We start from the raw sequence: 72089 nt of genomic DNA on the forward strand, positions 1-72089 counted from the left end.
AAAGGTGTTTACTTGGAGAGTGGTAAGAATATGGAACTTGGTACCATATGGAGTAGCTGAGCTGAATAGCGTAGATGTATTTAAGGAGAATCTAGGTAAGCACCTAAGAAAGGAAGGAATATAAATTGATACTGGTAGGGTGAGATTAAGAGGGGTGTGTGGAGGCTCACGTGGAACATAACCACATGGATCAGTCGGGTTGAATGGCCTGTTTCTGTGGTGTACATTCTAGGCAATCCTATGTAATACATACTATACAAATTCCTATGAGTGGACTGGACGTGTGTTAGAGTTAGGTTACTTACGTGTACTTCGAAATATAATTAAGTCGCTTGGCAGTGCAGAACTTGAGTGTTGCTCAAAAAAGAGCTGTTGAATCTTTTCATCTTGCACTCATCAGGACAGGTGCAAAAATGCCGGATTTCAAAGGGAACAACAAATTATACTGCATGAGAAAAGACCGCTGATTGGTTGTCAGCTGGACTCTGATTGGCTGAGGCGTTGTCATGGAGAACACACCAAGGAACAGTTATCCCCTAAGCTTTTGTTTAAATTCAAAAGTTACGAGTTAGCTCTGATTGGTCGAGGGGTTGACATGGGGAATGCGTTACAGAAACGTTGTCCCCCATGCTTTTGTTGAATTGAAAAAGGCACAATGCCTAGACATATTCTTTCTGTTTGCAGAGGACAGGCCTTACGTATGAATATATGCAAGTGTAAGTAAGCCACATTGCGAGCCTGACACTTAATCTTAAATTGGTTATTAGTATAATTCTTATTACATGCAGGATTGTTCAGTAAGTGCTGTCCAATCGCAGAATCACATCAGACATTGGATAAAATGTTCTCAGTTTTGCAAGCCAGTGAAGCATGGTCAGTGTTCTGCTCATTACAAACAGCTGAAAGGATGTTTGATAAGATCCACCAGTCATTGGGATGCATACATACCTACATATCTGGCATCACACTGGCACTGAAATTCATATACCACATTACTCATTTGTGTGGTAGGCAGAGCATCTTTTGTCTTGATGGCAGCATCCTGTTGGTGGCGAATGCCACTTGTGTTGCTATTGCATAGTAGCAGCGTGAAACAGCTTCACCTGGTGCTTAAATTTTTAAGACACCTTAACATTCGAGGGTAGTTTGAGGTAAACTGGGCACTTTTCATGCCTGAAAGTGGCACCCACATGAGTTTATGCAATACACAGTGAGCAATAATCTGATCTGGGTCGCCATTATCCCCCAGGATGCCTTTGATGAGCCCTATTTCAACATCAAGCTTGCACAGTGAGCAAATGGCTCGGGGCCTATTTACGAGGTTGCTGATAAGATTATCATATATTATTAAAATTATAGCGCGTGGAACTGTAAGAATCTCAACATGTATATTGACCAGCGAAGGTAGGCTTCTGGTAGACAGTTGTAGAGAACCCATTAGCAGATTTCTCAACTAGCACATCGAGGAAAGGGAGCTCATTAGACTGCTCCACTTCAAAGGCGAATTTGTGTGCAGGATGGATATCAATAAGGTGTGCAAGGAAATTCTTACAAACGGCTGCAGATTCAAATATAGAAAATGTATCGCCTATGTATCGGAAATATGCAAGGAGTAGGAGGTGAGGGGGTCATTCCACTGAAAACACATTTCTCATGGAAACCGATGAAAATATTTGCGAGAGCTGGGCCCAGAGGGGATCTCTTGGCAACACCATCTATTTGGTCATACCTGGTGTCGTTAAAACTGAACTCGACTGCACAGATTACTAAGTTTATAAGTGCAATTAATACAACGTGCAACTGGACTGCCGTGATATACCAATGTGGCGCAAATGTCTATTGGGTAATCTTGCATCTGTCCTGACGAGTGCAAGACAAAAAGCGTGCCTCTTTTTTTCAGAATTAACATGAAGCGTCATATAATTGATGTAAGCTAAAGTCGAGCCCATGTGATTAAAGGAACAGGGATAGCGGGGAAGCCAAATTAGCCGAGAGACAAAGAACAGAGGGTAGTGGTGAAAGGCCATTTTTCAGACTGGAGGGAAGTACACAGCGGTGTCACCCAGGGCTTGATGTGTGACCACTGTTCTTTTTGAAATAAATTAATGAATGGTCTTGGGGAAACAGGACAGCTGATACAAGACTCAGGATTTAACGTGGCCTTTTATTTGACTAACGGATGTTGAGGCAAGCCAATGCTTCCCTTGCATGGTCCTAGTTTCTATTGCTAGAGAACCAGAAAAGGAAAATGGAAAATTTCTGGTGATAGACTGTCCACCAATGTTCATCACAAGCCTACCGACTCCCACAGCTACCTCGACTACAGCTCCTCACACCCCGCTTCCTCTAAGGACTCTATCCCAATCTCTCAGTTCCTTCACCTCCATCGCATCTGTTATGATGATGAAAAACAGTTCCTCTGACATGTCTTCCTTCTTCCTTAACCGAGGTTTTCAACACACGGTGGTTGACACCGTGTCCGGCCCATCTCCCGTGCATCCGCCCTCACGCCTTCCTCTCCCTCCCAGAAACATGATAGGGTCCCCCTTGTCCTCACTTATCACCCCACCAGCATCCGCATTCAAAGGATCATCCTCTGCCATGTCCGCCAACTCCAGCATGATGCCACCACCAAACATATCTTCCCTTCACCCCCCCTGGCGGCAATCCGCAGGGATCATTCCCTCTGGGACACCCTGGTCCACTCCTCCATCACCCCCTACACCTCAGCCCCCTCCCACGGCACCTTCCCATGCAACCGCAGAAGGTGCCACACCTGCCCCTTTACTTCCCCTCTCCTCACCATCCAAGGGCCCAAACACTCCTTTCAAGTGAAGCAGCATTTCACTTGCACTTCCCTCAATTTAGTCTACTGCATTCGTTGCTCCCAATACGGTTTCCTCTACATTGGAGAGACCAAACGCACACTGGGTGACCGCTTTGCGGAACACCTTCGGTCTGTCCGTAAGCATGACCCAGACCTCCCTGTCGCTTGCCATTTTAACACTCCACCCTGCTCTCATGCCCACATGTCTGTCCTTGGCTTGCTGCATTGTTCCAGTGAAGCTCAACGCAAACTGGAGGAACAGCACCTCATCTTCCGACTAGGCACTTTACAGCCTTCCGGACTGAATATTGAGTTCAACAAATTTAGATCATGAACTCTCCTTCATCCCCACCCCCTTTCCGATCCCAGCCCCCCCTTTTTTTTCCAATAATTTATATAGATTTTTCTTTTCCCACCTATTTCCATTATTTTTAAATGTATTTCCATCCATTGTTTTATCTCTACCTTTTAGCCCATTTCGATTCCTTCACCCCACCCCACCCCCACTAGAGCTATCTGCACCTTGCTTGTCCTGCTTTCTACCCTTAATTAGCACATTCCTTTAGATAATATCACCACCTTCAACACCTCTTTATCCTTTTGTCTATGACATCTTTTGGCTATCTCCACCTATCACTGGCCCTCTATCCAGCTCTACCCTACCGCCCCCCCTTAAAATAGCTTATATTTCACCTCTCTTCTGTTTTTACTTAGTTCTGTTGAAGAGTCATGCGGACTCGAAACGTTAACTGTGCTCCTCTCTGCAGATGCTGCCAGACCTGCTGAGTTTTTCCAGGTACTTTTGTTTTTGTTAAAGAAAAGGGAAAACACTGAGTCTCAAATCTGAGACGACTGCAGTCCGAGAGAAAGCTGAGTGGAGACCCAGAGTCTGCTAAAAATTACAGGAAAAGCCAAAATGGATTCTTGGGTTGTACTATGAATGCAAGAGTTCCCAATCAATTTAAAAAGCGTAAATTGCCAATGTAGGAAACGTGACAGACAATTTATGCACAACCAGACCCCACAATCCAGTAACTGCATTAATTATCTGGAGTTTTAGAAGTTGGCTGAGGGATAAATCTTGGACAGAACAGGAGGGAGAATCCCCCTCCTCTTCTTCAAAATGGTATCATGTGATCAGAGGGGGAGGGACGACCTAATGCCTCATCAGAAAGACGGCAGCTCCGATCATGCAGTATTCCCTTTGTGCTGCATTGGAGTGTGAGCCTAGATTTTGTGCTCAAGTCTATGGGATGGAAGTTGAGCCCACAACATTCTGATTCAGAGGTCAGGGTGCTACTCACTGCAGCTTAATTAGGTTAGACTTCTACAAGGTCATTACCCTCATTACTTACCTACCCAGTATCAGTCATCTCTGATTAAGCTGAATATTTCCATGCATTATTCTGACTATTGTACTGGGTGCTACAATGCCACTTGCATCTGTAATCAGATATGAACATTAGAACTATAAGCTCCCTTTTCATAATTGAATCCATTTGAGAGGATTGACTGGGGCTGTCTCTAATACAGAAGAGTTATTCCTCAGAGAGACAGAACATATATAATTCAACCGACTGACTTTAATATTCAGTGTTCAAGTGCAACGTGTGGGTCTCACATCCTCACTGGGTAACTGATAGGAATGGTCCACTTCACTTCAAAGAAGCTCATCAGGGCTTTTATCGCTGAAACCATCCCATTCTCCATGGAACCATGCATTCTGCCTATGGGGCAACGCTCACTGCCCAAGGGCAAGGGGCTGGCTGGAGAGGGGTCAGTGTGGGGGAAAGGGGGTTGGTGGAAGGAAGAAAAAAAAACTTATGCTTTTGTTAGCAAAGTGGTTTCTGTCACCCCATCAACGAGATGCATTTGAACCCAGGTGGCTGATTTTGTCCTTGAAGGATAGCTTTTTAAAATGTATTCTTTCATGGGAGGCGGGTGTCGCTGGCAAGGCCAGCATTTGTGGCCCATCTCTAACTGCCCTTGAACTGAATGGCTTGCTAGGCCACTTCAGAGGGCAGTTAAGAGTCAACCACATGGCAGTGGACCTGGAGTCACATGTAGGCCAAGCCAGCAGATTCCCTCCCCTTGAGTTATTTTTATGACATTCAATGACTATTTCATGGCTACCATTACTGAGACTAGCTTTCAATCTCAGATTTTATCATTTGAAATTAAATTCCACGGTGGTGGGATTTGAACACTTGCTCTCGGTGCATTAGCCTGGGCCTCTGATTTACTAGTGCAGTGATGTTACCACTGTGCCATCATCTCCCAATTAAATGCTCACCCATTGAAAGAGTTTGTCAAGGTATTACAGTTACACAGTTTTCCACCATGGTTAGAAAACCGTGGGATCCTTTTTTTCCATTCTGAGGGTATGAGTGACGCTAACTATGCCATCATTTATTATTTATCCCTGGCTGCCCCTTGAGAAGGTGATGGTGGGCTTCCATGAACTCAGCAGTTCATGTACCCCACAGTTAGAGAATGATAGTGAAGGAGCTGTGATATAGTTTCATGTCAGGATGGTGTGTGCTTGCAGGTGGTGGTGTTCCCAAACATCTGCTGCCCTTGCCCTTCTAGATGGCAGAGGTCGCAGGTTTGGAAGGTGCTGTCGAAGGAGCCTTGGTGAGGGAGCGAATGTTTACCTGCCCAAGGATGCCCAGTCTGCATCCCCAGCGGGCAAGTCCCCTAGTCAGGTACATAGGTTCTTAAAACCACATGCACAGCTCTCAGGGACAAAGGGGGGACATAGTTCTCGGCTGTCATTCCGCCCAGTTCCTTGTCACAGATCCATGTCCCACTCTGCTGAACAAATGCAGCAGCAAACTCACTAATGTACATTTTCAGTGGATGTACAATAGTGTCAGTGAAACAGGAGAAGCTCTAAGGACGCTCCCTGCCCCGGTTCTCAGCCAGAAATGAATGAGTCTCACTTATGGACAATTGGAGCTGTCAAGTCTGAGAAAGATTGGACAGGGCTCTGAAGGAAACAACAGCTCTAATGGAACTAAAACCTGCTCCATTTTTCTGCATGCAGGAACTGAAATCGTATACATCAAACTCTGCTTTAACAAGCTGTCATTTTTGGAAGTTGTTGAATCACATCAGTGAAAACAATTCTGTAACTGGCCTGCCAGCTTTGCCGTTACAACTGACCAATGTCATCTTTTATTGCAGAAACTCACTATGTCACGGCAGCTCCTGCATGCACCATGTTCATTGTGTCAGCTATAACCTTTGGTTAGATGTGCAACAGCATGTTGGAGGATCGAGAATGCTGTGCCATGCAATGGTTGAGCCCCTATCACTCCAACTCTGACATTGCTGATCTCAGCAAGAATAGGTGCCAACCAGAGCCTAGGTGCAACTCAACATGGACAGCAAAGACAGTGTGTGTTGCGGGGGTATGGAGTGGGAGTGAAGGAATCAGTGGTAATTGGGATAACCAGATATATCTCGTGCTCTGAGTCACATTTTCTAGCCCAATATCTTAGCCAAATGTTTTGATGGAGCAGACACAGGGAGACTGTTTCCACTTGTGGGGAAGAGCAAAACTGGAGGCCAAAAATATATGATACTCATCAAGATAACAATTAGGGAATTCAGAAGAAATTTATTTAACCAGAGAGTGGTGAGAACGTGAAAGCCATTACCACAGGAAGTGGTTGAAGCCAATAACATAGATGTCAGGGTGAGTCTGTGTCATCCTTGTCCCCAGTGATGCTGGGGCGCAAATGACTTATTTCTGTCACCAAGCCCTCATTATAATATTTGGTATGTAACATGTGATCTCTGGCAGAAAATGTCAGAAATGACACATAAGAAATGTAGCATGCTAGCGAGGAGCTATCAGCGAGGAGTTATCAAGGGATTACTTTGGATCTATCGTTCCCAAACGAGGTGATTCTTTTTTTTTAAATGAGGGGTTGTCTCTTTCCAGAACTTTCAATACATCTTGATTTGCTCAGATGCTCCCCCTGTCTGTCACATACACAGACACTGAACCACAATTTGCTGTATAGTAATTGCACAAACCAACACTGTTCTCGCCTGGCTGGGACCCTTCTCATTGACTCCCATTGAAAAGCACGTGCACCATTTGCGATTTGACCATGTGCAAGGCTTTGCGGGAATGTAAGGCAGAACTTTACTGTATTCCTAACAGTTTTTATTTTTATTTCAGCCAGCAGATTGCGCCCTTCCTAATTCTCCAAGCCTGCTATCCAACAACACGTCGACTTCCTGGCTTTAACACGAGATGGAATTTGTCCTCCGTGTGCATTTTCTGATGTACCATAAATATGGAAACCAGCAAAGGAATCAATCAAGGTCAAAGTGTTATAAGTGGCTTAAAGTCAAGTCTCAGGAATTGTGCATGATTAAATGACAAGTCACTGCAGCAACAAAAAGAAATCTAAACAAAGAATAGATTAGACTCTCACTTGGTGTTTTATTAGAGCTAATCATACATCAGATATTGACTTTTATGAGATTTAGAGTGCGTCTGAAAACAGCCTTACTTTTAAGCAGATTTTTATGCTGTCTAATTTTTTTAAATATATTTAGGTTATTGCCGCAGGATAACATTTAGGTCCTTCAATTCCTGTTAGAAGTTATGCTTTTGTCGTAAACAATCTCTTCTGATTACATTTTGAACATGTCTCCACCAGGATGAGCCTTATTTGTAATTGCTACACGCGCACAGATTAGATTCCTAACTGCATTGCAATACCTTATTAATATGATGTTGCTTCACAACTTTCCAAAGCTAGGAATGAGGGAGCGGCACTTCACTGTGTAGTGAAAACTTCAAATGCATGCAGTGGGCCGAGATTGGATGGCCCCGCTGCTGTGCGAGCGCGACAAGCCATTTAAACCTCCATCCAGTTCGGCTGGACCGTAATACCCTGTCCGGCGGGAGGGACCATAAAATTCTGGCCCTGATCTGGTTATGGTAAATACTGAAACCCACTCAGCACCTCAGATGGCATCGGTGGAGAGAGAGGGAGAGATAGAGAGAGAGAGAGAGAAACACAGTTAACGTTTCAGGTTGATGACCTTTCACCGGAGCAATGATCAAGTTAACCTGCTTAATAATGAACAAATATGCTTCAGGCGATAGCGAGATCAGCTAATAGCTTTGATTGAGCTTAAAAGCCCATCTCTTAAATCTGAAGCAGATTCTATTACCTGAAATGGTGAGAAAGTGTATGAAGTGATAAAGTAACCCCACATCTCCCATGATTCTCATAGGTTAGGTGTTATCGTTTCCTTTGGCCAGTCAGTGAAAATAAGGAGCCATATTTATTCTGTTCCCTTTCATGATGTTCCTATCCTAAAGAGCGTCTTACTGATTTTAAAAAAAGGCATTGTATTTCTAAGTGCCTTTCACAACCTCAGGAGGTCCCAATACGTTTCAGTGCTAATTAAGTATATTTAATGTGCAGTCATTTTCCATATCTTGGGAGCCTCCTCTTGACAAAGGCAGACATAGACGATGAAATTCATCATTGCCTCCAATGTGCCAACTCAGCCTTCGGCTAACTGAGGAAAAGGGTATTTGAGGACCAGGATCTCAAACCTGTGACTAAGGTCATGGTTTTCCGGGCAGCAGTGATCCCTGCGCTCCTATAGGTTTCGAAGACTTGGACAGCCTACAGCACCTCAAAGCCTCCACAAGACCCTCCAAATCCAGTGGCAAGAAAGGGAGTGGGGGGGGGGTGGTCCAACAGCAGCGCCCTTTCCCAGGCCAACTTGCCCAGCATCGAGGCGCTAATCGCTCAAAACCAGTTCTGCTAGGCGTGATATGTCCTTTATTATGCCTGGCACCAGATTCCTGAAGCAACTGCTCCCCTCGGAACTCGACTGCGGCAGGAGTCTCCCAGGAGGACAGCGGAAACACTTTAGCCCTCAAAGCATCCCTGAAGCGGTCAAACATCCCCGCTGACTCATGGGAGTCCCTGGCTTGTGACCGACCAGACTGGAGAAGGCTCATCCGGGGAGGAAGTGAACACATCGAGGGGACTTTGTCAGGAACACTGGAGTCGAGGCACCAAGTGGGAGTGCACAAACCTCCAAACACCTCATTTGCCCAACCCTTCAAGCACCACCTGATCCACATGTGGCAGAGCCTTCAGATCGCGCGTTGAGCTCATCAGCCACCTCAGTACCCATTGAACCGGAGTGCAGGCAAGTCACCCTCAATTCCTTGGAACTGCACTAAGAAGAGTACTTCATTGAGATAGACCCACTCCAACATAAAGCATAAAATTCAGGCTGACGCTCGAGTGCAATGTTGAAGGAGTGCTGCTGTCAGAGATGCCGCCTTCTCTTTGAGATGTAATTCAAGAGCCCATCTGCTGTGTCTGGCTGATGTTAAAGGTTCCATAGCAGGTTAAACAAGGGCAAGGGGCCTCTTCTCGGTAGTATTTAACCCTCATCCATCATCACTAGAACAGATTACCTGGCTATGCTGCTCGTGGGAGCTTGCAATTTCCTGCAGTTACAACTGGGAAAAAATTTCAAGAATACTTCAAAGGCTGGGAAGTGCTTTGGGATGTCCTGAGGTCACAAAAGGTGCTGTAGAAACGCAAAAGCAAATTACTCTCGATGCTGGACATGTGAAATGAAAATAGAAAATGCTGGAAATACCCAGCAGGTCTTGCAGCTTTGATGGAGAGAGAAACGAGTGTTTCAGGTCAACGGACATACAAACGTAAGAAATAGGAGCAGGAGTAGGCCATTCGGCCCCTCGAGCCTGCTCCGCCATTCAATAAGATCATGGCTGATTTCTTGGTGACCTTTTGTTTCTCTCTGTAAGATATGACTGTAGTTCATTGTCTGTAGAGCGAGAAGTCTTGATGGTGTGATACGCCTTCTTATTTCATGGCCTGAATTTCACGCCAAGCCGGCGGGCCCAGAAGAAGACGTGAAATGCGCTCCCGCCCGCGTTCGGCCCCCCGAATGCAGTTTCACGATGGCTAGCCAACTAATGGCCAGCACGAGTGAAACACGCGCTGAGAAAGCCTCAGCACTGCCAAGAGGGGGGTTGAGAAGGTCTGGTAAAAATGCTGGTAAAAGTGAGGGTGCAGGTGGGGGCTTCCGGAGAGCTCGCTGAAGGCGGACAGCTGCTGCGGAGCTGCCTCAGGGAAGCTGCAGACCTGGACAGATTAAATGACAAGAAAAAAAATGCACCAAACTGTGTCTACGCAGCGCATTCAAGCACCTGGCAGCAGAACTCAAAAAAGCATCAGTCCCCGGATATAATATTTAATTATACTTCACCCTGGACATTTCATCCTGCCCTTGGGTGAGGTTTCATTAAAAACAGGCTGCCCGCCTGCCCATTTTGCCCATGTGGCAGGCACGAAATCACACGGGCAACGTAAAATCATGGACAATAGGGTCTGTAACGGCCTTAACTGGTCCTTTAATTATCGGTGGGTGTGGCTCCAACTCCTGCGTGCGCCTGTCGAACTCAATATTGCCCGTGTGCGTGATGATGCTGTCATTTGGCACAATTTCACGTGCATTCACATGGGCCAGGCGTGCACCCATCCGATCAACGTAAGATCCTGGCCCTTATTATATTCTGGAACCAAATCAAATCAGGACAAAAAAAAAAAAAAAATCCTCTTCAGGTTATTTTGTGTATCTGCTATTTCCGGAACCTTCTTTTGTCAAATTTTACTTAATAAGTTTAGCAGCAATCAATCAGATCAGATGGAAAATTCATCCTGAGATCGGGTACATAACAATCAATACTCTTTTGAGTAGAAAATCTCTAATGTTGATGATATAGGTCTGAGCAGTCAACATGCTATGTGAGAAACGTAAATTGTACGTTATTGTAAAATTAAATTATGACAATGATCGGTGTCACCAATCGGAGGAATACATTGGGATCATTGCAGGTTTCTAAGCCTCAGGCAAGGTTAGAGATAGAACTGCGTAAACAAACCCTGGAGGCTGGAGAACACACGCTCTGTACTCCCCGAGAAGTGTGTTGATTTAAATCTTCAGAAGCACTGGATCAATAGCCGATCAGGAGGAGGACGGCAAGTAAGAAAGATATCAACAGAACTGATTCATTCTTTTTTCAGAGATTGTCTACGAAACTTGAGTGTTCCTTCACGCAGGGGATAAACAGGCGGTGTAGGCGGGAGTTATTTAAAGCTCATTCCCTGGATGTGCACATTGCTGGCAATGCCGCCATTTTATTGCCCATCACCAGTCACCCTTGAGAAGGTAGTTGTGACCGTTGTTCTTCTGCAGCAGTCCGTGTGGTGGTGATACCCCCACAGTGCTGTAGCGAGGTAGTGCCAGGAGTTTGACCCAATGACACTGAAGAAATGACAACAGATTTCTGAGCTGGAATAATGATTGATTTGGAGGGGAGCTTGGAGTTGGTGGTGTTTCTAAATGTTTACTGCCCTAGTCATTCTAGTAGTTGAGGTCATGGGTTTGGTATTTTGGAAGTGGTACACACCACAGACATGGTGCATCAGTGGTAGATAAATTATTTGGGTAAGTGTTTGGGTAAATGCCTTTGTACGCTGTGGCTTGCTATATTCACATTCATTCTGATGTCATGATATGTAAATGAAGGCTTTAGGGCAGTAGCCATTTAGCACAATACATGGAACAGAGTGAGTGTTTAAGTTGGTGGATGGGGTGTGATGAAATGGTCCTGCTTTGCCCTGGATAAGGTCAAGCTTCTTAAGTGTTTTTGGATCTGCACCCATGATGGAACAATCAAACAAGGACTTGAGGTACGTGGCCTTGGATGGCACGTTCTCACCCTAAATTTCCTTTTGTTAATTTATGTAATGTGAAGCTCCAACCCACTCATAAGAATACAAGGGGATAAGAAATAGGATCAGGAGTAGACTTTTTGATCTTTCAAGCCTGTCCTGCCATTCAATGAGGTCATGGCTGATCTTCTACCCCGATCCCCTATCACGCATTGTCCCATATCACTTAATCCCCTCAGTCCCAACAAATCTATCAAACTCTGTCTTGAATATACCGAGTGATGGAGCATCTCTTCTCGAGGTTCCCACATATTCACAATTCTTTTAGTGAAGAGATTTCTCTTCATCTCAGCCCCAAATGGTCGCCTCCTTAGTCTGAAACTGGGATGCCTAGTTTTAAACACCCCAGCCAAGAAAAAGATTCCCCCTAGGATCTATCCTGTTAAGCCCTCTTAAGAATTTTATATGTTCCAATTAGATAAGCTGCCCTTCTTCCAAATTCTGGGCAATATAGGCCTAATCTACTCAGTCTGTCTTCATAGGATAATCCTTTCATCCCAGGAATCACTATGCAAAAAGTCAGCAAACATGGAAGGGATGGGATTTCATTCCCAGCCTACATCTAATGGATTGCTCTCATTCGCATGGACAGCAAACGCACTGTCTACCCTACAGACTTGAGACTGAGTCCAGGCTGACACTTCAGTGCCAATGCTGACTGAGACAACTCTGAACTGTCCAGGCGCAGTCTTTCAAATGTGCCACTAAAGTGACTCTTCGCCTGTCCTTTCAAGATCCAATGGAACATTCTGAGGAAGAGCAGGGGAGTTCTCCCTGGTGTCCTGGGCATTATCCCTCAATCAACATCGTCACCTGGTCAGGCATCTTATTACTGTGTGCAAATTCACTGCTGTGTTTCCTACATTAAACCTGCAACCAGCAAACATAATTTAAAAAGCAATTAATTGGCACTGGGACATCCTGAAGAAAAAAAACTAAAAGTAGGTATTTCTCCGAAGTTGGTGAAAGCTGCCATTGCTGCTGATTAATACCCAGTAGCTTCTGCTGGAAAACCCATGTGTACGCTTTCCCGAGTCAGGTTTGATGCATCCACTGTTGACACATGTTGACACTGCTGACCTTGTTGACACATATGTAATATACCCCATTGGGTGCAATAGTGCGAAGGCAGCCAACCCTCTGTAGAATAGTGAACCTGCATCTGAGTGCGAGTCAACATCTTTAGGGGAAAGGGAAGAGAAAAGAACTAAACTGAGAGAGGGGAAAAAAAACGTCATAACGAATTGCAACTGACGATTCTTGTGACAAATCAGAGTGTGAAAATCTTAGCCAAGACAGCTGGCATAATGCTTTGAGTACACAGCATGTATTTGTATAAAAAGAAATGTTAATACCAGAATGGTTGCCAGGTGATTATCATTTTAACAACTATTAGACAGAACGGCTTCTAGTCTCAGGCCCATATGGTCTTTCTGAAGAACAGCCAACCATCTCTGTGTTCTTGCATGAATTGAAATGGTGGGGGCGGAGGGGTGAAATTGCTGATGAATATTTGATTTGGACGTGACACAGAAAAATGATCTTTCTCTTCCTTTTGCAAAGATAGGCTTGACATTTCCACTGTCACTTTGGCCAAGAGATAAATAATTGCAAGTCCAAACCAGGCAACAGTTCAAGATGGGCGTGAAGGTCCACAGACCTAACTTTACTCCCCATATGCATAGATATCGAGTTATACTGTGTCTACAACAAAGAAACAGGCCATTAGGTGAAATTGGTCAATTCTGATGTTTATCCTCCACATGAGCCCCCTCCTGCCACTCTATCTAACTTTACCAGCATATGCTTCTATTCCTCTCTCTCTTGTGTTTATCTAGCTTTTTAATAACAAACCTATGCTATCCACCTCAACCACTTGTGATTATGACTTCCTCGTTCTTTAGGTAAAGAAATTTATCTTAAATTCCTTATTGCCTTTGTTACTAACTACCTATATTTATAGCCTCTGATTTGGGACTCCTCCACAAGTGGAAATATTTTCTCTACATCTTTCTTATTAAACCTTTAATTATCTTGAAGACCTCATTACATTGTTATATTACTGCAAAATAACTTAGGGACAATATTGTCATGTGTAGGTGTAGTAATAATGGTTTTATTTAGTGTGTAATGTACCTTTAAGAATAACATTATTAGGAGAGGTCACATGATCTGTAGTAACCAATAAGAGAGTAGCGCAGGCTACCTCAGCAGTCAGTGTTGAGGTGGAGTTGGAGTTGAAAGCACACGTGCAGTTGCAGCTGAGTATATTGTAAATAAGCTTAAAGTTTCCACCCAAAAAGTGTCTGCAGATCAACTCTGTCACTGATAGTACAACACTGCCACCCTACAACAAACTAGTGATGAGGATAAAGGAGACCACAGAGAGGGGGCAACTCTGCTGAAGGGAATGAGAGACCCCAGAGAGAGGGCAACACCACCAACAGCAACAGGAGACCCCAGAGGGATGGCAACAAGAAATTAAACAGTTGAAAGAACAGTTGATTGTCCTTCAAGATCAAATGTAGAAGAAATGCATAACCATTCAGCAACATGAGAAATGAAGGCCGTCTCAAACAGTAGATTGGAAACACAGCAGGAGAAATGCAAAGATGGCTCAGGAGAAGCCCTGGTGATTGAAGAGGGCTCAGGGGAAGCCCTGGTAATCGGAGAGGGCTCATAAGAAGCCCGGGGAGCCCTCTTGTTCCCTTCTGCAAAGTTGCCCTCTCCCTGGGGTCTCTTGTTCCCTTCAACAGAGTTGCCCACTCTCTGGGATCTCTTCTAATTTTCTGTCCATAGCCATTTTTTCTTGTACTTACCACTTTAAATGTTTTGCCACTTTAAGAGCAGACCCCAATTTTTTAACTCAGGCTATCTCTGCAGCGGTCAGCCTTTCTCTACTGTGTTTCCTGTGCTTTTTGTGTTTTGGTGGGATCCCTGCGATCGTGGACCTTCTCTTTTAACTTTGTAAAACTTTATTCGTGTTCAGAAAAAAAAACACAGCAGCTATTTCTTCTCCCTTTTCTGGCCAATTCTGCCTATTTTTTTAAAATCTTTTTTGCTTAATGTTTTGCTCATCCCTCTTGTGGATTCTCACTCAGGAGTGTTGCAATTTTGGTATTATGTTTTAAATGTCGGGAATGCTCCGAGAGATTTCTCAGCCATTTGGATCGGGGCCCCATTTTCCTTTAACTTAAAGTGACAGCATACCGGGCGAGTATATCTTCCTGTCCAACCAGGAGACAGGAGTTTGGGGAAACTCCAAGGCAGTGCCAGCTCAGTGAAAGTAGCTGTCTAGCAAAGAGCTGAAGAATCAGCTAAATGAAGCCAAAGAGGCTTTGGAAGCAAAAGTCACAGAATTTCCCAAGAAGCAGGCAGATAATGACATTTTGGGAGACTCGGCCACTGAGCTCAGACAAGTTGAGCTTGCGTCTGAGAGAAGTCTGGCCAATAGTGAAGTCAAAAAGAAGGCCGAGATTAATGCCTGTGCTAGAAAGAAGAAGTCTTAAAGTGTTTCTTGCAAGGTGGAGTGCCTTTAAAAAAAAGAAAAGTGCAAGTTCCGAGCAAGGGGGGTAATCTACTTGGGTCACTGGGTAGATTCACAGGGGCTCCACCCTGTGGAGGGGAAAGTGAGAGCCATAAGAGAGGCACCTGCGCCAAAGAACACATCAGAGCTCAAATCATACCTAGGAATGATCAACTATTATGGGTGGCTCTTACCTAATTTGTCTAGTGTGCTGGCCTCCCCCCACCCCGCTGCATTCTCTACTCAAAAAGAGCCAACATTGGTCTTGGGAGGCGCCTCAGAAAGAAGCTTTCATAAAGGTGAAACAATTGTTGCACACGTCCAAACTATTAGTGCATCATGACCAGACGAAAGAATTGGTGCTGACATGTGACACATTTCCCCACAGAGTGGGAGCAGTGCTCTCCCATCAGATGGATGATGGCACTGAACGGCCAATAGGTTACGTATCAAGAATGCCCACCAGAGCAGAAAAGGGATACTCGCAGATAGAGAATGAAGGCCTGTCCATCACCTTTGGTGTCAAGAAATTTCACCAGTACGTACACTACCGCCATTTTACAATTGTTTTAGACCACAAACTATTGCTAGGATTGTTTAGTGAGGGCAAGGCTATACCAACCACAGCCTCAGCAAGAATACAACAATGAGCTTTAATCCTGGCAGCATATGAATGCCCAGCAATCAAATTTCAAACACCGATGCCCTTAGTCGTTTGCCCCCAAAGGAAAGGGACTATCACTCGTGCTCCCTGCATTAAGATGCCATCCTGTTTGGTTATTTCAAGTCTTCTGTTGAAGTACGGTTTCATTTCATCAGATATGAGTCCTGTGACCAACCATGTAGCACTTGTTCTCATACTTGAGATAGGACTGGGTCCCAACTTGTCCAGTCTCTGATCTGTCGAGCACATACCGGCAAGGAATTTTACAAATTTAACAGTAAAACAACTTCCTGTGGAACTGGGACGTGCTCATCATTTTCTTGCAACGGCAAACGACTAAGGGCATCAGCGTTTGCGATTTGATTGTTGGGCCTATGTATGAAAGTGTATTCGGATGCTGCCAGAATTAAAGCCCATCGTTGTATTCTTGCTGAGGCTATGGGCGTTTTAACCTTGTCCTCACTAAACACTCCTACCATTGGTTTGTGGTCTGAAATTATTGTAAAATGGCAGCTGTGCACGTACTGGTGAAATTTCTTGACACCAAAAGTGATGGACAGGCCTTCTTTCTCCATCTGCAAGTATCCCTTTTCTGCTCTGGTGAGCATTCTTGATCCGTAACTTATTGGCCGTTCCGTGCTGTCATCCATCCGATGGGAGAGCACTGCTCCCATTCCATAGGGAGATGCGTCACATGTCAGCACCAATTCTTTTCTCTGGTCATGATGCACTAATAGATTGGACGAGTGCAACAATTGTTTCACCTTTATGAAAGCTTCTTTTTGGGGCGCCTCCCAAGACCAATGTTGGTTCTTTTTGAGTAGAGAATGCAGGGGGTCCAACACTGTAGACAAATTGGGAAAGAATCACCCATAATAGTTGATCATTCCTAGGTATGATTTGAGCTCTGAGGCGTACTTTTGCGCAGGTGCCTCTCTTAGGGCTCTCACTTTCTCCTCAACTGGGTGGAGGCCCTATTAGTATTTCTGTATCTCCTTTCTACATGCCTTCTTCTTTCTAGCACAGACTTTAATCTCAGCCTTTGTTTTGACTTCACTATTGGCCAGGCTTCTGTCAGATGCAAGCTCAACTTGTCTGAGCTCAGTGTCCAAGTCTCCCAAAATTTCATTATCTATCTGCTTCTTGGAAAATTCTGTGACTTTTGCTTCCAAAGCCTCTTTGGCTTCATTTAGCCGATTCTTCAGCTCTTTGCTAGACAGCTAGCGTCACTGAGCTGGCACTGCCTTGGAGTTTCCCCAAACTCCTGTCTCCTGTATCCAATTATACAAGATCCCCAGGGCTTCTTGTGAGCCCTCTCTGATTACCAGGGCTTCCCCTCAGCCGCCTTCACGTTTCTTCTGCTGTGCTTCCATTCTATTGTTTGAGAGAGCCTTCATTTCTTCATGTTGCTGAATGGTTACGCATTCCTTTTGCATTTGACCTTGAAGGGCAATCAAATGGTCTTTCAACTGTTTAATTTCTTGTTGTCCTCCCTCTGGGATCTCCTCCTGCCCTCGGCAGAGTGGCCCTTTCTCTGGGGTCTCTTGTTCCCTTCGGCAGAGTTGGCCTCTCCCTGGGGTCTCTTTTCCGTTTGGCAGGATTTCCCACTCTCTGGGGTCTCTTGTTGCCTTCCACAGAGTTTCCCTATCTCTGGGGTCTCTTGTTCCCTTCAGCAGAGTTGCCCATTCTCTGGGGTCTCTTGTTCCCTTCAGCAGAGTTGCCCACACTCTGGGGTCTCTTGTTCCCTTCAGCAGAGTTGCCCACTCTCTGGGGTCTCTTGTTCCCTTCAGCAGAGTTGCCCACTCTCTGAGGTCTCTTGTTCCCTTCAGCAGAGTTGCCCACTCTCTGGGGTCTCTTGTTCCCTTCAGCAGAGTTGCCCACTCTCTGGGGTCTCTTGTTCCCTTCAGCAGAGTTGTCCACTCTCTGGCGTCTCTTGTTCCCTTCAGCAGAGTTGCCCACTCTCTGGGGTCTCTTGCTCCCTTCAGCAGAGTTTCCCACTCTCTGGGGTCTCTTGTTCCCTTCAGCAGAGTTGCCCACTCTCTGGAGTCTCTTGTTCCCTTTGCCAGAGTTGCCGTCTATCTGGGGTCTCTTGTCTTCTGCAGAATTGCCTTATCTCTGGGGTTTCTTATTCTCTTCGGCAGGGTTACCCTCTCTCTGGGGTCTCTTGCCTTCTGCAAAATTGCCCTCTCTCTGGGGTATCTTGTTGCCTTCTGCAGAGATGCCCCCTCTCTGGGGTCTATTCTAATTTTCTGTCCATAACCATTTTTCTTATATTTACCACTTTAAATGTATTGCCGCTTTAAGAGCACTCGTGGTTTTTTACTCAGGCTGTCTCTGCAGCCGTCGGCTTTTCTGTGCTGAGTTCCCTGCGCTTTTTGAGTTTTGGCGGGAACCCTGCAATCGTGGGTCTTTTTCTCTTTTAACTTTGGAAAAAAACCAGCAATGATTCCTTCTCCCTTTTCTGGGCGATTCTGCAGGGTTTTTTTCTTTTACTCTTTTGCTCACCTGTCTTGTGGAATCTCACTCAGGGGTCTTGTAATTTTGGCATTATTTTTTAAATGTTGGGGGTGCTTTGGGAGATTTCTGAGCCATTTGGATCGGGGCCCATTTTTTTATTTAACATAAAGCGACAGCGTACCTGCTGATTATACCTTGCTTCCTTTTTAATCATCTTAGATACTCACAATCGCTGGCCGGTACTAGATCTGATGTATCCTCATCACCAGTTTGTTGTAGGGTGGCCAAATTGTACTATTAATGATAGAGTTGATCTGCAGACACTTCTTGTGTGGAAACATTAACTTTATTTACAATATACGCAGCAGCAACTACGCATGTGCTTTCAACTCCAACTCCATCTCTGCACTCACTGCTGAGGTAGCTTGCACTACTCTCCTATTGGTTACTACAGAACATGAAATCTTCCTTAATAAGTATTATTCTTAAAGACAGATTACACACTAAATAAAACCATAATTACTACAGTCAGCAACAGCAAACATTGCCTGTGACAGCTCCATTACACCCACGGGAGTGGCCAGTCTGACCCTAGGTGCAGTTATAGATTGTTCCCAGGAAAGGTCCAACGTAGCCAATGTTTCTGCCCATTATCAATGCCCATTCAAAATAGCTGGACATATATGAGGCGAAGACACCAACGTCGGCCGCTACAATTGAGAAACTTTGTCAGAGTTTTGACATGCACGGACTACCAGAAGTAGTCGTTCCCGACAATGGCATGACATTTACGAGTGCTGACTTTCAACAGCTTATCAGCCTCAATGGTATCAATCATGTAAAAACTGTACCACCCTTCCCCAAACGGACTGGCCAAAAGAACGGTTCAAATGTTCAAGGCAGGCAAGAGAAAGATAACTGGTGATTCCTTGGCAACCAAACTAGCGCGCTTTATTTTTCATTAAAGGGGTACCCCTCACTCAACAACAGATGCCACACCTGCGGAAATATTGTTGAAGCACCGTCTCAGGACGAGATTGAGCTTAATAATGCCGAATTTAGAGGGAAAGGTGGAAAGGAGCCAGGGAAGCCAGAAAACTGGCATAGTCATGGGAGGAAATTTACTGTGGGAGAGCTGTGAAAAACTTTGGGGAAGGTCCAAAGTGGTTACTGGGTGAAATATGTCTTGTGACTGGACCTCTCCATCTTATCACATGGAGGTGAAAGGCCGGATCATACATAAACATGTGGACCATTTAAGGAAGAGAGAGACAAATCACCAAGATTTGGTTCCACCAGTGATCATGACCGGGTCTGCGTTTCCTGTTGAGGATACTGAACCCAGGACTGACATGTCTGATGTTCCTGTAAGAGTTGAGGATACAGAGCTGCAAGTACCCACCGAAGCACCTGGTGTTCAGGCAACTCTGGAAAAGGAGGTTCCTGACAAAGAATCTGAAGCTATGGAGCTGCGACATTCCACACATACCAGGAAACCACCCGAAAGATTGAACTTATAAATTCCTCACCCAGTGTAAATGTTATTTTGTCTTTAAAAATATGCACTTGTAAATATAATATGTATAGCTGAGTTAAAAGGGGAGGAACGTAGAATTTATGGTTTTATTTAGTGTGTAATGTACCTTTAAGAATAACACGTGTTAGGGGAGATCACATGATCTGTAGTAACCAATAGGATTGTAGCACAAGCACCTCAGCAGTGAGTGTAGAGACAGAGTTGGAGTTGAAAGCACATATGTAGTTGCTGCTGAGTATATTGTAAATAAACTTAATGTTTCCACCCAAGAAGTGTCTGCAGATCAACTCTATCATTAACAGCACAACTTGGCTATCCTACAACAGTAGGTATACCTGTATATCCAGAGTGCCACATCACTCACTACAATCAGTGTGCAAAAAACAACTATATATTACTCCACAGCACCTGGTGAGATATGGAAAAATACACTTGCTGAAAGCTCCAGTATTTATGTCTAAACACGTGATGATTTCAAATTTTCCAGAAGCACAAAACATAACATTTCTATTCGAGGGCAGAATGAAGAAGGTGGACAGGACTGCTTTGGAACAGCCAAGTCCAGCTGTAAAAAAGGCATGAATGATGGTTTCAGCCGCGGATGAGCTAAGGCAGCAGTGGTGTCAAAAAAAAAGAAAAAAATGTCGGGTGATGTTACGGAGGTGGGAATAGGCTGTCTTGGTGACTGCGCGGATATGTAACTTGCAGCTTGTCTCAGGGTCAAACATGAGACCAAGGCTGCGAACAATCTGGTTTAACCTCAGGCTGGGAGGTGGATGGAATCGATGGTTAGGGAACGGAACCTATGAACCAGGAGCAGGAGTAGGCCTTTCGGCCCCTCAAGCCTGCTCCCCCATTTAATAAGATCATGGCTGACCCGATAGTAACCTCATAACTGCATCCCGCCTGCCCCCGATAACCTATCACTCCCTTGCTTACCAAGAATCTACCCACCTCTGCCTTAAAAACACTCAAAGACCCTGCTTCCGCTGCCTTTGCAAGAAGAGAGTTTCAAAGACTCACCGCCCTCGGAGAGAAAGAAAAATTTGCCTCATCTCCATTTTAAACGTGCTGCACGCTGACCCATGGCTGACACCATCTGAACAATATAAACTGGAAAAGACATTGAGTGCCAGCACAGAGAGATTGGAGACAATCAGGCAACAAGCTTCTTTTTGTAATCTGTCTTGTGTGTGCGTGTGAGATGCCGGAAGAGCCTCCCCAGACCTGCGAGCAACACACAAAGCACAAAGCCTGCCTTTAATGTTGAGGGAAGACTGTTGTGCGTTCCACCAGGAATCGCTTTTCAGAATCTCGTCGAACTCTGTAAGATCCGACTGAAGGTTGAAAGAGTAAAAGGAGACGTTCTTTTTGTTGTTGGGGAAGTGGGTGATTAATATTCATTGTTCTGTTCAATCACGTTACACATCAGACCTCAAGTTTCTGACAACTCCAGAGGAGATGTGGAGATGCCTTTTGTTCGTTGATTTTTTTTTAATGAAACTAATGAATGTTTCTTTGTGCTTTGTGCCAGCGCTCAACTTCTTTCACCTGACCTTGTTCAAGGATTGCCCCTTCCAGGTGAACCTTGCAGTGATATTTTATGTAAGCTGTTGGCACCAAAACATTGTACCTCAGCCTCGCATGTTAACAAGCTCCCCCTGTTGGTATGGTCACTTGGCTGTTGGATTACTACACCAGCCACTGGGAAAGCCCAAAGGAGCAGCAAGACTCCAAGTTCATAAGGACGTAAAGCGAACCCTACTTGGGGAATCCCTGGACCTGAACAGACTGTATCCTGGCGTGTTTCTCCAACGAAAACCTGATGTACAAAAGATCCAGATTGCACAAAGATCTCATCTATGATGGGCATCCCCCATCACCCCAACATATCATTTTCTATCAGCTTTAGCCATCTAATATTTTTTGGACAACCAAATATTACACCAGGAATGCTGCAATGGTGTTGGTTGCAGAACATGTCCATTAAAGAAGTCTTCTATATGTTAACAGCAAGTCTTTGTTAACTACTTGTAACTATATACAACTGTAGTAAAGGTTACAGGCATGGAGCAATCTCCATTCTAGGTTTTATCACATCTCTGGGCAACACCACACTGACCCTAGGCCTAAGTCATGTGCCTTCTTACAATACTGTATGGGCGCTACTGTACTCAGTCCCACCTTAACCCTGTATGTGCTAGACCCTCCCACTACAATGAAGAGCTGAAACAAGCCCATAGGGTCAATAGGCCTCATAGAAACATAGAAATATACGAGCAGGAGTAGGCCATTCAGCCCCTCGAGCCTGCTCCGCCATTCACTTAGATCATGGCTGATCTTCTACCTCAACGTCATCTTTCTGCAATATCCCTGTGTCCCCTGATGTCACTGGTATCTAGAAACTTATCGACCTCCGCTTTGAACATACTTAATGACTGAGCCTCCACTGCCCTCTGAGGTAGAGAATTCCAGAGACTCACCACCGTCTGACCAAAGAGGTTGCTCCTCATCTCGGTCCTAAATGGCCTACCTATTATTCTGAGACTGTGTCCCCTGGTTCCAGACCCTGGTTGGGGGGTCTACCATCTACCCTGTCAAGCCCTGTAAGAATTTTGTACACTTCAATGAGATCACCTCCCATTCTTCTAAACTCCATAGAATCCAGGCCCATTCTCCTCAACCTCTGCTCATAGGATAATCCCACCATCCCAGGGATTAGTCTGGTGAAACTTTGTTGCACTCCCTCGAGAGCCAGTATATCCTTCCTTAGGTAAGGACACCAAAACTGTACACAATACTCCAGCTGTGTTCTCACCAAGGCTCTATGCAACTGCAGCAAGGTTTCCTTACTCCTGTACTCAAATCCCCTTGCAATAAAGACTAACAGGTAATTTGCTTTCCTAATTGCTTGTTGCTCCTGCATGTTAGCTTTCAGTGACTTGTGAACAAGAACACACAGGTTTGTTTGGACATCAACACTTCCCAATCTCTCCCCATTTAAGAAATGCTCTGCATTTCTGTTTTTCCTACCAAAGTGGATAACTTCACTCGTTTCCACATTATATTCCATTATATCCCACCTGCCGTATTGCCCACTCACTTAGCCTGTCTAAATCCCCTCAAAGCCCCTTTGCATCCTCCTCACAACTCGCATTCCCAGCAAGTTTTGTGTCTTCAGCAAACGTATACATATTACATTTGGCCCCACATCCAAATTATTGATGCAGACTTTGAATAGAAGGGGCCCAATCACTGGTCCTTATGGTACCCCACCAGTCACAGCCTGCCAACCTGAGAATGACCAGTTTACCTTACTCTCTGTTTTGTGTCCGTTAAGCAATCCTCAATCCATGCCAGTACATTACCCCCAATCCCATGTGGTCTAATTTTGCACATTAATCTCTTGTGAGGGACTTTACCGAAAGCCTTCTGAAAATCCAAATGCGCTGCATCCACTGACTGGTTCTCCCTTATCTATCTTGCGATATCCTCAAAATACTCTAATAGGTTTTTCAAACATTATTCCCCTTTCATAAATCCATGTTGACACTGCCCAATCCTTCCAGTATATTCTAAGTTCCCAGTTATCGTAGGCAGGATTTTTAGTTCAGTGGGCGCCCGTGATTGGCTGGCTGGGGAGCGGCCAGGAAACAGACCCCTGACCGCGATTGGTCCCCGACCGCGATTTCACGCTGGCCGGCCAATTAACGGTCAGCCACCTTGAAACGTGCGTTGAAAGGCTCAGCGCTGCTGGGGTGGGGGGCGTGGGAGGAGGGTGAGTGCTGAAGTCAGCCCAGGCGCGGGGGGAGTGCTCAGGGAGCTGAAGGATTTAAATGCAACAAAAACAGATTTCAAAATCCGGAAAATATGCCCACGCAGCAGAATCAGTCACCCGAACATATACAAGAAGAAAGTTCTGCCCATACCTTTTTTAAAATTTAATAATGGAAACCTCATCCTGCCCGTGGATGAGGTTTCCTGAAAAATGCAAAGGCCTCCTGGTTTCTTCACCCACCAACTAATCGCAACATTTGGACGGGCAACAAAAAAATCTCGGTTAATTAATTAATACTTTAATGGCCTTAAAAGGCCTTTTAATTGTTGGCGGGCGGGCTTCTGATTCTCGCGCACGGGCGCCGACCGAAATAGCGAGCAAGTCCGCGATGAGGTCGGGACGCCCGCCTGATGTCATCACGCTAGCTATTTCACGCTAGAGCAGGCCAGGCGCGTGCCCGCACGCCGAGTGATAAATTCTGCCCCACATCTTTTATAATAGGTTCGAGCACTTTCCCCACTACCGTCGTCAACCTCCTCCTTGTGCCTTTGACATTACGAGTCGAAAGCCTTAACCCATCGCAACACGTCGGCTCTCTAAAAGCACTTTCCACTCAGTCCCACCTGGATGAAATTCCTCCCGTAGTCCCAGAGTCCTGCGGCTGTTTCCCCCTTTCAGGTATATCATTGAATGATGGAGCAGGCTTGAGGGTCTGCAGGGCTTATTCCTGTTCAAATGCTCCTAGGCTAGAGTGGGTTGTGGGTGCCATCGTTCCCCAGGAAGCTTGGTCTATTTTTGAATACTCGGCCCCTCCCATCCACACCCCCCCAAGTCTCACTGCAGTACGAACATTAATCCCCCATGAGCTAACTTTAGCTTAACTCTCAGTCTGAATTGTACCAAGAGCAATCCTCATGCGGCAAAGCAGACACAAGGAATCTGCCCGCCGTGTAGTCTTCCTCCATTCATCCTCACTGAGTTGGCATTGCCACACATCAAGACTCTCCTCTGTGTGACATATATATATATATATATATCATGTTTCAAATCATAAAAAAAAAACCTTTATGTATTTTTAATGCCTTTGTACGAGACCCCGGCAGTCGTTTTAAATTGTGTTTGCTGCAGCAGCCAATTGAATTGGCATCTGTGTCACCAGGAAGTTAATGATGTGAAAAGGAAACTGGGACACAGCGACAGATCTATACCAATACACTCTGATTGGAAAGCAGGAGCCACAGTAAACAGCCTGCGTATTGCTGAAAAAAAGAGACATGTCGAAGCCTTTTGTCTTGCACTCATCAGGACACTTTGCAAGAATACCAATATAGGGGGGAAAACAACAACTCATAAGGCAGGCTTTTCAGTGTCGTCCAGCGGGCATCGTGGGTGGGCCCAGGAGCAGCCGGGAAACGCTCCACCGCCCACGATGGGGCCCCCCAACTGCGATTTTGCACTGCCTGGCCAATCAACGGCCAGCCGGCGTGAAACACACGCGGGAAAGGCTCAGCATTGCCAGGGTGGGGGGCAGGAGGAGGGCAAGCGCTGAAGCCTGCGTCGGTGCGAGGGAGCGCGCACTGAAAGCTCCCCGAAGGCAGAGAGGTGCCTCAGGGAGCTGAAGTACTTTAAAGTCAAAAATAAAGATTTTGGAAAATCTGAAAAAAAACGTCCCCCACCTAGGACTCACTCACATGAACATAAACGTAAAAAGAATTCTGTCAAACCGTTTTTATTTTATTTTTTTAAATTAATGTCGGAAACCTCATCCCGCCCGTGGATGAGGTTTCCTCAAAAATGCAAATGCTGCCCGGCCGCCAACAGTCAGCTTGGCCAGGCAGAGAGAAATCTGTCTTAATTAATACCTTAATGGCCTTAGAAGGTCTCTTAATCGTCGTCGGGCGAGCTGCCGACAATCGCCTGTGTGCCCGCTGACCGAAATATCACACGAGTGAGCGATGACGTTGGGATGCTCACCCGATGTCATGATGCGCTATTTTACACCCGATCAGGTTGGGCACCCCCGCTCCCCCTCAAGCGGGACATAAAATTTTGCCCACTCTGTATGAGAAGATAGTGCTGATTGTTTGGTAAGTAAACTCCAAACAGCCTGCATTAGTTTTACCTGGAAATTAAGATCACATCATTTACAAACACCTGTTGGGAGAAGTGGAACCCATGCATTTTAATTTGATCACCGTTCTCGTACAGAACTGATGCTAGGCAGATCTGCTGCTCCATCAGCCCTGATCTCCCGCACCATGATTCATTTATGGGATGCGGGCATCACTGGCTAGGCCAGCATATTTCCCCATCCCTAACTGTCCTTGAGAAGGCGGCGGTGAGCTGCCTTCTTGAACAGCATTAACCTTTTAGCAGTTTGATACAACCGAGTGGCTGAGAGTCAGCCACATTACTGTGAATCTGGAGTCACATTTAGGGCAGACCAGGTGAGGACAGCAGATTTCCTTCCCTAAAGGGAGGGTCGACAATGGTTTCATGGTCAATATTAGACCTTTTAATTCCAGATTTTTATTGGATTCATGGTGAGATTCAAATCTGGATCCCTGGAGCATTACCTCATGTCTCTGGATTACAGTCCAGTGATAAGTCCACTACACCACTGCTCAGGTCTAGCAGCATCTGTAGAGAGAGAAACAGCTTGGTGACCAACAAAAAAAATACTCTGGAAATTTCAATCTGCATCCCCCTACAGGTGATGGAAACCAGTCGAGCAGATAGCAGAGCAAGTCTTCCATGTAAAGACACTTGCTTTCATTATGATGTGACCTGTTCCCCCATCAGGAATCAGCCCAGTCCCTTTTTAAAGGTGTGAGAGATAGGAGCAACCAACCCAGTCAGAAGGACACTCCAAGGCTCACTACTTGGATTGTGAAGTGTGAAAGACACCTTTTTAAGTTCCTGTGTCTCGGTTTGAAGTTCAAAGGGTAAAGGAGATGTATCTCCCCCCAGTCTGTTGCAGCTCTCTGCTTCTCCCTGTTGGGTTGACTGCTGGCCAATTGGAGAAGAGCACAGGAAGACTCCATGGCGGTGAGAGGGGGGCGGTGGGGGAACATTAGTTTTAACTTCGGGTGATGGTGTAAAGCAGTCAATGTGGAATCAGCCACCCATTACTGATCTCATCTCAATTTCTCTTTGATTGACTTCAATAGAAAAGGCCATTCAGGCCTGATCTATAGCAGGCGGCTGATTCAACACCAACCATATGACCCCACCTCCCAATGTTAAAGCTAGCCTCTGAGCTCCTCACACATAAACGAGTCATGTAGACACTGGTCCTGAGAGGTAACACAATGCTATAACTTGGAAAGGCTGCAATTGATCTATGGAATAGTGCTAAAGCAAACAATAGCAATACTTGCTGACTTTCTTTTCTCTTGAATGCCTAATGTCGGCTGTTTGAAAGAACTATCCGGTTAGTCCCACTCTTCCCTGCTCTTTCCCCATATCCTTGAGTATTTTCCCCTTCGAGTATTTCACCAATTCCCTTTTGACCGTTACTATTGAAATGTATCCACCTCCCTTTCAGGCAGTGGGTTCAACATCTCAATAACTCACTGAATTAAAACAATTCTCCTTACCTCCCCTCAGGTCCTGTGGCCAATTACCTTAAACCTCTGTCCCTTGGTTACCAAATCCCCTGCCAATGGAAACAGTTTCTCCCTGTCTGAGTCACAAGCTCTGGATTCAAGTCCCATGTTAGGAACTGGGCACAAGAATCAAGGTTGACACTCCAGCACTGAGGGAGTTCTGCACTGTTGGAGGTGCGATCTTTCGGATGACACTTTAAACCGATGCCCCTTCTGCTCTCCCAGAAAGATGGACGTGCATACAAACATACAAATTAGGAGCAGGAGGAGGCCCTTCAGCCTGTCGATAAGGTCATGGTGGATCCTCATTGTGGGCTCAGGGCCACCATCCTGCCTGCCCCTGACACCCTTGTTAGTCAAGAATTAATCTACCTCTGCATTAAAAATATTCAAGGAATCAAATGAAATACAAGAGCCCAGGGCACTATTGCGAAGAACAGCAAGGGAGTTACGCCCGCTGTCCTGGCCAATACTTATCCCTCAATCAACAGATTATCTGGTCATTATCATTTTGCTGTTTGTGTGGCCTTGCTGTGTAAATTGGCTGCCATGTTTCTTACATTACGATGACATTTCAAAAGTGTTTCATTAATTGTAAAGTGCTTTGAGATAGCTGATGATCTCAAAGGGTACCCTATAAATGCAAGTCTTTTTAAAAAATCTTCTCTGTTCCTTCTTCAAGGCTTTGACTTCTTTCCAAAAGTGCCAAGAATTAAATGCAATATTCCAGCCGAGCCCAAACCAGTGATTTATAAAACTTTAATATAACTTCCTGTCTTTTGAACTGCATTCCTCTAGCTGTAAAGCATGGGTCCTCGATTTTTTTTTAAATGACTTTCTCAACTTGTCCCATCAACATCAAAGATTTGTGTTTGTGAACTCCCAGGCCTCTGCACCATTTAAATTGCACCATTTTGTTCATATTGTCCCTCCTCACTGATTCCTCCAAAATGTATCAGCTTCTTTGCTTCCTTTCCCACATAACTAGGTATTGTTTCCACATTTAACCATTCTACTTTGAATGCCACTGTGAAGATTGTAGGGTAGATGTTATGAATTGAAACTCCTGCCCACAGGCCCTTGTGCACTGGGAGCACAAGGTGCAATGACAGGTACTTCTATGCTTTTACTGATTTATGTATCCTTTATGCCAGGCTCTGTTACAGGAGGGAAAGTTGGTAAAAATCCTCCCTCATACATAAACACCGTGAACAGCAAAGGTACCAGGAAAAACTCAGCAGGTCTGAAAGCATCTGCGGAGAGCAACACAGTTAACGTTTTGAGTCCGTATGACTCTTCAACAGATCTAAGGGAAAATAGAAGAGAGGTGAAATATTTCTGTGTTCCTCGCCGCAGATGCTGTCAGACCTGCTGAGTTTTCCCAGGTATTTTTATTTTTGTTTTGGATTTCCAACATCCACAGTTTTTTTTGTTTTTAGCAAAGGTGCCAGGGCTGACAGCTGAGGCACAGCACAAATCACATCTCTCCAACTAGACTCACTACCATCCATTAATATAGCTTATTTCCTATTATTTTATCAATTTACTACTTTCTCATTTGTTCCACTTTGACCAAGAGTCCCTTATGATGCTTCTTATGAAATGTCTTTAGAAAGTCAAGATATATAGCATCAGCCACAATGCCATCATCTGCCTGTTCCAACACATCCCCGAGGAGAATTTGTATAAATCTATTAGGTAGGATCTCCCTGTCATTAAACCCATGTTATCTTAGAATTATTGCTGTGATTCTCATTAAAACCCCTGAATGGCTTTGTTTATAATAGACTGCAGTATTTTGCCAGCCACAGTTGTCAAGCTAACAGGCTCATAATTCCCAGGATTATATTTCTGACCTTTAAAAAAAAACTGGAACAACATTAGCTCTTTTCCCAACCATCTGGTGCGTTTAATGAGATGTGAAAAAATTCAGCCACAACTCCATTCTCCATTTTCTTAAGTGAAGCGGTATTTGATGGATTCCATCTTATTCTGTTGCCCCATGAATATTTAATCATTCCACTCTTTTTGGTAAAGGTTGCTTCATTCTTAATTCCTCTTTTGTCTACCAGCTCCGCTGAAGAGCAACTAAGAACGATTTCCTTGGAACAGAGAAGTTTAGTTGGGAAAAGGGCTGATCTAAAAGATGGTTTAAATTATGAAAAGCTTCCTCATACTTACAGTTACAGAAACTGGTCATGCCAGCCCAGCGGGTCTACGCAAGTGTTAATGCTTCACGTGTGTTCATCTAACCCTGTCAGCATATCCTTCTATCCCTTTCTCCCTTATGTACTTAGCTAACTTCCCCTTAAATGCTTCTATGCTTTACATCTGTAACAATGCTATTAAGTTCCACTTTCTCTCCGAGTAAAGACGTTTCTCCTGAGTTCTCTGTTGGATTTATTAGTGACCATCTTAAGACTGTTAGTTTTGGACTCCTCCACGTGGATAATAAATGGGCATGGCCTCAGGGTCATCATCGTGAATTAAGGAAGCTGGAAGGATTTTTTATCACGCCAGAGTGTAATTTGCCAAAAAGGTCTAGTCAGAAAGAAACTGCAGAGCAACTTGCTAATCAGGTACTTTCTGTAATGGGTATCTAATCTGCAATCTCAGTGCCTTGCCAAGATGGCAAGTTAAATGGACCCCATGACATAATTTAAAAGCAAATTGGACAAATAGCTGAAAAGGAAGACTATAAAAAGGGTATGGAGAAAGAACAGAGTAATGACATTAAAGTGGGCAGCTCCAATTAAAGAGCATTAAAACAGGCATAATGGGTTGAATGACCTCTCCTCCATATTAATATTTTTGGCCTAGATTTTAACAGAATAACATAAGGACATGTGGAATAAGAGGGGGAGTAGGCCATTCAGCCCGTCGAGCTTGCTCTGACATTAAATAAGGTCTTAGAGAAACAGAGTTAACGATCAAGTCCAAAATGACCCTTCTTTGGATGCCGGGGTTTATTTTAGATCTCCAGCATCTACAGTGTTTTGCTTTTATTTACGTTACTGGCGCGAATGGTCTTATCTTAGAAACAAGACTTTCCCTTTTTGCTGCAATGCCACACAAGGCATCTTGTGCCTCCCCGAACATGTATGACTGTCAATTGAGTGATACTGATCTGCACAGCATTCAGCAGCTTGAATCAATATTTAAATGACCACTGCTGTGCTGAAGTGTCTGGTGATGGCTTGCAGTGGTGAGAGGGTTGGTACAATGCGACTGTCTGTTTTAAAAACAGTAAAACCTTTATTGAAAAGGCATCTGCTATGAATTCAAACAGCCGTTACCATACTGAAATGAGGCTTTTAGAGCAGTGGAACATGAACCTGCCACAAAGCTTCTCAGTGGGCCAGCATGAGTCCCCTTTAAAACTGGATATATGGTGAAGCAGTAAAATCAATTTGTGCGATATTAGCAATGTGTTTGCAGGGAAATGCTTTGTCTGCTAGAATAATAAAGACATGAGCTCTGCTTATTTTTCAAAAAGACTTGCATCTATACACCATAGTCACAGAGTCAAAGGCCAGGATGTTACGCGCCTGGTCCGTGAGTTTGTGTTCGATGGCGCGATCGGAAAATCTCAGCAAAAGACCGCTAGTCGGGTTTCCCGTGACATAAATCCAGGATGCGATTGTCTCCTTCCCCCCATCAATGGTGGGCCACGTTTCCCACCATCGAGCGTCAGGAACTTCATTTTCATAAATTCGCATCTCATTATTGCGGCCGCACGCTGGAATCATCCCCTCCCTCCCTCCCTCCCCCCACATCAAATTTAAATCCCACCTTGGTGTGGCTTCCGAATAGTGGGATTTATAAAGTGCCTTTAAAAAGCGCGCACCTGGCAACCTGAGGGGAACTCAGAGTGAGTGCACACAACTTAGCGCAGCGCTCGCAAAGGACCCCCCCCATAGGAATTCAAGGAAGGGGGGTGACGCAGATTCGGTGGCGGGGGAGGGGAGTGGTGGGGGACGATGGTCACAAGCAAGTCTCCGAAACAGCTTCTTCCCGGCTGGCTCTCAGTGCGGTGCCAGGGCAAAGGCTCCAGTGCGAGGCTGGGGGGCATGGTGGGCAAGGCAGCACCCAGGGGAGCGCCGGGGCAAGGGCTTCAGGGTGGGGGGAAGCCCGTGGGCAGCGAGGCAGCACAGACTGAAGGAGGTACATAACTGCGCATACTGCGGGGGAGAAATCAGCCAGGGCAATTGGAAAAGCATTCCAGGATCGAACGTTCTTCCACAGCTGAGGCCCTTCAGTACCAGCTCCATTGACACGCTTGGAGTCTGGCTTCTGAAACAGTTATGCCCACTCGAGCTACACAAATTCCTGGTAATGGCACTGATTGCTTCTAAACTTCCAACCCCTCGGGCTCAGGCTACAAAATAATCGGAGCTTGACGGGGCTACAGAACAGTTGGGCGACGGGGCATATTAAAGGATCCCCCTGGCGAGAGGTGGGCATGGAACAGTCACTGAGAAAGGTCCTCAGAACCCCGTGCTTGGTGGGTACTCAGGCTACGAGCAGTAACCCTCATGGTCCAAGCTAACTGTGCAGGCTTGGAGTGCCGGTGAGGATAATACCTGCGCCTGAGCTGAGAGCACAGGATGCAGTCGAGTGGCCGAACTGGTCACCTCTCGGTCTTGTGGTGTGGGGGCGGAGCTGGGTGGGGTTTTAGTCAGGCATCAAGCGAACTGAGCACTGGCCATCCAAGTGGTGGCCAGGACTCTCCGATGTGTGTGTGAAGGGGCCTTAAGATGCAGCCAGAACTGGAGACTTAACCAAGAGAGACCCTCAGGAGACATACACTGACCCTCTCGTCTCTCTCTCGTTGATATTGCAGTGAGGAGACCATCAGGAACATGGAGCCTTGTAAGCTCGCTGTCTGCCTCATGGCTTATAGGCAGGATAGAAGGAGAAGAATGTGACGGAGATGCCTGGATCAGCAAAGTAAGAGCACAACCCTCAAGCTCAGGGGGCAGCAAGACCTCCTCCGCATGTAGGGGAAGATCCACAGAGAGCCGTCATTTATAAGCACCATGATAGGTCCAGGGTGTATAGACAGCGCTTGTCCTACCTGCAGATGAACGAAAACTAGTGTCACCAAAGACTGTGATTGTCAAGAGAACTGGTTACTCACATGTGCTTCTGCAGGATTTGGTGCCCTGTGGATTTGGAGAGCATCCATTGGCAGTGGCATTGAAAGTGACTGCAGTGTTCAATTTCTATGGCAGTGGCTCCTTCCAGGGCTCCACTGGTGACCAGTGGTGGGATCTCTCAAGCCTCCATGCGCAGGTGTATCCAGGAGGTCACGGATGCCATCTTCACCAAAGCACACAACTTTTGTCAATTCCGGCCGTGATCAGGTGAGCCAGGAGGCAAGAGCACTGGGATTGGCTGAGATTTGCGGTTTCCCACGGGTGCAGGGTTCCATCGACTGCACTCAACTGGCTCTTAGATCTCCGTGGCAACAAGCAGTCCAGTATGTGAACCGCAAGGGCTTCCACTCCCTGAATGCTCAGCTGGCCTACGACCATAACCAACGGATCATGCAGGTCTGCGCATGGTACCCAGGGACCGACCACGTACATCATACATCCTCAGCAAATCTCAGACCCCTGACATCTTCCAGGGTCCACAGAGGCAGCAGGGATGGCTCCTCGGGGACAAGGGCTACCCACAGAGGATGTGGCTGGTGACACCCGTGCGGCGGCCTGAGACTCCCGCTGAGAGAAGGTACGATGAGGCTCATGCCACAACCCAGACTTTGGTGGAGCACACCACTGGGATCCTGAAAATAAGGCTCTGGTGCCTCAGCAGATCTGGTGGAGCACTGCAGTACACCCCCCACCCCCCCACCCCCCCACCCCCCCCACCCCCCCCACCCCCCACCCCCCAACCCCCCAACCCCCGAGGGTGTCATGCATCATTGTGGCTTGTTGTGCGATGCACAACCTGGCAATGCAATGGTGGGAGGTCCTTCACGATGAGGAGATGGAGGAGCTGTACGTCTCTTCTGATCAGCAGGAAGTGAAATGGGAGGAGGGTCATGAGGTCGTGGAAGCCCAGGATGCAGGTGATGAAGTCATTGCTCTGGCCAGACGAGGCAAGTGTGCTTGTGAGGCTCTGACAGCCGTAAGGAATACTCCCCACTTGCCTGGATGAGTGCAGCTCCTACCACACTGAAGAAGCTGGACACTGTCCAGAACAAAGCAGCCCGCTTGATTGGCACCACATCCACAAACATTCATTCCCTCCACCACCGATGCACAGTAACAGCAGTGTGTACCATCTACAAGATACACTGCAGGAATTCACCAAGACTCCTTAGACAGCACCTTCCAAACCCACAACCACTACAATCTAGAAGGACAAGGGCAGTAGATACATGGGAACACCACCACCTAGAAGTGCCCCTCCAAGCCACTCACCAGCCTGACTTGGAAATATATCGCCATTCCTTCACTGCCACTGGGTCAAAATCCTGGAACTCCCTCCCTAACAGCACTGTGGGTGTACCTAAACCACATGGACTGCAGCGGTTCAAGAAGGCGGCTCACCACCACCTTCTCAAGGGCAACTAGGGATGGGCAATAAATGCTGGCCCAGCCAGCGAAGCCCACATCCCGTGAATGAATAAAAAAAAAAGATTCTGCGAGGAGGATGACGAGATACAGTGAGGCCACTCCGTGGAATTGTCTACCTGCTGAGCCACCAGGCTGAAGGAACCTTTGTTGAACATCTCATCTGAAGGACGCCATCTCAAAAAAAAAACACTGCGCCGTGTTTTCTGCCCAGGGCCTGAGTTAGAAAAAAGCCAACAGAGGAATTTCATAGGCTTTATTAAGATAGAAACAAATATTTCAGCGCAGGTGGGACCATATAGTTCTTCTTGCCTGCATTAAATTTAAGCCCCTTTTGAGGTCCTCTAGCCCTAAAAAACCTCTGAGATCTCTGTGCTCCTCCAATTCTGGTTCATGCGAATATCCCACTTCCTTTGTTTAACCATTTGTTGCCATGTCTTCAGCTGTCCAAGCCATAGGCTCTGGAATTCCCTCTCTAAACATCTCAACCTCTCTTCCTCATCCTCTTTCTTTCAGATGCTCCTTAAAAACCTACCTCTTTGACTAAGCTTTTGGTCATGTGTCCCAATATCTCCCTATGTGACTGGTTATTAAATTTTGTTCGATTATACTCCTGTGAAACACTTTAGAAAGATAAAGGCACTATATAAGAGCAAGCTTTTGTTCTCAAAAACCTTCCATAACCCAGATTGCGTAAGGATGACAAGTTTCCTTCCCTAAAGGACATGAGTGAACTAGTTAGGCTTTTTTACAACAATGTGACAGCTTCATTGTCACTTTTACAGGTACCAGCATTTTATTACCAGGTTTTAAAAGGACTGAATTTTCTTTCCATTAGCCACTGTTATTACACACAGTTCTTGCCAGATTGTCCTTTACAAGTTGGGCAATAAACCGGACAACAATATCAAACAATCACAGTGTTAATAAAATAATATAAATTATCCAGAATTAAAAATTAATCCATTCATCCAATTATGCATTTGTATAAATTACTTTTTGTCATTTGTCTCAAATGCACAGATAATTATGCCATATGATTGCATTATGATTTATAATAGACAGTGAATTGGCTTGTGTATTTTAATCGTAGGTTATAATTAACGCTACAGGTCTTTGTGTGTGCGTGTGTTGGTGTGTGTGTGTGTTTATGTATGTGTTTGAGTTTGTGTGTACGTGTCTGTGTGTGTGCGTGTCTGTTTGTGTGTTTGTGTGCGTGTGTGCGTGCATGTGTGCGTGTCTCTGTGTGTTTGTGTGTGTGTGTGTTTGTGTGTGTGTCTCTGTGTGTCTGCCTGTGTGTGTGTGTATGTGTGTGTTTGTGTGTGTGTCTTTGTGTGTGTCTTTGTATGTGTGTTTGTGTGTGTCTTTGTGTGTGTGTCTCTGTGTGTGTGTATGTGTGTGTTTGTGTGTGTGTGTGTCTCTGTGTGTGTGTATGTGTGTGTTTGTGTGTGTGTGTGTCTCTGTGTGTGTGTATGTGTGTGTGTGTGTATTTGTGTGTGTGCCTCTGTGTGTGTATTTGTGTGTGTGCCTCTGTGTGTGTGTCCGTGTGCAATGGATAATGATGTAAGGGAAGTACCCCAGGAATTGTTTAAAATGTGCTCTCAAGTGGAGTCCGTAGTCTGTCTTTATTATATGAAAGAGCTTTATGCTAATTAAACCATGGAGATTTATACAAACTATTCTGTGACATCCTCCAACTCCATCCCAACTCAAAACTTGATTTTTCCATTGCCCTCCTGACCAGATTCTAGGTAAATTTGAGTTTATTTAAAAGGTACACCAAGTCCTGTTCATCCATTATGTGCTTGCTTACCAAACTGTTTCCTCATCTGACAAGCCTCAGTTATAACATTATAATATTTATTTCAAATCCCTCTACGCGCTTACCTCTCTTTGTTAACCCTTCCAGACCTGCAACCTTCTGAGACTTCTGCACTCTCATAGTGTCAGCTGTGGCTCAGCTGGTGACACTCTTACCGCCATATCACAAGGTTTTGGGTTCAAGTCTCACTCCAGGCCTAAAGCACAAAATTAAAACTGACACTCTACCATACTGAGGGTGTGCTGCACTGCTGGAGATGTTGCCTTTCAGATGAGATGTTAAGCTGAGGTCCCATCTGCCAGTTCAGGTGCCATCTACCTTCTAGATGGTGGCGGTTGTGGGTTTGGAAGGTGCTGTTGAAGGAGGCTCGGTGAGCTTTTGTTGTGGGAGGAGTAGGAGTATTTTGTCCAGGATATGTCGAAGGGAGTTTCTGTAAAATCAGAATGTGCATTTCCAATGAACGGAAAGCAAAAGATTACAGAAGTTAAGAGTGTGTAGCGGTAGTAGCAAACATGGATATATGAGTGCATTACTTAGATTCCCTGAGATTAAGGGAGGGAGCTTTACGCAGGTTAGTTCATATGTATCTCAGAGGACAGAAATAAATCAATCTAGGAGTACAGAGTCCAAGAGGAACAGATAAATCTACAGATCTACAGATAAAGTGTCATTACTCTGATGCCTCAGAGTGCTAATGCCACCCTCCCAGGGAAAGACAAATCATCAATTCATCAACACTGTCTTGTATAAACAAAGTTATATAAAATTACATAGAACTTACAGCACAGAAAGAGGCCATTTGGCCCAAGCAGCCCATACTTGCTTTTATGCTCCATTTAAGCCTCCTCCCATCCTTCCTTATCTTAGTTGCATAAATTCTGGAAATATTTCAAACTGCAAGCATATAGAAATTAACCTATTCGATAGACTCGTTGGCTAATGCTGTTACATTGTCAGCTATCAAAGGTGTCTAGCTCTAAATTAATCTCATCAATTTATATCTATCTCGGACACTAATCTCAACTGCAAATGTTATATTCATCAAACCAGTTACAGATGAATAATGTGACATAAATTTTAGTCAATTACACCTCAGGCACAGTTGAACCTGCCTCCTCTACCCTCTCAGGCAACATATTCCAGATTTGAGCAACTTGCTGTGTCAAAAAACTTTTGGCCTCATGCAGCCTTTGATTCTTTTGCTAACCATCTTAAATTTTGTGCCTTCTGATGTTCAACCCTTCCGCCAGTGGGAACAGTTTCTCCCTATCTACTTTGTCCAGACCCCTCATGATTTTGAACGCCTCAATCAAATGACCTCCCAACCTGCTCTAAGTAGAACACCACCAGCTTCTCCAATCTATCCACATAACTGACGTCCCCGATACCACGAACCAATACGAAACTAATATTACCAAATAGTGATGGAAAAATGTAACAAGACACAGGGTGCATTAAAATTGTTACACAGCTAGGCCAATTAGTGACAAAGGCAGTTCCACAAGGTTAGAGGGAGGAAAACCATTCAAGATTTCTGCTCCTGAACTTGATCACAGTCTCACGAGCCCTGCTAGGAGTGCAGCATTGCCAATACTTGGCATGGCAGGGCTGGATTGGCCTGAGCTGTGACGCCTTCTGCAGCCAAATAGTCTGCCGATTCACACACACCTGAATAATTGAGTGAAGCAGCAAGGGATGACTGCCGCCTGCAGAGCCATCCCTAGTAAGGATAAAGAAAGAGCCTACATTTCTATAGCGCCTTTCATGACATCTGAACACCCCAAAGTGCTTTATAATTAACGAAGCACTGCATGGCGTGATGCAGGAAATACGGCAGTCAATTTGTGCACAGCAAGATCCCAGAAACAGCAATATGATAAAGGACCAGATAATCTGTTTTCAGTGATGTTCGTTAAAGCCAAGCGAATGGGAACGAAGGCAATTTCTTCAGGAGAGAAAGTGGGCGGGGAAGGGAAATTGAGAGTGAGGATGAACAGGAGAAAATAAATTGCGGATTGAAACAAAATAAAAGACACTTGCAGATAGAGATCGACTTTCTCTGCCTTACTTTCCCTTGTGTCAAAGAGGAAAAAAAAAAACTGACATCTTGCAGAAAAACACCAGCTGTTGACTCAGGGCAATTTTTACATGCCTGAATTCATCTGAAAAAAATGAATCCTTAATTTTTTTTCTCTCCCCTTTTCTCAATGTCACTGAACGTGCTCCTTGCTACAATTGAATCCACGACAAATGCCCCTGAAGCATGAGATACGACCACATTTCACTTAAATGTTAATCCGATCAAGCCCCTGGTAATTTTTAGTGAAAAGCCGTAATTGAATTCTGTTGCACAAATAGCGCATAATAATGTGTCAAGCATCTTGTACAAAACAATGACATGGTTAATTAAATTTACTGCTACTCCCCCTGCTGCTAGGGTCTAGCCCAAATGCATTAATATAGTGTCTGATTCCTGTAGGTGCATAGCTTATATAAAGCATAATTACCAACACTGTGATTGTCTCTTTTCCTCAAACACAAAACGGTTCTGACAATTGAAGCCTTGGTTCGAGGGGCCTGGGAGCTATGCTGAGATCGCTTTGGACTGACATCAAGGAGATCAGAATGCAAAATCCTATTCTCCATTGACAGTAGCTCTTGGTTTTATTCTTATGAACTTTACTTTCAATTTTCTCTCCTTGTCTCCCGAGGGCTCTCTGATTCATGCTAGGGTATGGTACCGCGGACACGTGTCAGCCCAGTTGTATCTCATAAGACTAATCAAGGACATAGTAAGGTCAGTCAACACATCAAAGTTTTAGTCCCTTTGGAACTATAACTCTCCCAGCCTGGCCTTCAGCTCCATTTTCAATACCCCATCACATTTGATCTCGCTAGACATTTTGCACACGATACCATAAAACAATAGAGGTTTACAGCACAGGAGTGGACCACTTAGCCCATTGTGTCTGGCTTTTTGGCAGTACAGAAAATCCAACATCAATTCCACTCTTCCACTCCATCTTCATGGTCTTCCATCTTTCCTCTGCTTCAAGTGTTTATCCCATTCTCCTGTACGAGACATGGTGGCATCTGCCTCAACCATTTCTTGTGGCAAAGCATCCCATGTATTCCAGCAACCTCTATGGAAAGAAACTTATCCTCACTCTCTTAATGATCATTTTAAGTCGATGTCTTCTCGTTGCTGACTCCTTTGCCAGAGGAAATAGCCTTTCTTCATGTAATCAATCAAAATGCTTCAAAATTTTACAAATCTCCATTAAAGTTTCTCTTAGTCTTTTCTGTTCCGGTAAAGAGTCAGTATCCCAAGTCTTGTCTCATAGCGATAGTTTTTCATCCGTGACATCCTCCTGGTGAATTTGCACTGTATACTCTTTATGGCTTTAATATTCTATAATGGCTCCCAAAATGTTGAAAACTGCACAATGTACTTCAACTGTATTTCCTCAAGCAACACAATTATTTTTGATTTATTCTCACTATTGAATTTCAAATGCTTGCTACTTTTAAGTAGTTTTTTTTTAGCTTTCTTCTACACCATTTAATATTTCATTTTCTTTAATGAGTGATTCCTTTCATTTTTATTGGACAACAAATTTGCCAACTCATGTTCTGTCTGAATGCAAGTCATGTGGAGTGCATTCAAATAGAATCTGCCCAAGTCCCCAGGTTCAGGTTACCTGCAGAGATCTAATGGTGCCCGGTGTCACCCTGCCTCTTCAGGTGAAGCCATGGGGTAATGTGCAGTCATGTTCACCCTAAATAAGCTGCTGGGGAAATGGGGTGAAATCGGGGCTGGGGTACAACGTTCCCAGTGAGACAAGAACAGAGTGGCTTGCTGATTGTGGCCTGGCTCGTCAACAAATTAACATCAGACTTTCAATCGGACAAATTAGTGATCGAGTTTTAAGATGGAGAGGTAGAGCTGACTACTAATTATCACTAGGAGTGAGGAAAGACTCTTTCATATTGAAGGTTGCTAGAATATGGAATGCTTTGTCACAGGGAGTGATTAAGAATACAAGAAAATAAGAAATAGGAGCTGGAGTAGGTCATACTGCCCCTCGAGCCTGCTCCATCATTCAATAAGGTCACACCGAACTTCTACATCAATTCCAATCCCCAATTGTTTCCTTACTGTCCCAAATCTATCACTATCAGGGGAGAGTTATTGAGTCATTCCAGCACAGAAGGAGGCCACTCAGTCCATCAGGACCATGCCAGTTCTTTGTCTTATTTCCCCGCTGTATCTCTGTAGCCCTGCAAGTTTATCTCCTCAATTTTCTGTTCTGTTCAAATTTTCTTTTGAAATCATTGATCGTCTCAACTTCCAACACCCTCTTGGTAGCAAGCTTCAGGTTCTTTGTACTTCTCCCCTGTAACTCTTGCTCAAAACCTTAAATCTTTGCCCCCTTAGTTCTCGTACCATCAGTTAACGGGAACAGCTTTTTTTTGTCTACTTTACCAAACCTGTCATAATCCAGTACACTTCTATCAGATCTCTCCCCAGCTCCTCTAACCTAACCCTGAAGCTAAATTCCCTCATCACTCAAACTATTCTGGTAATCTCTTCTGCACTCTTTCAAAGATTCTCACATCCTTCACATGCACTCAATGACTGAGTATCCACAGCTCTCTGCAGTAGAGAATTCTAAAAATTCATAATCCCCTGAGTGAAGAAGTTTCTTCTCATCCTTGCCTTAAATGGCTTACTCCTTATTCTGAGACTATACCCCCATGTTCTAGAGTCTCCAGGGAGGGGAAACAACAGTAGCCAATGAGTAGGAGGTTGTTTCCCACTTAGGTAGGAAAAACAGAAATGCAGAGTCATTTTTAAATGGGGAGAGATTGGGAAGTGTTGATGTTCAAAGGGACCTGGGTGTTCGAATTTATAAGACACTGAAAGCCAAAAAGCAATTAGGAAGGCAAATGATATTTTAGCCTTTATTGCAAAGGGATATAAGTACAGGAGTAAGGAAGTTTTGCTGCAGTTGTATAGAGCCTTGGTGAGGCCACACCTGGAGTATTCTGTGCAGTTTTTTTTTCTCCTTACCTAAGGAAGGATATATTGACCATAGAGGGAGTGCAATGAAAGCTCACCAGGCTAACCCCTAGGATGGCGGGAGTGTCAAATGAGGAAAGAGTGAGGAGACTGGGTGTGCATTCTCTAGAGTTAAGAAGAATTCTTAAGAAGAATGAAAGATGATCTCATTGAAGTGTAGAACATTTTAACAGGGCTCGACAGGTTGGATGCAGGAAGGATGCTTCCCCTCAATATGCCCAACCCAACAAGAAAAGATGCACTGTTGGACCTTGTTCTTGGAATGAGGTGGGCCAATAGATCAAGTGTCAGTGGGGGAAAATTTAGTAGACAGTGATCATTGTATGTACATTTTAAGATGATGATAGGAAAGGATGATAGGCAAACCAGAGTAAGAATAATTAACTGGAGGAGAGCCAATTGCGATGGGGCAAGAGGGGAGCTGGGCCGGATAGATTGGAAAGAAAGATTGGCAGGAAAAAGTGTAGCTGAACAATGGGTTACCTTCAAGGTATATTCCACCGAAAGGGAATGGTAGGGCAAACAAACCCAGAGCTCCCTGGATTAATAAAGAGATATAAATTAAGATCAAGAAGAAAAGGTGTGCTTATGACCGGTGTCAGGTAGAAAATACAATTGAGAACCAAGAGGAATACAGAAGGTTCAGAGGGGAAGTGAAGAAGCATATTAGAGAAGCGAAGAGGGATTATGAGAAAAGACTGGTAGCCAACATAAAGGGGAAGCCCAGAGTCTTCCACAGGCACATAAATAGTGAAAGGGTGGTAAAGGGAGGAGTACGGCCGATTAGGGACCTAAAAGGAATTTACACATGGATGAAGAGATATTAAATGAATACTTTTCACCCTTCTTTCCCAAGGAGGTAGATGCTACCCAGGCCATGGTGAGAGATGAGGAAATTCTGTCACTAGGGGGGTTCAAAATTAACAAGGAGGAAGTGTTGAATAGACTGTCGGTACTTAAAGTTGATAAGGCACTGGGACCGGATGAGATGCATCTAAGGATATTGAAGGAAGTGAGAGTGGAAATTGCAGGGGCACTGGCCATAATTTTTCAGTCTTCCCTAGACTCAGAGGAGGTGCCAGAGGACTGGAAAATCACAAACATTACATCCTTGTTCAAAAAGGGTTGTAAGGATAAACCCAGCAATTACAGACCAGTCAGTTTAACATCAGTGATGGGCAAAATTTGAGAAACAATTATTCAGGATAGAATTTGCAGTCACATGGAAAAATATGGATTGATAAGGAAGAGCCAGCATGGATTTCTAAAGGGGAAATTATGTTTAACTAACTTGCTGGAATTTTTAAAGAAGTAACAGAAAAGGTCGATGAGGGTAATGCTGTTAATGTGGTGTGCATGGACTTTCAAAAGGCAGTTGATACAGTGCCACACAACAGACTTGTGAGAAAAGTTACTGCTCATGGAATAAAAGGGACAGTAGCAATGTGGATACAAAATTAACTGAAAATAGGAGGCAGAGAGTAATGGTCAGTGGATAGTTTTCAGACTGGAGAAAGATTTGTAGTGGAGTTCCCCAGGGATCGGTATTGGGACCCTTGCATTTCCTGATATATATAAATGATCTAGATCTTGATGTGCAGGGGACAGTTTCAAAGCTTGTGGATGATACAAAGCTTGGGAATGTTGTAAACTGCGAGGAGGACAGTGTAGAACTTCAAAAGGACATAGACAAGTTGGTGGAGTGGGCAGATAGGTGGCAGATGAAGTTCAATGCAGAAAAGTGTGAGGTGATGCATTTTGGTAGGAAGAACATAGACAGACAATCTAAAATAAGGTGTGAAATTTTGAAGGGGGTGCAGGAGCAGAAAGATCTGGGTGTATACGTGCATATATCATTGAAGGTGGTGGGACAGGTGGAGAAAGCAGTTAATAAAGCATATATTATCTTGTGTTTTATTAGTGGGGGCATAGAGTACAAGAGGAAGGAGATTACGCTGAACTTATGTAAAACACTCATTAGACCTCAGCTGGAATATTGTGTACAGTTCTGGGTGCCACATTATAGGAAGGATGTGAACACATTGAAGAGAGTGCAGAAGAGGTTTACAAGAATGGTTCTAGCAATGAGAAACTTCAGTTACGAAGATAAATTGGAGAGGTTGGGACTGTTCTCCTTGGAGAGAAGAAGACTGAGAGGAGATTTGATAGAGGTGTTCAAAATCATTAGGGGGGCTGGACAGAATAGATAAGGAGACACTATTCCCGCTCGTAAAAGGATCAAGAACGAGAGGACACAGATTTGAAGTGATTTGAAAAAGAAGCAAATGTGACGTGAGAAAAAACTTTTTCACTCAACGAGTGGTTTGGGTCTGGAATGCACTGCCTGGAAGTGTGGTGGAGGCAGGTCCAATTGAGGCTTTCAAGAGGGCATTAGATGATTATTTGAATAGAAACAATGTGCAGCGTTATGGGGAAAAGGCCGGGCAATGGCATTAAGTCATAATGCTCATTTGGAGAGCTGGTGCAGATGTGATGGGCTGAATGGCCTCCTCCTATGCCATTAAAATTCTATGATTCTGTGATTCTGTGGTTGGGGTGGTCTAGAACCAGGGGACACAACCTCTGAATAAGAGGTAGGCCATTTTAGACTGAGATGCGAACGGATTTCTTCTGTCAGAGGGTGGTGACTCTTTGGGATTCTCAACCCCAGAGGGCTGTGGAGGCTCAGTCATTGAATATGTTCAAAGCAGAGGTCGATTGACTTCTAGATACTAATGACATCAAGGGATGTGGAGGTAGTGATGGAAGATGGCATTGAGATAGAAGATCGGCCATAGTCTAGTTAAATGGCAGGGCAGGCTCGAGGGGCTGAATGGCCAACTCCTGCTCCTATGTTCCAATGAAAAAGGAATCTTGAGATAGTCCTGAAATAATTGGGCCATTGCGATAGGAGTTGCTAGTGCACAGCAGGAAGGAAGTCCACATGTATGACTGCCATGTTGCATCTTGGTATCAGGACCGGGATTCCACAACACTGGCTTCGAATCTAATGGAAAGGCGACTGGTTGAGATGGAGCAGATGGTCAAAGAACTGGAACTGTCCCTGTCAGCGAGGGAGGCTAAAGTAGCCACAGCTCCAGCAGAGGCGCACACTTCACAGGATGAATTTGAGAGTCGAGGCAATGACCAAGAAGTGACTTCCAGTTTGCCCTCCTTTAACATGGGAGAGGACAGACGGAATATCCCATCACAGTTATTCTATGCGCCCAAGCTGTAGGAATCTGGGCAGATTTGGGGGAAGGCCAAGAATGTCCAATGACCTGGCGGTCGAGGACTGGATCAAGGACAGGCAGCCGGTCCTGACATCCAGGGGCCTCAATGGGAGAGAGCAGGTGGCATTTGTGATGGAATACCTGTGTAGGAAAGCTCGCCAGGAAACATGGTACAGATGTCCAAAGAAATCCGTGGCTAACCTTTGAGGTCCTGACATGGGTGTTTGGGGATAGCAGTAGGTGTCACAGCTGCAGCAGAGCTTTTATGGAGTACAAGCAAGCCAAAGGAGAGGATCTGGTCCTTGGCCCCAATAGTAACGGGACCGGGCACATTCTTGTGCTCACAGACGTCTTCACCAGGTTTATACAGCCCCTTCCTACCCATGACCAAAAGGCTTCAGCTATAGCCACATTGTTAGTAAGTGACTGGTTCATCTGTTTCAGTGTCCCATGTCAAATTCACAGTGGCCAAGGGTGAAACTTTGAGAGTAAGACCTTACAGGAGCTGTGCAAGGTGTATGGCATTGTCAAGAGTTGCATTACCCCCTACCATCCAGAGGGTAATAGACACATTCCTCCACAGGCAATTCTCCTCACTATCGCTTCTTTGAGAGAGACCCAGTGCTACCTGTGAACCATCTACTTTGGCTCACCACGCACTCTGAAGGAGTTGGCCAAGTTGATGAGTGGGTTGAGCATCGTGCGAGGCTACACCAGGTGTTCAAAATGGCATCCAAGAGGACAAAGAAAGAGGTTCTGAGAAGAAAAACGCTACGCGATCACAATGTTAAAGTTGACCTTCCGATTGGCACCAAGAGTATTCCTCTGGAATGGGAATAAAAAGGGTTGGAATAATGTACAGGATGTTTGGGATCCAGAATCCCATAAATCCATCAAGCGGTTTGACATACTGGAGGCCACACCTATGTTGTTGAAACCGGAGCTGGAGGGAAGTCTCAGAAAATGGTTCGCAGAAGTCAAGAGGAGTCAGGTAGCAATGTGGAACCCTGCACTGTAAGTGTCAGGAATTCAGCGGTTGCAGCCAGTGTGACGAGGCCTGCTCTGGTACTGGAAGATGATGCAGAGATGACAGGCAGTGATGGAGCAACTGGAGAGACAAGTGCTGCCGATGCTGCGGTCCTGGGAGACACGACTGATCTTAGACCCCTACAGGCTGACCCATCACAAAGCCTGGGTCCTATTGAAAGTACCAATTCGGAGAAGGGGCTGAGAAGGCCACCTCATGCAAATGCTGGACATCATCACAGCCCTCATCATTTTCCCAGATCGTTGATGAATGATGGGAATGCTGCCACCAATGTGGACTCAAATATGCTATCGTAGCTCAATCAAACTTGCTGACCACATGATGGCTCAGTAAGTCACCATGTGATACATATAGTTGCCTGGGCGACAACTCTCAAGCAGGGAGGCACGGAAACATTGAGTACATGTTTACAGATCCCTGACAGCAAGACAGGTAGATAAGGTGTCCAAGAAGGCATGTGGGGTATTTTCCTTTATTGAGTATAAGAGCAGGGAGATTATGCTGGAACTGTACAATTCTGGCCGCTGCTTTGCCGGGAGGATATGATCATATTAGAGAAGGCACCGAAGAGGCTTACAAGGATGTTACCAGGACTGAGAATTTTAGGTGCAAAGGGGGAATGGATAGGATGTGGTTGTTTTCTTTGGAACAGAGGAGGCTGAGGAGAGATTTAACCGAGTTGTTCAAAATGATGAGGTAGCGAGATAGAATGGACAGGGAGGACCTACTTTTGTTAGCAGACAGATCAATAACTTGGATGCATATAGGAGGACTAGAGGAGAGCTGAGAGATTTTTTTCAATCGGACGGTGATAGAGGGTCTTGACTTAATGTCTGAAAGGGTGATAGAGACAGAAACGCTCGTCACATTGAAAAGATACAGGGAAATGTACTTGAAGTACTGTAACTCTACAGGGCTACAGACCAAGACAGTGAGATTAGGCTGGAGAGCTCTTTATCAGCCAGCGCTGACACAAAAGGCTGACTTGGTTCTTCCTGAGCTGCAGGCTTTCCAACTTTTTACATTTCTAAAGCTGATCCCAGTACTCACCCACATGTGTTGACCTCCTGGTATTTATTAACAGCCAGAAACAGGAACTTTGCTTAGGGATGCTGTGGCTGTTTATGGCCATTCCTTCCACCTTCTGCATCAGTGTCACTGGGCCTTCAACTTTTCTGGGCCCTAAGCTTTGGAATTCCCCTCCTAACCTTGTCTTTTCTCCTGTAAGACAACCCTTAAAACTGATGTCCTTACCATCTAAATATTTCCTTACATGGTTTAGTATCACACTTCATTTGATTGTGCTCCTGTCAGGGGCCTTGGGATGGTTTACTTTACGAAAGTGCTATATAAATCCAAGTTGCTGTTGTAATTGGGCTAATTGAGGACATGAGGAGGCTACAAAGTGACAGAGATTGGTTAAGTGAGTGGGAAAAGCTCCAGCAAATGGCGTATAATGTGGATAAGTGTGAAATTGTTCATTTTTGCAGGAAGAATAAAAAAGTTTATTATCTAAATGGCGAGAGATTGCAGAGCTCTGAGATTCAGAGGGATCTGAGTGTCCTGGTGCATGAATCATAAAAGGTTAGTATGGAGGTACAGCAGGTAATTAGGGAAGCTAATAGAATGTTATAATTTATTGTGGGGGGCAAATTGATTACAAAAGTAGGGAGGTTATGCTTCAGTTGTACAGGATGCTGGTGAGACCACATCTGGAATATTGTGTACAGTCCTGTTGTCCTTATTTAAGGAAAGATGTAGATGTGTCGGAAGCAGTTCAGAGAAGGTTTACTAGACTAATACCAGGAATGGGAAAGTTGTCTTATGAGGAAAAATTGGACAGGTGAGGCTTGTATCCATTGGCATTTAGAAGAGTAAAAGGTCTGGGATGAGTGTCCTGCAGTCAGCATTGTGGCGAAGCAGTTTGGGAAGAGTGTCCTGCAGTCAGCATTGCGGTGAAGCAGTCTAGGAAGAGTGTCCTGCAGTCAGCATCGCCGTGAAGCAGTCTGGGAAGAGTGTCCTGCAGTCAGCATTGCGGTGAAGCAGTCTGGGAAGAGTGTCCTGCAGTCAGCATCGCCATGAAGCGGTCTGGGAAGAGTGTACTGCAGTCAGCATCGCCGTGAAGCAGTCTGGGAAGAGTGTCCTGCAATCAGCATCACCATGAAACAGTTTGGGAAGAGTGTCCTGTAGTCAGTTCTTGTTGAAAATAACAAGAGTAACGTCACAAGACAGCGCGAGAGAGCGGTGGAGAGATCAGAACCAGTGCGGGGAATCTTCAAAAAGTGACGTCAACACAAAGGTGAGAGCTAATTGGTGAATAGTGGGTAAGCGTTTTTCTCCAGTTATTCTCCAGTTTAAAATCAATTAAGCTAAGGAAAGGTAAGGGTTCTAGTTTTTATTTAAAGCGCATAAATAATTTAATTTCTTTTTACTGTATTTAACTTAAAGTAAGGGTTTTTTTTTCAACTAGAGGCATGGCAGGGCAGCTCAGTCCCATGTTATGTACCGCCTGCAACATGTGGGAAGTCCTAGACGCTACTTGCGCTCTGACCAACCTCGTGTGCCGGAAGTGCCACCAGCTGCGGCTACTTGAGCTGCGAGTTTAGGAGCTTGAGCAGCAGCTGGAGACACTGAGGTGCATCCACGAGGCTGAGAGTTTCGTGGATAGCACGTTTTTAGACGTGGTCACCCCACAGCTGACGGAAGTGCAGACAGAAAGGGAATGGGTGACCATCAGTCAGAAGAAAGGTGTCAGGCAGGTAGTCAGGAAATCCCCAGGGTGCATCTCGCTCAAGAACCATTTTTCTGTTTTGGAAAATAGTGAGAGTGACGGTTCCTCTGGGGAGTGCAGCCACGCTCATGGCAATGTGAGTGGCTCAGCTGCACAGTGGGAGAGGAAAAATAGGGGAAGAGAAATAGTGGTAGGAGACTCGATAGTAAGGGGAGCAGACAGACATTTCTGCGGCCGTAGATGTGACTCCAGGGTGGAATGTTGCCTCCCTGGTGCCAGGGTCAAGGATGTCACTGGACGGCTGCAGGGCATTCTAAAGGGGGAGGGCAAACAGACAGAGATTGTGGTGCATATTGGTGCCAACGACATAAGTAGAAAGAGGGATGAGTTCCTGCAAGCAGAATTTAGGGAGCTGGGAAGCAGCTTACAAAACAGAACCTCAAAGGTAGCAATCTCTGGATTACTTCCAGTGACACGCGCTAGTGACTATAGAAATAGGAGGTCAGTCCAGATGAATGCATGGCTAAAGAGATGGTGCAGGAGGGAGGGCTTCAGATTTCTATGACATTGGAACCATTTCTGGGGGCGGTGGGCCCTGTACAAGGTGGACAGGTTGCACCTGAACCGGAATGGGACCAACATCCTTACGGGGAGGTTTGCTAGTGCTGTTGGGGAGGGTTTAAACTAACTTGGCAGGGGGATGGGATCCTGAGAGGAGGTTCAGCAGGGGAAGATGCACAGCCAAAATTAGGTGAGAGAGCAAATGAGTCTGGAAGACATAGAAATTATAGGCTAGTTAAGGCACAAGGGAGTTTGGCATTGTTGCATGGTAATTATTTTAATGCAAGGAGTCTGACGAATAAGGCAGATGAGTTAAGGGCACAAATTAACACATGGAAGTAGAATGTCATTGCTGTCACAGAGAAATGGTTGAGAGAGAGGCAGGTTTTTCAGATCAATAATCCAGGATATAGGGTCTTCAGGCGAGACAGGGAAGGAGGTAAAAGAGGAGGGGATATCGCAATATTGATCAAGGAATCAATTACAGCAGTAAGGAGGGATGACATCTTAGAAGGATCCTCAAATGAAGCCATATGGGTAGAACTTAAAAACAAAAAAGGAGCAATTACATTGCTGAGAGTGTACTATAGGCCCCCAAACAGTCAGAGAGAAATAGAAGAGCAGATATGTAGGCAAATTTCAGAGAAGTGTAAAAATAATAGGGTAGTAATAGTGGGGGATTTCAACTTCCCCAACATTAACTGGGTTAGTCATAGTGTGATAGGTTTAGAGGGAGTGGAATTCTTAAAATGCATCCAGGAGAGCTTTTTAAGCCAGTACGTAGAAGGTCCTACAAGAGAGGGGGCCATCCTGGACTTAATTTAGGGAATGAAGCCGGGCAAGTGGTAGAAGTATCAGCAGGGGAGCATTTTGCAGACAGTGATCAGAACTCCACTAGATTCAAGGTTGTTATGGAAAAGGACAAGGATGGGCCAGAAATCAGTGTTCTAAATTGGGGGAAGGTTGATTTTAATAAGATCAGATATGATTTGGGATTGGGAGCAGCTACTTTTAGGTAAATCTGTGTCAGAGCAGTGGGACTCATTCAAGAAGGAAATAGGGAGAGTACAGGGCCAACATATTCCAGTAAAGACAAAGGGTGGGACCAACAAATCCAGGGAACTCTGGATGTCGAGGGATATACACGATTGGATAAAGAGAAAAAGGGAGGCTTATGACAGATACCGAGGGCTCAAAACAGCGGAAGCCCTAGAGGAGTATAGAATGTGTAGGGGGGAACTTAAAAAGGAAATTAGGAGAGCAAAAAGGGGGCAAGAAAAAAGATTGACAGGTAAAATAAAGGAAAATCCAAAGTTATTTTACAAGTACATTAAGAGTAAGAGGATAACTAGGGAAAGAGTAGGGCCCATTAAGGACCACAGTGGTAATTTGTGTGTGGAGCCAGAAGACGTAGGTAGGGTTCCAAATGAATACTTTGACTCAGTGTTCACAAGTGAGATGCGGGTATGGAAATCAGGCAGAAGGACTGTGATATAATTAAAGAAATTAGCATAGAAAGGGAGGAGGTTCTAAGTGTCTGGCAGGCTTAAAAGTAGACAAATCTCCAGGCCCGGATGAAACGTATCCCAGGCTGTTGAGTGGGGCAAGGGAGGAGATAGCAGGGGCGCTGGCAATAATTTTCAATACCTCTCTGGCCACAAGAGAGGTGCCAGAGGACTGGAGGACAGCCAATGTGGTACCATTATTCAAGAAAGGAGGAAGGGATAAACCAGCGAACTACAGGCCAGACAGTCTAACCTCAGTGTGCAGTTCTGGTCGCCACATTATAGGAAGGATGTGATTGCACTGGAGGGGGTGCAGAGGAGATTCACCAGGATGTTGCCTGGGATGAAACATTTAAGTTATGAAGAGAGGTTGGATAGACTTGGGTTGTTTTCGTTGGAGCAGAGAAGACTGAGGAGCAAACTGATCAAGGTGTACAAGATTATGAGGGGCATGGACAGGGTGGATAGGGAGCAGCTGTTCCCCTTAGTTGAAGGGTCAGCCACAAGGGGGCATAAGTTCAAGGTGAGGGGCAGGAGGTTTAGGGGGGATGTGCCGAAAAACTCTTGTACCCAGAGGGTGGTGACGGCCTGGAATGCACTGCCCGGGAGGGTGGTGGAGGCAGGTTGCCTCACATCCTTTAAAAAATACCTGGATGAACACTTGGCACGTCATAACTTTCAAGGCTATGGACCAAGTGCTGGTAAATGGGATTAGGTAGGTAGGTCAGGTGTTTCTCACGTGTCGGTGCAGACTCGATGGGCAGAAGGGCCTCTTCTGCACTGTGATTCTGTGATTCTGTGATTCAGTGGTGGGGAAACTATTGGAAGCAATTCTGAGGGGCAGAATTAATCTACACTTGGAGAGGCAGGGATTATTCAAGGACAGTCAGCATGGTTTTGTTAAGGGGAGGTCATGTCTGACCAATTTGATTGAATTTTTCAAAGAGTTGACCAGTGCGTAGTTGAGGGCAATGCATTTGACATAGTCTACTTGGACATTAGCAAGGCTTTTGATAAGGTCCCGCATGGGATACTGATAACGAAGGTAAGAGCCCATGGGATCCAAGGCAATTTGCAAATTGGATCCAGAATTGGCTGAGTGGCAGGAAGCAGAGGGTGATGGTCGAGGGGCATTTTTGTTACTGGATACCTGTGTCCAGTGGGGTTCCACAGGGATCGGTATTGGGTTCCTTGCTGTTTGTGGTATATATAAACAATTTAGACTTGAATATAGGAGGGTTGATCAGTAAGTTCACGGATGACATGAAAATTGGTGGGGTGGTAAATAGTGAGGAGGATAGTCTTAGATTACAGGAGGATATCGATGGGCTGGTCAGATGGGCTGATCAATAACAAATGGAATTTAATCCAGATAAGTGTGAGGTGATGCACTTGGGCAGGACAAACAAAACACGGGAATACACGATGAATGGTAGGACCCTGGGAAGTACCGAGGATCAGAGGGACCTTGGTGTGCATGTCCACTGGTTCCTTAAGGTAGCGGGACAGGTAGATAAGGTGGTTAAGAATATAATATATGGGATACTTGCCTTTATTAGCCGAGGCATAGAATATAAGAGCAGGGAGGCTATGCCGGAACTGTATAAGACGCTGGTTAGGCCACAGCTAGAGTATTATGATCAGTTCTGGAATCCACATTATAGGGAGGATGTGATTGCACTAGAGAGAGTGCAGAGGAGATTTACCAGGGTGTTGCCTGGGCTGGAGAATTTTAGTTATGAGGAGAGATTGGGTAGACTGAGGTTATTTTCCCTGGAGCAGAGGAGATTGAGAGGGGCATGATTGAGGTGTATAAAATTATGAGGGGCATAGATAGCATAGACAGGAAGGAACTTTTCCCCTTGGTGGAAGGATCAATAATCAGGGGGCATAGATTTAAGGTAAGGGGCAGGAGGTTTAGAGGGGATGTGAGGAAGAATTTCTTTCACCCAAAGGGTGGTGGGAGTCTGGAACTCACTGCCTGAAAGGGTGGTAGAGACAGAAACCCTCATAACATTTAAGAAGTATTTGGATTTGTGCTTGCGATGCCCATGGCATACAAGGCTATGGGCCTAGTGCTGGAAAATAGGATTAGAATAGTTAGGTACTTGTTTGAATGGTGCAGACTCAATGGTCCAAAGGGCCTTTTTCTGTGCTGTCGACCTCTATGACTCTATGAGTAAGAGGCGACTTGATTGAAACCTTTAAGATTCTGAAGGTTCTTGACAGAGTGGATGTGAAAAGAGGTCACTCATTTAAGACAGAGATGAGGAGAATTTTTTTCTCTCAGAGGGTCATTGGAACTCTGTTTCTCAAAAGGCAGTGGAAGCAGCGTCTTTGAATATTATTAAGGTAGAGTTAGATAGATTCTTGATTAACAAGGGAGTGAAAGGTTATTGGGGGGTAGGCAGGAATGTGGGGTTGAGGTTAAATTCAGATCAGCCATGATCTTATTGAATGGTGGAGAAGGCTCGAGGAGCCAAATAGCCTACTCCTGCTCCTAATTCGTATGTTTGTATGTTCCACAGAAAGGGAACTGGAATTGGACTATATGGTTTCGTATAAAGGGGCACTTTTAATTTCAAATTTAGGGGAGGGAAGAAGCAGGCTCCAATGGAACACAGGGGGAGGCCATTCAACTACTCAAGCCTATTCCACCATTCAATTAGATCATGGCTGTTCTGTATTTTCACCCCATTTACTCAACTAGGTTCCATAACCCTTAGCTAACAAAATAAAATCTTAAAACAATTTTCAATTGCTGACCAGCCTCAGCTGCCTTTTGAGGGAAGAGAGTTCCGGAATGTTTCTTTTTTTCAATTCATTCATGGGCTTTGGGTTCACTGGCAAGGCCAGCATTTATTCCCACTACCCTTTGTGCGAGGAAGTGCTTCCTGATATCAGCCCTGAAGAACCTAACTTTATTTGAAAGAATGTGATCTCTTGTCCTGGGCTCCCACTCTTGAGGAAGTAGTTTCTCTCTATCTACCCTATCAAATTCTTTCATCATCTTAAACACAAATGGTTTGCTGATTTGAAATGTTCAGTGCTCTGTGTTTATTAAACGGAGGCGCTGAATGAATGATTAAGTAGGCCACGAGACAATGATTTGCAAATTGGCTATTTTTGCTCTTCACTTTGTAGGAATCCTGAACCCAACAGAACATCTCTTGACAAACTAATTATGTGTTTCATCAGGACTCAGCTGTGGTTAGAAATTCACATCTACGTATATTATTATACGAGTCACTCGTACTTAATTGAGAATGGTTGGCAGCTGCTAACAGTTAATCGTTCTGAATTTGGAAAATAAATCCAAAACGTATTGCCTTCTTCTCCCGTGCAGCAACGCAGTGATGGAAGGATATAGTGATTGAGTGAGGTGAAGTAAACTGTGAAGAGGCTTGTGTGACACAGGAACACTGGCATGGAGCTATTGGGCTGAATGGCCTGTTCCGGTGCTGTAAATTCCACGCAATATTAAGTAAATCACAGTGCAGTATGAATTAAATAATAACATCTCTGTAATAAAGAGGAGAAAGGAATATGGGGTTGAATTTTGCCTTCAACGTCTTGGGGGAGATCCAGCAGAGTGGATTACCTGTGCGTGAAACGTGTGCGGGACAAAAATTGAATGAGTTCTATCGGGAGTGCGTGATCAACTTCACCAGATATCTGCCAGGCAATGAATTCCATTCAGTAAGTTATAATAACAAAGTAATTGTATTTGACCCCTGAACAATAGTGTATGTTGATTGTAGGGAGTTGAGGCACGTTGTTAGAGTATATTGGAGAGAGCTTCACTTTGCTGGGATACACTTAACTCAGAAATGTTTGATGGGCTTACTTATGGCAAAAGAGCAAGATCTGGTTCAGCATTAAAATCATGGAATCATAGGGTTGTGCAGCAAAGAAAGAGGCCATTTAGCCCATTGTGCCTGTACTGGCCCTATGAAAGAGCTATTCAATTAGTCACACTACCCTGGTTCTTTGGACCGAATGATCATGGATGTAGAGACTTTGTAAAACTATGTAACTTATGAACATTGCCAGAGGCAAGGTGGACAAGCTGAACAAAACAGAGGCCACTTGATTACTATGACATTACCAAGACACTCTCTGATACTAAATCATTCCCTTAAATAAGGATTCATCAAATGTGCAGTGTTAATACTGAGTACTTGAACACCTTGTACTGTATACAAAGTTTGCCTCAGCATTAAATATTTCTGGGTTATGTATATCCCAGCAAAGTAAAGCTCACTCCAATTTGCTCCAACGATGAGTACCTCAACTCCAATCTTGGAAGAGCATCACCTTGTACCCCAGCGTAGAACTTTGCACTTCCCACACCTTGAAGTCTATCAACCGATTGGCAGAGTAGGTTCGAGAGATTGAATGACCTGATGTTCTCATGTTTCTATAAGGAGTAGTTCAGGCAAATATACCATCATAACGTAGAAATTTATCACCGTTTCTTCATTGTCACTGGGATTGTCACTGAAATCCTGGAATTTCCTCCCTAACAACACTGTGGGAATACTTCCACCACAAGGACTGAGCAATTCAAGAAAATGCCTCACTACAGCCTTCTCAAGGGCAATTTGTGATGGACAATAAATGCTGTCCTTGTCAGCAACACCAACATCCCATGAATGAATTAAAATAAAACAATAGTAGAGATTAATTCAAGAGGAAGCTAGAAAATTCAGCAATGCTGTGATTTTAAAATACTCAGCCCTTCAAGACCTCACCCCTCTCTATCTCTGTAACTTCCTCCTGCTCTACAACCCTCCAAAAATACTTCAACACTGGCCTCTTGGACATCCTCCAATTCCTTCACCCTCACAGTTGGCAACCTTGCCTTCACCTTGCCCCAAAACACTGAAATTTCCTCCCTAAACCTCTCCATCTCCCACCTCCTGTAAGGTCCTTCTTAAAACCTACCTCTTTGGCCAAGGTTTTTGGTCACCTATCTTCATATCCCCTTGCGTGGCTAAGTGCTTCTGTGAAGTCCCTTGGGAAGTTAAACCATGTTAAAGACACTATAAAAATTCAGGTTGTTGATGTTGAGAAATAAGCTTGGTTGGTACCCTGGTCAATATGCATCAAATCAATACCGTCAGCCAATGCCATCAAATTACTTTCTCAATAAAAATGAGATTCAGACTAGAGAGCTACGGAGCCCCCAGCAGATGGATCAGCTATGGGGTGTAAATTTTGGGAGGTACCATGAAATAGTCAATAAGGGCTCACTTGAAATTTACCTTATGCTCCCTGTATTCTGTCAGAACATTGCCAGAGATCAAAGCAAAAGGGCAGGAATATCCTGAAGCGCAACAGAATCTAAAACTACATTAATTAGTCAACAGCATAGCTACACTTAAAGAGAAGCAAGATAAGTAAATGAGGGAATAAAGAGTAGAAGAATACATTGACTGGGTTAGATAAAGCAGGGTGGGCAAAAGCTCATGTGGAGCACAAAGGCCAGCACAGGGCTGATGAGCCAAATGGCCTGTTTCTGTGCTGTACATTCTACGTAATTCCGTTTAATGTCTAATGGCCTTGTAAGTCCTGCTGCTTGCCTGAGAGATTCCTGTAATGGTTCCAAACTATTAAAGTACAATCAACTAAATAAATGTTTTCTCTGTTGTAAAGATTATATTTGAATTCAATCATTAAAAATGCTTTGTATGCCTCAACTCTGATATTTGCGCCATCACTGCTCTTCTTGTTAAGTGTACAATTAGATGTCCAGTTTAACCTGTTTAGAAATACTATAAACATTTATAAAGCTGAGTCCAGAGGCAATTAATGTATTATACAGAGAAGCAATTAAACTTGAACAACTATACTCCTTCAATGCCTGAATTAGTAATTGCACAGCCCATTGTCAAACTGGAACTGTAGCTCCTGAGGTCTCTACGCTCCTCCAATTCTGCACCCCCAATCTCCTTCACCCCACCATTTGCATGGGGCCTTTAGCTGCCTAGACCCTAAGCTCTGGAATTCCGTCCCTAAACCTCTCCACCTTTCTCTCCTCCATTAAGACAGTCCTTTAAAGCCTATCTCTTTGACCCAATGTTTGTCACCTGTCCTAATGTCTTCTTTAGTGACTTAGTGTCAATTTTTTTTGAAGATTCTTAGAATGTTTTACTAGATTAAAAGCACTTCATAAAGGTAAGTTGCTACTGATATTCAACCAGAAGGCCAGAAATGTTCCAGTTCAATGTGAACTCTAGCACTATAGCACGCAATCTAGCCTATCACACTGCAGTACAGAGGGAGTGCTGCACCATTGGAGGCATTGGGTTTCAGATGAGGTTTTAAATTATCTGTTTGTTCAGTTGGATGTGATGTCACTACACAAAGGTGAGCAGGCAGTTCTCCTAGGGCCCTGGCCAACATTCATCCCTCAACCCACATTGTTGTCTTTGTCGGACCTCACTGTGTGCACAAGGATTGCCGTGTTTGCTCATATGACAGTGATTACTCTTCAAAATTAATTCAGTGAATGGAAAATGTTCAGTGACTTCTAGAGGTTGAGAAAAATAGGGTATTAAATGAAAGTTTGCTTTTTGTTTTTCTAAGTCTGGTTTGTGTTGAGTTGGGGGATTCCGCAGCATGGATGGCAAGAGGGGTGCTGAAATTGACCCCAGTAACCCTTAGAGGGGATACAAAAAGCAGCCAGGGTCTCTTGATTGGTGTGTGTGTGTCTGTGTGTGTGTCTGTGTCTGTGTTTGTGTGTGTGCCTGTGTGTGTGACAGCATGCTCCTAAATTTACCAACATTCAATGCCCAGGCACAAAGATGAGGAATAGTTTGTTGAAAGAGATACCAAAGGCCCATTGATATCTGTCGAGATATGGCTCAGAATGAGTCAGCACATTAAGGGCAGCATTTCGGAACAAACTATTGGCAAATCAAATTAACTTATAAAGCAAACTGCTGCAGATGCTGGAGATCTGAAATAAAAACAGAAAGTGCTGGAAAAGCTCAGCAGGACTGGCAGCATCCGTGGGGAGAGAAACGGAGTTAATCTTTTGAATCCAATGTGATTCTTCTTAGGAGCTCTGAAGAGAGGTAGAAATGTGATGGGTTTTATGCTGTTGAGAAAGGGTCAGGTGGAACAAAGGGGAAGGTCAGGCATAGGTTAGAGAGCGGGGAGATTAAATATCAAAGATGTCATGGAATAAAGGGCAAAGGGAATGTTAGTGGTTGTAGTAAAGAAACAAAACAGAGGTTCAGAGCAGGTGTTAATCACAGAATAAAGGTCAGCTCAGTCTGAAGGCAAAAAACAATTACGGACCAGCACTTGACAAAAAAGCACAGATGAAGGTCAGAGTTCATGGTTTAATGTTGTTGAATCCAATGTTGAGTTCAGAAGGCTGTAAAGTGCTGAATTGACAGGTGAAGTGTTGTTCCTTTAGCCTACGCCGGGTTTCACTGGAATAGTGCATTAGTCTGAGGGCAGAAATGTGAACATGAGAGCAAAATGGTGAATTTAAACGTCAAGCAACTGGAAGGTCGGGGGTCATGCTTGTGGACTGAGTGGAGGTGTTTCACAAAGCACTCACGCAATCTCCCTAATGTAGAGGACACCACATTGTGAGCAGTGAATACAGTAGTCTAAATTGAAAGAAGAACAAGTAAATCACTGCTTCACTTGGAAGGGGATTTTGGGGTCTTAGACAGCGAATGGGGAGGAGGTAAAGGGAAGATTATCCCCCACTGTTTTTGACAGGGCCTTCAACCATGCTTAACTCATTTCCCATACTTCTGTCCTCACCTCTTCCTTCCCAGAACCGCGATAGGGTTCCCCTTGTCCTCACTTATCACTCAACCAGCCTCTGCATTCAAAGGATCATCCTCCGCCATTTCCACTACCTTCAGCATGAAGCCACCAACGAGCATATCTTTCCCTCCCCTCCGCTGTCAATATTCTGAACTGAAGGGACCGTTCCCTCTGTGACACCCTGGTCCACTCCTCTATCACTCCCAACACCTCATTTCCTTCCCATGGCATCTTCCCATGCAATTACAGGAGATGTATTACATGCCCCTTTATCTCCTCCCTCATCAATGTCCAAGGCCCCAAACACGCCTCCCAGGTGAAGCAGAGAGGTATGCTCATATTTCTTTCAATTTAGTCTACTGCATTCACTGCTCACAATGTGGTCTCCTCTACACTGGGGAGACTAAGCCCAGACTGAGTGACAGCTTTGCGGAGCATCTGCGCTCATCTGCATGCCTGACCCCAACCTTCCAATCACTCGCCATTTCAATTCACCATCTTGCTTAAATGTCTGTCCTCAGCCTGCTACAATGTTCCAGTGAAGCCCAAAGCAAGCTGGAGGATCAGCACCTCATCATATGGTTAGATGCTTTACAGCCTTTCGGACTCAATATTGAGTTCAACAACTTCAGGACATGAACTCTGTCGTCAATTTTTGAATTTATTTTTGCCAAGTGCAGGTCTGCATCTTGTATTTGCCTTCAGACCGAGCTGACCTTTATTCTACGATTAACACCTACTCTGAACCTCTGCTTTGTTTCTTTACTACAAGCTTTACCACTCCCTTTGTCTTTTGTTCCATGACATCTTTGGTATTCAATCTCCCCTGCCCTCTAACCTATCCCTGTCCTTCTGTGACCCTCCCCCCTTCTTCAACAGCATCAAACACGTTACATTTCTGCCTCTAGGTAAAAGCAAAATACTGCGGATGCTGGAAATCTGAAACAAAAACAGAAAATGCTGAAAAAACTCAGCAGGTCTAACAGCAACTGTGGAGAGCAAAAAACAGAGTTAACGTTTCGAGTCCTTGTGATTCTTCTTCAGAGTTCATTTCTGCCTCTCTTCAGTTCTGAAGAAGAGTCATATTGGACTCAAAACATTAACTCTATTTCTCTCTCCACAGATGCTGCCAGACCTACTGAGCTTTTCCAGCACTTTCTGTTTTTATTGCAAATCCAGTTCCCTTTATTTCTCCACACTCAGTATACATAATGTCAGCACCAACTTGCATTTATATAACATATTTAACACAGTAAAACATTTGAAGGTGCTTCACAGGAATGTTATTGAACAGAACTTCTGTTTCAGGCTGAACCATGTCGGAAATTGAATAGGCAGGTGATTTAAACCTTGGTCAAGGAGATAGGTTTTAAGACGTGAGTTACAGGAGGAGAGAAAGGTAGACAGTTAGAGGGGTTTGGGGAGGAAATTTCCTAGTGGCCTAGACCACTCAAAGAACAACCGCCAATGGTAGAGCAGCGAATACTGGAGAATGAGCAAGAGGCCAGAATTGGGGAACACAAGAACCTTGCAGGGTTGTAGTGCTGGAGGAAGTTATTTTTCATTCATTTACAGGGCGGTGTGTGTCGCTGGCTAAGCCAGCATTTATTGCCCATCCCTAATTCCCCTTGAGAAAGTGGTGGTGAGATGCCTTCTTGGATCACTGCAGTCCATGAGATGTAGGTACATCAACAGCACTGTTAGGGAGGGAGTTCCAGGATTTTGACCCAGCGACAGGGAAGGAACAACGATATATTTCCAAGTCAGGATGGTGAGTGGCTTGGGGGGGTGGTGGTGTTCCCGTGTGTCTGCTGCCCTTGCCCTTCTAGATGGTAGACGTTCTGGGTTTGCAAGATGCTGCCCTTGCCCTTCTAGATGGTAGACATTCTGGGTTTGGAAGATGCTGCCCTTGCCCTTCTAGATGGTAGACGTTCTGGGTTTGGAAGATGTTGTCTAAGGAGCAGATATAGTCATAGGGAGGGGCAAGGGATGGAGAAGTTTGGAAACAATGAGGCAAATTTTAAAATCATGGTGTTGTTGGGCTAGCAGTCAATGCACATCAATGAACATATGAAGCAATGGTTCCTTTCACCTGTAAACAGCTCTGAGCTGCTGATTCATGCAGACTGGACAGAGGAAAGATCTTTTAGTTGTTACAGGATAGATTTTCCTCTTCACTGTGAGCGTTGTAATCTAGGGCTGGATTGAATAGAGATGACAGGTGTCTCACACTGGCCAGAGATCCAGTGATAGCTGGCACCTTTAAGGGAGAGCCTGTCAAATTAAGTGCTAATCAGGCACTTAACTGGACAATAGCAGGCCTTAAGATCAAGGACCCCGGGGTGGAAGTCCCACCCACTGAGAGTTGCTGGCCAATCAGAGGCCAGCAGATCTATTGAAGGCATTGCCACCAGGAAGGTGGCAGCTGCTGCTGGTACAACACCTACCTGAGGCCTATTATTGTCGCTGGATCAGGTCACAGGTGAGTGATGCCAGGAGGCGGATCGTGGGGAAGTGCTTCGGGGGTGGGGGGGGAGGCGCGGGGTAAGGGATTGCCAGCAAGGATAGGGGAGCGGCTCTCAGTGGGCCACCCCCACCCGATGTTGGCACCCTCAATCAGGAATTGGGTGCCTTTGAACGAGGGATCCTCCCTCTCGGAGCCCACAAGCAACCTCACAGGTTTGCTTGTCATGCTCCCAGAATGAAGGGTCTCCCACCCATCACTGGATTAATATCAGTGGCAGAGGGATGAGACCCTTAAGTGAGCATTAATTGTCCACTTAAGGGCCTCAATTGGGAGTGGGACATTAAGGATGTACATGAAGTTGTGACATGATGTCCATGCACCTTTAAGGGGTGAATATCTTAAACTACTGTCAATCATTACACCTCAATAAGTCCCATGGCTTATAGTCAGTCTGCAAGTCACAGTCGAGGTCAGATACCTGCCTTCGTGGTCTCGCAGTAGACCTTTCTGTATATAGTCTTATCTTCAAATAAAGAACCTACATTATTATTTCACCAGCCCTTGTGTAAGATTGTTACATTTACATTGAACAGAAGAAGAACATGAAATGAGCTATCGTGCCACAGACTTAATCAGGGTGGAGGCGGGAAGGTGGTGGGGTCCCCGCTTCCCACCTGATTAAATACCCCCGTCACCAAACCCGCCACGGGGAAGGGCATTAAATTCTGCCCCTGGTCAGGCAGATTGGGCATCCATTGTAGAACCAAACCAATTGACCTTGCATTGAAATCAATGCCACGGAAATCAGACTGATCCTCGAAAGCACGGGCGATTCCCTCTGTCATTCTCAGCCCTTCCTGAATTCAGCTGTGGCTTAGCGAGTAGCACTCTCGCTCCTGAATCTATAGGTGGTGGGTTCAAGCTTTGCTTTAAAGGTTCGAGCATTTAATCCGGGCTGTTGCTTTCAGTGCGGCATTGAGGGAGTGCGGCATTGTTGGAGATGCCATCATTCAGATGAGGTGTCAAACCAGGGCCATGTCTGCTCTCTCAGCTGGATGTGTGGCTCTGTTTCAAAGAAGAGCAGAGTAATTCTCCGTGTCCTGGACCAGTATTTATCCCACAGCCAACATGTCTAAATGATCTGGGGATCAGGACATTGCTGTTCCTCGAACATTGCTGCCTGCAAGTTGGCTGCCGCATCCCTCATTTCTCATGGCTTCAAATACAGTTTGTTAGCTGCAAAGTTTTCCAGGATGTCCTGAGCTCGTGGCAGGCGCTACATAAATGCAAGTCTCCCTTTCTTAAATTGATATCAACGAACAGGTGGATTTTATTCTTGGGTGGGGGGCGGGGTGGGGGGAAGAGCAATTCAATCCATCGGATTCTTGCCCAGGAAGTGAAGGTTAAAAATTAACCCCACACACCCGCGCCCCCACCCCCCACCCCCCTTCCCCCCCTCCAACCCCAGGGAATTATGTTTGCATCCTTTTTCGTCGTATAAGATAACGAAATCCAGGATTGAAATTACTTGCAAGCCTCGGCAAATGCTGGGGTTGAGGAAGCCGACGCTAATTACACGTGGAACGGGCACTTTATTTCATTCCAATGGACGCAGTTTCTAATTGATTTTGAACGTTAATCTGCTAACCTGGCCTTGCCAGTTTGTTCAACAGCCAACTCATTAATCAGCCCTGTTAGGATGTGTCATTTAATGTTTGTGATATTAAAACTCAGCTCAAATAACAGCCAGGATTGGGAGGGTTGCTTTGATATTACCCAGCGGGGTATCCAATGTATAAAGGCGGAGTACTCTTCCTGATCTGCTCTAGAACAAGCTGTGCCTTGCAGGGAGGGGTCACAGGTTATGGGCAGAATCTTGTGCCCTCCCCCCATGGCAAGTTTGATGGTTGGTGGGGGGAGGGGTAGCAGGTGGGGTTCCTACCAACTTCCCACCTCAGCCCGATTAAGTCCGGGGCCTTCTCACTCCGCCACCACGTGAGGCAATTAAGTAGGCAATTATTGCCCCGCTTAAGGGCCTCATCCCACCACAGCTGGTGTTAACCTAAGGGTGGGCGAGGGTCTCGCTAAGCAGTGAGCACAACAACCCTTGGTGTGTTTCCCTCCAGGCTCCTGGGAATTGGGGGGGTGTTGGGGAGTCCCTCGTTCGAAGGCACTCTGTGCCTAATTGAGGGACCCGGTATCGGGAAGTGGATGAATTGGCAGCTGAAAGTCATGCTGCTGCCCTTGCTGCCAATCCCCCCTCTCCCCCTTCCAACCTCAATCCCAACCCCACAACATCTCTTCCTGCCGTCGCTCACCCACCCCTGCTTGGGACTGACTGTCCTCGATCCATCCAGGGCCTCAGGTGGGTGCAATACCAGCAGCAGCCACTGCTACCCCACCCCCCCGACTGGCGCTGCTGAGTACAGAACAGCCGCCAGCCCCCGATTCGCCGGCAGCTCTCAGTGGGCGTGACTCCTACACCCCCCCGCGGGCTCTTGATCCTGGGGGAGGGCCCACCGCTGGCCTGTCAACGGCTTGACTGGCACGAGGCGTGGTTGGCCTTCCTGAAAAGCGGTGATGTGTGGTCTCACCTGCTCTCCAGTTCAGAGATAGATATAACGGGAGCGCTAGTTAAGCCGATGAGGCAGAAAGAAATAGAAGGATATGCTGAGCACGTGGGATGGAGTTGGCTGGGAGGAGGCACAAGTGGGAACATGAACACCAGCATAGACCACATGCTGCAAATCCTATGTCACATTGACCTTTGGTTGGTACATTCACCAGATCCATATTTCAGCCTCCCGCTGGCAAAGCCCCTCGCAACATGGAAGCACCCTGTTGAAGGGTCATGAGGACTCGCAACGTCAACTGTGCTCTTCTCCGCCGATGCTGCCAGACCCGCTGAGTTTTTTCCCAGGTATTTCTGTTTCTGTTTTTGTATAGAAGCACCAACTCCCCTTTTCAAATAAAAGCTGATTTGCTTCCCTCCTTGTGGGCACAATGCACACTGGAGCAAGCTTGCACATTCCATGAATAATTAGCACTATTGATTATCGACAAAATTCACTGAATCACACTTTCGGTCTGAATATTAATGTTGCGCGCTGTTGCGATCGATAAGGGCTAGAACCCTTTTCCGAATGATTTTCTTTTTAAATAATTATTTGTGTTGTAAAGTAAATGACGGATTAGGTTTAAATTGTCTCTGTAAGGAGCACCAGAGGCTGATAGCATTTAATTTAAAATGGGCTGATTTTGAAACTCTGGCTGACTTTACACTCAAATCAGCTCATGCAAAATTAAACAATGATGAGTGGATGCATTTTGAATATCCATGAGCAATAGCTTTCACCAAGGCATGAAAATCAGGTGGGTTATATAATGAGTGAGCAATCCACTTATTTCTTTATTTCTTCTTTGCTTTGTGAAACAGCTCCGGCTTAATTGGTAACACCCTGAGTTAGGTTCTGGGTTCAAGTCCTCCTCCAGAATCTGAATGAAGCAATCTAGGTTGACACTCCACTGTAGTGTAGTGCTGTACAGCTGTATGGAGGGACTGCCTCTCAGATGAGACATTAAACCAAGGCCTATCCGCTGGCGGGCATTAAAGATTCCACAGGGACTGTTCCGAGGAAGAGCAGGGGAATTGTCCACGGTGTCCGGACCAATATTGATCCCTTGATCGCCATCACAATAACAGATTAAATGGTCATCATCACATCACTGTTTATGGGGGGTTTCTATGCGCAAATTGGTGGCTGTGTTTTCTACATTACAACAGTGATGATGCTTCAAGGCATATATCGTTGGCTGTACAGCGCTTTGGAACATTTGGTGGTTGTGAAACATGCTATATGGTCTATTCCTGTTCCTATTTTTTATGTTCTTATAGAGTGAGGGGTGATTTGATTGAAGTATGCAAGATCCTGAATGGCCTTGGCAAGATGGACGTTGAAAGGATGTTTCCTCTTGTGGGTGAGTCCAGAACTAGGGGGCACTGATTTAAAATTGGGGGTCGCCCTTTTTAGGACAGAGATGAGGAGAAATGTTTTCTCTCAGAGAGTTGTGCGACTTTGGGACTCTCTGCCTCAGAAGGTGGTGGAGGCGGGGTCATTGAATATTTTTAAGGCAGAGGTAGATAGACTCTTGTTAGGCAAGGGAATCAGGTTTATTGGGGTTAGATGGGGATGTGGAAATCGAAACACAAGAAGATCTTATTTGATGGAGGAGCGGGCTCGAGGGGCCGAATGGTCTACTTCTGATCCTATTTCTTATGTTCTTATATAAATGTAAGCCTCGTTTTTAAAAAAAATTAATCTAAGAATTATTTTTTTCACTCAGATGATATTCTTCATCCCAGGGAGGTTTGGATGTTACTTGGATGAGTATATTCGAGACTGAGATTGATAGAATTTTGGACACTAAAGGGTATACTATGGACAGGTCAGAAACTAGATTTTAGGTACATGCTTAACCATCATCTCCTTATGAAGCAGTCTCAAGGGACCGCATGGTCAGCTTCTGCTCATATTTCTTATGTTCTTATCTCCCTTCGCTTCCTTCTTCATTCCTTTCTTTTATTCCTCTTGTTAAAGAACACCAGTCCTTCACTCTTCTGACTCATACACAGGCTCTCGGTGCCTGGAGAGCAATCATTATCGGGAGCACTAGCTCCCTAGCCCAGGGACACTGAGGGCTTAAAAAAATAGGACAGAGGGGGCAGATGTCTCACCCCTTCCCCCCCCCGCAACCCCACCCCCCCTCGCCCCAGGAAGTAGTCAGCATGGACCTGACCCGCCACACACATGCCAGCCCACCCCGCAGCCATAATGCACTGCACACTGAACAAGATCCAGTTGGGACTTCTGCCTCTCACTGGGGTTGGGAGTCCCACCCTCGGGAGCTGCTGGCCAATCTGTTTGGCCGGTAGCGGCACCGGTCTCGGCAGTGCCAAGGGCGCATTAATGGCCGCTGCCAGAGTGGCAAGAAGAAGATGGAGAAGGCCCAGGGCTCCCTGAAGCCTGGGGCCTTGCCAGGAAGGGTTTCCAGCTGGTCAGGGAGGGGGCTGGGGAGGGCATTGGTGGGGGGTGGGGCAGGGGGGTGGTGATTGGATTTAAGGTTGGTGGGGGGCGTTAGGAAGAGGGGCATGTTCGATCTTAGGGAGGCCACACCCCGATCTGCAAAGGCCAACCCCCAATGATCGAAACCCCCCTACTTCCTTCCCACCCTTTGGAGGCTTCCTCTAATAAATCAGGCTGGTCATTCCTGCCTGGCTGTCCACGCCAAAAGTTTTATGGAATGGGCAATGTATTATCAGCGTCAGTTGGCTTGGTAACTAGCCTAACTGACCATTGAGTCAATCACATTGCTGGGGGTCTGGAGTCACATGTAGGCCAGACCAGGTAAGAACAACAGATTTCGTCCCCTAAAGGTCATTAGTGAACCTGATGGGTTTTTATAACAATTGACAATAGTTTCATGGTCATCATTGCTGAGGCTAGCTTTATATTCCAGGTTTATTAACCAAATTTACCAGAACTGTTCTGATGAAGAGTCATACGGACTCGAAACGTTAACTCTGTCTTCCTCTCCACAGATGCTGTCAGACCTGCTGAGTTTTACCAGCTATTTTTTTTTTTTGCTCCAGTTTAATGGCTGGTCCGAAACATTGCACCTCTGACAATACAGCATTTCATCGGTAGTGCACTAGAGTGTCAGATCCAGTCAGCAGAATGGGATTCAAACCCGTGACTTTCTGACACAAAGGCAAGTGCTCTGCACTGAGTCGCAGTAACACTCCCTGACAAGCCTTGGTCGCATAAAACTGGTGTTGAGGGAGCAGAGAGCTGGCATCTTGCCCCAGCATGTTCCAACTCCATTAGGAGCAGGAGGGGCACATACAAAGGAGAAAAATAAGACAAAGCTGGAGCGGGGCTGTGCATCAAGCTGACTCTGTGCAACTACAGCAAGGTTAGAACTCTCCAGCGAAGGCAGTAATGAATATGTATGCTGCAAATGGCACAGAGACAGCTCGAGAGTTAGATTGATTGCCGGAAATGGTGTGTTCTGGAGAGATGAGGATTACAATGACTTATTCAGATATGGACAGTTAAGAGAGAGAGAGAGAGAGAGAGAGAGAAAAAGTCTCTTTGACTTGGGTGGTAATTGCATTCTGTGTGCCTTCAAAAGTCGACGTTTGGTGATGCATATTAAACAATGGCAAAGCTTCACTTATCACTGCCTTTATTTTCTAATCTAGCCTCTGTTATGGGAAGCCTCTGAAAAGGTTCATTCTTGCTGATGTCGCCTCTTCACCCTGAATTCAGGGTTCATAATCCCCTGTTGACCTTGAAAAAACCATTCCAGGTGTATAACAAGGTGACATTTGAATATCAAGACAGACAGAATTCAGAACAGCCAAACCTGAGATTGATTTATCTTTCCCCACCCTCACGCTACCACCCCCCCCCCACTCCCCCTCAACCCCCCAAGCTAGGTCAATTATAAATGATCAGAGTTCCAATTGAAACTTTTTTGGAAAATGCCCTCGCCTAATTTCATTATACCAAAAACTCATCCAGAATCTCAAAATTATTTTAACAAAGGAAAAATTCATTATTAATCTACAGGTTTTTTATTTCCTCATTACAAAGGGAAATAAGGAGACACGTTAGATCTATCATCGCCGTGACGTCACTGTTTTTTTTTGTGACTGGTGCTTTGTTATCTGTTTTCACTTGGAGGCTTCACTTGACACTCTGAATGGGTTTAAAGAGGGAGACTCACCATCATTGTTAACCTTCCAGTCCCGATTCTAGCTGGTAGAGCGTGTGAGAGCCTGTAAATGCCTTCAATAGCTGTTGCTTTGTGAGCCGTGATAGGCTATTTCTTGGCAGCTACATTTAATGCTTTTCATTGACGCACGTTCACTTTCTGCCATGTATACAGTAAATCCACAGCAGGAACATGGGGTGGTTCTTCTCCAACCTAGGACAGGGGGATCCCCTAACCATCACCCCAGAAGCTCAACACCATCCAGCACAAAGCAGCCCGCTTGACTGACATCCCATCCACCACCTCATTCCATCCTCCACCGACGCACAGTGGTACCACCCATAAGATGCACTGCAGGAACTCACCAAGCCTCATTCAAAAGTGCCTCCTAAATCCACAACCTTCTACCAGTAAGAAGGGCAAGAGCAGTAGATGCATGAGAACGCCATCACCTGCAAGCTCCCTATCATCCTGACTTAGAAATATATCACCCTTCCTTCACTGTCGCTGGGTCAAAACCACATAGACTGCAGCGGTTTAAGAAGGCAGCTCACCACCACCTTCGCAAGGGCAACGAGGGATGGACAATATATGCTGGCCCAGCCAGCGAAGCCCACATCCCATGAGTAAATAAAAAATAATGGTATTGGGAAAGATGTTGTACATTTTTAAGATTTGCTTTTATATAGCCCTGCAGGGACAGAGTTCAGCCAATCAGGCACTCAAGTCTGTTCTTCATTTCAGTTGAATGATAGCTGATCTGTATCCTTAACTCACTTTATCCACCTTGGTTCCAACACCCTTAACATTCTCCCCTAACAAAGATCTATCAATCTCAGTTTTGAAATTTTCAATTTACCCCCAGCCTCGATGGTTTGTGTAGGGAGAGAATTCCAGGCTTCCATTGCCCAGGAAGGATGTGCTGGCCCTGGAGAGGGTCCAGAGGAGGTTCACGAGAATGATCCCAGGAATGAAAGGCTTAACATACGAGAAACGTTTGAGAACTCTGGGTCTATACTCGATGGAGTTTAGAAGGATGAGGGGGGATCTGATTGAAACTTACAGAATACTGAAAGGCCTGGATAGAGTGGACGTGGGGAAGATGTTTCCATTAGTAGGAGAGACTAGGACCTGAGGGTACAGCCTCAGAGTAAAGGGAAGACCTTTTAGAACAGAGATGAGGAGAAACTTCTTTAGCCAGAGAGTGGTGAATCTATGGAATTCATTGTCACAGAAGGCTGTGGAGGCCAGGTCATTGAGTGTATTTAAGACTGAGATAGATAGGTTCTTGATTGGTAAGGGGATCAAAGGTTACGGGGAGAAGGCGGGAGAATGGGGTTGAGAAACTTATCAGCCATGATTGAATGGCGGAGCAGACTCGATGGGCTGATTGGCCTAATTTCTGCTCCTATGTCTTATGGTCTTATGGTCATATGGTCTTATGGCCCATGCAAAAAAGTTTTTCCTGACACCGCCCCTGAAATAAAAACATAAAGTGCTGGATAAACTCAGCCGGTCTGGCAGCACCTGTGGAGAGGAAAACAGAGTTAGCGTTTCGGGTCCAATATGACTCCTCACCACTCCAAATGCTTGAGCTTTATTTTTTAAAAATATACCCGCTCATTCTGGACTTGTGAAGCTGTCAGCGACAACTTTAGTCATTAAGAGGGAATGGTGATGAACTTTTCTTTTTTCTCAAACATTGGCCGAACTTTCCTTTGGCGTCGAGCGTCATGGAGGGTGGCAGTCAATATGGCGAGAAGGCTAAAGATTGGTTTTACACCATCGTGAAACCAATTTGCGATTGGCCACTCCACCCGTCAATGGCAGGTTGCGATTGGCCGCTCCACCCGTCAATGGCAGGTTGCTGTCCCCGCCCCCACATGTCAGGAACACCATTTAAAACCTTTGCATCTAATTGTAAGCCCTGCTCATTGGAATTGTCCCCACACGTCAAATTTACCACCCACGTTGGTGGGGGGGCACAGGCTGGCTTTCGGTGTGGTGCTGGGGTTAAGGGCTCCAGCGTAGGCCAGGCCGGGGAGGAGGGTGGTCAGGGGCAAAGCAGGACAGTCAGATTGAAGGAACTACATGAGTACGTGCCAGGGGTGGAGGGGGCGGGGGCCAAGGCCAACACAGACTGAAGGAAATACCCAAACACAGGCTGGTGGGGGTGGGTGGAGGGAGGAGGGGGTGAGGGAAGCGGCCACGCACTTGGAAAAGCTTGTCAAAAGTGAGCATTCTTCCACAGCTGAGACTGTTCAGCGGCAGCTCTGTGGACATACTTGGAGTTGGGCATCTGAAGCTTTATTGCCCACTCAACCAATGCAAGTGCGTGAAAGTTCTGGAGCATTTGGTGGCCCTCTACAATTCTCGGGTGCAGACTGCAAATGAATATGCATTTCAGGAGGCAGCAGAGCAATTGGACGACTGGGCAAGTTGTAGAATCCCCTTGTGAAAGGCGGCCATGGTGTAGTCACTGTTGGAGGTGCTCATAGCCCCTTGAAATGTCTTTAATAAGGATTAGGTAATCCTTCCTGGTTCAGGTTAACAGCGCAGCCTTGCAGTGTGGGTTAGGAGAATGACTGCACCTGAGCAGAGAGCGCAGCACGCAGTCCAATGGCTGAAGCTGCCGCCAATCGGTCAAGTTGAGTGGGGTGGGGGTGGGCGGGGTACGAACAGCCAATGAGCGCACTATACACTGGTCATCTAAGTGGTGGCCAGCACTCTCCTGCATGTGTGAAGGGCCTTCAGGTTTAACCAAAAGAGATGTTCTCAGTACACCCATGCCAACCCACGCGTCTCTCTCTCTTTGATTCTGCAGGAGGAGAACATCAGGATCAAGGAGCCTAGTGACCTGGCTAAATGCCTCATGGCTGACAGCCCAGAACAACAAAACAGTAAAAACTGGGAAATAAGAATACTGGTCTGAATTGTTTTTTTGCCTTCTGGGACGGAGCAGCAAAGAAGAAGGTGAGAGTGGTGGAGACGCCTGGATCGGCAAACGGAGGGGCACCTCCCTCAAGATGAAGGGGTGGCAGGGCCTGATGCACAGGCAACTGAAGACCCACGGTGACCTGTCACTTGTAGTCGCCTTGCTAGACCCAGGGTCTATAGACGGCGCCTTTCATTCCTGCAGATGATCGAGAACCAGTGTCACCGAAGACTGCACATGCCTAAGGACCTGGTCAGTCACATCTGCCAGCTGCTGCAGGATTTGGTGTCACGGGGACATGGAGGGCATCCACTGCCAGTGGCCGTGAAAGTAATCACGGTGCTCAATTTTTACATTAGTGGCTCCTTCCAGGGCTCCACAGGTGACCCTGTGTGGGATCTCGCAAACCTCCTCGGACAAGTCTATCCAGGAGGTCACGGACAACATCTTCACGAAGGCACAGAACTTTGTGCATTTCTCCAGGGTCAGGGAAGCCAGGAAGCAAGAGCACAAGGATTTGTACAGATTTCGGGTTTGCACAGGTGCAGGGCGCCATCAACTACACTCACATGGCACTTAAATCTCCCTGGCAACAAGCAGTCAACGACGTCAACCGCAAGGGCTTCCACTCACTGAATGTTCAGCTGGTCTGCCACCAACACAAACACATCCTAGAGATCATCACGTAATTCCCAGGGAGCGTCCAATACCCCTACACCCTTAGCAGTCTCAGATCCCTGACATCTTCCAGGGTCCGGAGAGGCTGCAGGGATGGCTCCTCAGGGACAAGGGCTACCCACAGACATGGCTGACGACACCCGTGCGGCGGCCTCAGGCTGCAGCAGAGCGACGGTATAACGAGGCTCATGCTGCAACCCGGACTTTGGTGGAGCAAACGATAGACATTTTGAAAATGAGGTTCCAGTGCCTCAACAGCTCTGGTGGAGCCCTGCAATACAGTCCCACAGAGGGTGGCACACATCATCACCACTTGCTGCGTGCTACACAACCTGGCACTGCGATGGGGAGAGGACCCAGCTGAGGAGCAGATGGAGGAGCTACACATATCCTCCGATGAGGAGGGCGTCGAAGGGGATGATGTGATGAGGTCCTCGAAAGCGAGGATGCTGTCAATGAGGCCATCGCACTGGCCAGACAAGGCAGGCGCACTCAGGAGGCGCCCATAGCCACAAGATTCATGGAGGATGATGATGAGTTGCAGTGAGGACAGTCCTGACATCCTCACCTTGCATCTGTGAGCGTTTGACTCCTGTGTGGCTAATGGCAGTGCACATACCCTCGATGCTCAGGCTCGTGTCATGGAGACGCAGCAGAGGCCCAAATAGTCACTAGATTCCAGGAGGATGATGACAACATGCAGTGAGGACACTCCATAGATCTTCACATAGCCTCTGTGAATGTCTGACTCCTGTCTGCCTGAGGGCAGCTCACTTGTGCCTCTGTGATCAGAGTCATATCATGGAAACGCAGCCGTGAAACTTTAATAGCACCTGATCCTTTGTCAGCCTTCAGCACCTGTCCCCTTCAGGAGCACAGTGTCACAGGTCACAGATGCTGAAGAGATGGGAGGCCAGTCCCAGCAAAAAGGTGCTGAGAGCCACACAGAGAGAATGAAGGAACTCTGTGGCGCCTGCCCACAATGTCCTGGCAGCAATGACCAGCACTGCCAAGGTGCAGGCATCACTAATGTGTCCAGGGAGTGTGAGGCTGGACCATCACTTTGGTCTGAAGGCTGCACAGAGCACAGGGAAGAGGCTCTGGACTGAGACACCTGCCTTTATCTTGTGCAGAAAGGTTTCATCTCTGAGTGACAAGAACACTGCTCATCAGAACAAGGAGCCTGAGGCAGGGAGACATTCGTGGGAGTTTATTTCCAATAGTGAACATTATGTACAAATGATTAACACCCGTGCCCAGGCCATGCAACTACATCTTCTTAACTTTCCTAACCATGTCACTACATCTCCCCCGCCATCCACAGTGGAGGTGGAGGCAGCCTGCTGATTTCTGCACCCTGTCTGTGATGACCTTGTCAGGCGTCCTCTGGAGGGCTGAGACCTGGAGGGCTCTGGCCTACTTTCAGGGTCCTGCTGTGTGGCAATGACACCCTCCTTGACCTGTGGAGCTGCAGCTGCTGGGGTCACAGGAAGAGGGGACTCGGGTGGGCCGGACAGTCCCGGAGTCACCTGGGTGGATGGTCCCGGAGTCTGCACCTGGATCCTCCTCTCTATGGGTGCTCGAGGGCCCCTGGCTGACTCCTTGAGGAGAAGGGGAGACTGGAGTGAGATCGAGCTGACCCACACCCCCCT

This window comes from Cetorhinus maximus, chromosome 6 (genome assembly GCF_964194155.1).
Source record: "Cetorhinus maximus chromosome 6, sCetMax3.hap1.1, whole genome shotgun sequence".
NCBI classification, from domain to species: Eukaryota; Metazoa; Chordata; class Chondrichthyes; order Lamniformes; family Cetorhinidae; genus Cetorhinus; species Cetorhinus maximus.